Consider the following 72,089-nt stretch of genomic DNA (forward strand, 5'->3'; position numbering starts at 1 on the left):
TGCCCCCTCCGTCCAGTTCAGACCGCGACCCTTGTGGCTGGTCATCGCCGACAGAGGCGCTGCGGTTGTGCTGAAATTACGCACGAACCGTCTATAGTAATTGGCAAACCCCAAGAACCTCTGGAGCTCCTTCACCGTCTTGGGTTGAGGCCAGTCTTGTACCGCTTGCACCTTGGCTTCATCCAGTTTAACCCCGTCGGGAGTGAGTATGGCCCCAAGGAAGGAAATCGTAGTGACATGGAATTCACTCTTTTCTGCCTTCACGAACAAAGAATGTTGTAGGAGCCGATCCAGAACCTGTCGTACATGGGACACATGTTCACTCAGAGAGTTAGAATAAATTAGGATGTCATCAATGTACACTATAATAAATCGATCAATCATGTCCCTGAAAATTTCATTCATGAACGCCTGGAATACTGAGGGCGTGTTGGTAAGTCCATAGGGCATGACACAATATTCGTAGTGTCCTCGATGTGTGATGAAGGCGGTCTTCCATTCATCCCCCTCTCTAATACGCACCAGATTGTACGCACTCCTGAGGTCCAGTTTACTGTACATGGAGGCCTGTCCCACCTGTTCAAGGGCTGCTGGAATCAAAGGAAGAGGGTAACGATTTTTGATGGTAATATCGTTCAACCCTCGATAGTCTATACAAGGGACGCAGTCCGCCATCCCTTTTTCTTCACAAAGAAAAAACTGGATGCGGCGGGAGACGTCGATGGGCGAATAGCCCCTTGCTGTAGCGCCTCATCAATATACTGGCTCATCGCTTCTCGTTCCGGCTGTGACAACGGGTAGATTCTTCCACGAGGGGGTGTAGCTCCGGATAGCAGATCAATCCCGCAGTCCCAGGCCCGATGAGGTGGTAATTCGGTAGCCCTCTCCTTGGAGAACACCTGCGCGTAATCCTGGTATTCTGCAGGGACCACCGTAGACACCGCACCCTGTGCATCCTCCACAGTCGACATTTTGCACGGTAAATTGAGGCACTCTGCCCTACATACCTCACTCCAAGCTGTGATATCGCCAGATTTCCAGGAGATGACCGGATCATGGAGGACGAGCCAGGGGTGGCCGAGAACTAGTGGCTCCCGTGGAGCGGAGATGACAAAAAAAAAGATGTTCTCCTGGTGTATGGAGCCCACTTGTAACTTGATTACCTCTGTCCGGTGCGTAATGAACCCAGTGCCCATGGGCTCACCGTCGAGCGCGTTGACTCGCAGGGGAGGTTGAATGGGAATAAGTTGAACTCCCAACTCCTCAGCAAGACCCATATCCAGAAAGCTGGCAGCCGCTCCGGAATCAATAAGTCCTTCCAACCTGCGCACTTTCTCTCTGACAGATAAGGTAACTGGCACGTACATTTGTTTCGATGTAATGTTCAAAACTTGATTCTCACTCACCGGTTTGGCAGTTCCGAGGCGATATCCTGGTGTACGGTTAGGTCGTACCGGACATTGACGCACAAAATGACCCGACTGACCACAATACAGGCATAGTCCGTCTTGCCGACGTTGTTGTCTCACCGAACCTTGTAGAGGTGACCGTCCCAGTTGCATAGGTTCCTCCTCCGATTCTCTCCTCCGCTCTGTCGATTGCATAGGACCAGTGATTGAGGACTCCCGGACTGTGGATGCCTTGTGTTGCACTATAAGATTATCAATAGAAATGGCTATTTTGATAAACTCATGTAGCGCAGTGATATCTTCTCGACAAGCCAACTCAGTCTGTACGTCTTTGCGCAGCCCTCTTCTGAAAACTGTGAGCAAAGCAGTCTCGCTCCATCCGCTACCGGCTGCGATAGTACGGAACTCTAAAGCGTAGTCGGCTACTGTGCGACAGCCCTGCTGAAGTTCGCATAGCTGGTCTCCCACACTATGCCCAGATACTGGGTGGTCGAACACCTCTTGAAACAGTCTCTTGAACTGAACTTCCGCATTCAACTCGGGGACCTCAGCTGCCCAAAGCGCAGTAGCCCAATCCAGTGCTCTTCCCGTTAGCAGAGAAATCATGAAATCCACCCTGCTACGGTCATCGGAAAACATAGTATGATTATACGACATATACAGGGACGTCTGGAGTAGAAACCCCTGACATTTGCCAGGTTCCCCGTCGTACCTTGTAGGTAGAGAAATCGGAGGTGCATGACGAGGACTGACCGTGCTCGGGGTGGTGCCTTCAGCCGCACCAGCGTTGAGTAACTGTAGGAGTTCATCCATCCGTTTCTCCTGTATCTCCCATCGCCTCTGTAATTCCGCTGGATCCATGGTAATGGCGAGGTATTCTATAATGAATACTCAGACAGAGTGGTAAGATCCAATCGCAGAATAGCGATGCTTTATTAGAGTACAGACAAGGGAATAGCGCAATCGTGGTCGGCGGGCTGTGGTCAAAACCGGGCCAGGCATAGACAGGCAGAGGTACCAATGGAGCGGGCTTAGTCGTAGTCGAGGGCACAGGCACAGGATCAGAGGACGGTAATCACTGAGGTAGACAAGCAGAGGATTAAGCAATACGGGGAATCAAGCAACAAGGCACAGGTCGGATACACGGGTAATCAAAACAACAAACTCTCTCTCTCTCTCGGAACAAAACGCTTAGCAAGTCACAAAGGAACAATACCTCGCACCGACTGAGCTTCTGAGCACACCTTAAATCCTACACTAATTACTGACAGGTGTGCTCAGAACTCAGGTGAACCAGATCGAGTCTGATGACTCCCCCTCTCTGTAGATTGGGGAAGTGTCAGACTCTGTCTAGACCCTGCCAACCCCCGATCCCTTACAATGATCAAGCACACACAAAATAACAGTTTATTTTGTTTTGAAAGTCATCTTTCATTGACAAGCTATAACTGAATTATTGATGACTAGAGCTGGAAACACATCAGATGACTTCCACAACATGTGAACAATATCAGAAAAAGAAATGGGATTGATAGACCTAACAACTAGAAATGGGCAGATGTTTTAGTAAGTGGTGTCAGATGTGGTCACGAGATGTTTCCAAGTGTCCCTAAACCTCTCCAAAGTGGCATATGTCTGCAAATGAGATAATTCCAGTTCTATTACATATTTGCAATCCCTAAATGTTATTTGTTCAGTATAAAAACAAAATTTCTACAACACCAACCTCTCTCAAACATTGTGGTGGTGTCGGGGGACATACAGGGGATATGGATGCCTATAGTGCGTAAGCAGGCAACATAATATTTTTGATGCACACTCGGTGGACATTCGATGTTGCCATTAAGTGATACATAACCAGATAACATTGGCAATAGGCTAGATTTGTTCCAACCAACCTAAGGATGTATTTGTTACCCCCCATGTAGCTATAGCTTAACACAGACCAAATCGAAGCTTACCTTGTAAGATGTTTGGAGAAAAAAAATGTACGCACCCACTAACTGTAAGTCGTTCTGGATAAGAGCGTCTGCTAAATGACTAAAATGTAAATATAATGTTTGCTGTTTGGTGAAAACGCTGTGTAAAATAAATATTTTGACTCTGGGCTGGTGATCAATAACGGTAGGTCACAGGCAGACAAATAAGATATCCTCATGATCTGTGGAGTCCCGGCTTTCGGTGTGTATCAACGCATTCCGTGTTTATTTCGTTTATGCTTCACAACGCTATCCAGAATGTAGGTAGCAGCCATCTTGAAATGAGGTCATCGGCTCAGCCTCCCCTTATAAATTCGTATGCCCATATATGGTAGTAAGTCATACCAAAGATTTGAAGGCACCGATCAATAGCCAAGATACTCAGCTTTTAGCAGACACCCTGCTTTTGCAGATAGGGGCTACAGGTCTCATACCAGACTGAATTGAATAAAAAAAATCTGATAGGTTCCCCAAATATGGGGACTTTACATTTAAAAAGTTTTAAAGGATAAGAAGTCAATAATCTCTGACAAAATAAACCAGGAAGTCCCAATCATAATAGTACAAAAACACAACCATTAAGCATTTACAACTATTACTTCCCATTCCAAAAAACATTTCACGTTTAGCACACAAAGTAACCGGTCACCTAAAGTTTAAAGTGGCACTGACAGTGTTTTAACTACTTTGCAGATATGAAACAAAAAGACAATCATAATATCAGTCAAAAATATCAAATTCCCAGTTTATACTACAAAACCAACTTTATAAGAGGTTTTAAAAACAGGATCTACTTGATTCAATGTTCTATGATGTACACTAAGGCATTGTACACTAAGGCATTGTTTGATTTGATTTGATTTGTTGGCAGAATGGATGGATGCAGTTCAATGCATGATTAATATAATTCACCAATACATTTCTTGGTAGTCCAAGAAATATTGCTATCAGGTTGTAAATCACAGCTGGCCTGGTACATTGTTTGCTGCCTCCATTCGGGATGCACTGTTCCAGTTTCAATGACTCAATATTCTGAACAAAAACAGACGAATATACCTAACTCTGGGAATGTCAATACAATCAAACTAGCAAGGGCAATGATCACGTCAGTCATAACGTGGCTAATAGGCTAGCAAACGTAGCTTCTTGTTGAAAGTTATTCTTGAAAAGGGAGAAGCTAACAAATCAACAACAACATCCTCTTTGATAACACCTGCTGCAGCCGCTGCAAACTAGCCGACAATAAAAGCTAGCTAGCTAGACCGTGGGAAAACTACTGCTCACTATTGCGCAGTGACCTGTTGGCCTTCAAGAAGGCAGCAGTTTCCATACGTTTTTGTAAAAATGGTCCCATCCATTAAGGTCCCACCCATATGATTGGTTAATTCCACTGTCACTCTAAAATGTTGCCCTAATACAGTTGAATGGCAGATGCCTTTATCTAGCTTCTGATGGTCTAGCCAATGACTTAGCTAGCTAGATTTATCTCCCCAGAGACCAGCAAAGACAACAAGAATGGACAACATTAAATCAGAACATCATTGAAAATAATAATATAATTATCATTATTATATTATTATAATCATTATTTAATAAATCCTTAGCCCTTCTCTGAAGGCGTAGAAGGCCCATTGTTCCCCACTGTGTTTGGGTTAGTAATCATTTGTAGAGTGGCTCCATTTTCCCTCAGCATGCATTTTTTCACTGTTTTGAATGGCTAAAGAATCTATATGTTGTTCTGAAACATTTTGAACTCTTATTATGGTGGTGATTTTACCAAATTACAATCATGGTCTTGAATTGGACTCATATTTCTCTGGTCTCGGTCTTGATTCGGTCTCGATTTGCTCTGGTCTTAGTCTTGAATCGGTCTCGAACACAACATTGCATCATGTCTACAGACTCTCCCTTCTCCCTGTTTTTGTTTGCTTGGAAATGTTGATACTGGAGAATGTTATCAGAAGAAACTGTAACCAAGAATGTATAGTGGCTAAGAAATGCATTACCATTAACTGGAAGGTTGGTTATCCTCCCACAATGTCACAATGGATGGCAGAAATGTCAAGTTATGTATCACTAGATTTTATTTTGTTACACGATTAAGTGTATACTGTTCAACCTTCTAAGTTCTGGGTGGCATATATGGAATACTGTATGACAAAAGGGGTCTGTATTGAAAACAGATTTTTTTAGTCCAGCAGTCGGAAATATATATATATATTTTCAAGGCACACGAGACCTGTCTGATTTGGGTCTGTCTCAGTGGACTAATCCATTGAGGAGGCCGTAGGGATGACACTTTACAAGAATATGGGATTGTGGCTAAAATGCACAAGGCACGTCTTTCTCCAGAATGCATTCTCTCCCACTATTTTGTGGGTATTCATTGTTTCATAACTTTATTGTGTGCATTGTTTGCTGTGTCTATCAATTCCCCATTACATATAGAGTATCACCAGTAGTAGCCTACATTTACTGTTAATTCCCATCATTTCTAATCTGCAATGTTTGTTTGGTTACGGTAATATCTGCTAATGCATTCAATATATTTTTATCATTACAGTTATTTACCATTGTCATTGTCGGAGTGGACATGTGTTTTGCAGAACTCACAACCTATGCTACACTTGTGGAAAAACACATTTTGTTTATTACATTCCATTTATGAGTTTTGTCAATTCATTGATCGTCTTTTGTTTGAAACGCTCCTATCAATGTTGAGTAAGAACGCGCACCTGATTACGCATATAGAAGTAGGACTAGTTTACCTGGCCTGCGTGCAAATGTAGGCCTATAAATGTGCCCATTTGGGGATGTCTGATAGTATTTCTGATTGTCTTAACTCACCACAACTAATGAGCTGTGGAGCTTCTCAAAGTAATTTTTCTTCACCTCAAACAGCACGTAAACAAAGTCTGTTTTTAGAATCAATTGAGAAGGACAATAGTTCCACAAAGTATTTGAACAATATTTCCAGCTCTCTCTCTTTCGATAACCACTCGGCATGAAAGGGAAAAATGTAATGCTCTGATCCAGTGGAAGCATCATAAAATACCTATTACTTCTTATCCCTTGCAAAAATAGCCTATAGCTGTGTCTGTCCCGAGCTCACTGGCACTGGAATCTCTGAGGGCCCAGAATATTTTATACAATGTTTCAAGTTTGCTAGCATGAGTTTCCGGTGACCCAGTTGATAGTTGATACAATGTTTGAAGTTAATTGCAGACAGGCCATGAGTAACTGATGTGATTTATAGGATATTTATTTTCTACCTGCAGGCTGCAATGTTTTTGTGTTGGCTTTATGTAGGCAATTTTTACATCGTTGGCAATTGTCATGAGCCCTCTCACTCCACCGGGTTACCACCTTAATGTGTTTCCACTATCTTCCACTCTGCTCATCTCTCTCTCTCTACTCAGCCTAACGAGCTCCACCTGTCCCTGCTCTGCTCGGCTCTAATTACTCTGCCAGCTGCGCTGCATTACCCACTAACCTCTCCCAGTATTTAAAGTCCCGTCTCTCAGCTCTCCTTTGTCAGATCGTCTGCAAAGCTCACACCCGGAACCTGTGTGCTCGCGCTTCTGGCTCACCCTTGTTTTGTGACCCCGGACCTGCCTGATTCTTGGATACTCTTCTGCCCCAGGAAAACCAGACCTGCTTTCTGCCATTACGACTCCTGACTACTCTTCGACCCCGGTAACTCTGACCAGCCTTCTGCCTTGCTACAACGTATTTGGATTTCCCTTGAACTGTACTTCTGCCTTGTTTCATCCGCCCCGTTGTGTCTGTGTTTCCTCCCCCAGGACTTCTGGACCACCAACCACCGGCGTCATCGGACGCACCGCTGCCACTGGGGGGGGCACAGACCCAGCACATTGGACGGGATAACCCCTGGAGCCTTCACTCACTCCCTACTTCCCCTTTTCCCTTAAGTTTTAATAAACTTTCTGGTGTGACGCAATTGTGGTCCTCTTGTCGTCTGTCTGAACCGTGACAGTACGATCTGACCATCATGGACTCAGCGCACACTTCCCCGACATGGAAACCGAAGAACCTGAGCAACCCACCGCCATGCTACGCCTGGAACACACTGAGAGAGAGCTAGGCCGCATGAGCGGCGACATCACCTCTCTGCTTCAGGTCGGCCACCAACAGCATCAGCAGTTCCAGCAGCACCAGCAGCAGTCCCAGCAGCAGCAACAACAACTCGCCAGGATCATCCAACTCCTCACCAACCTTACCCCAGCCAGTCTGCCCACCAGCCCGGCCTCCGAGTCACCTGCCCCGGTCATTTCAGCCGCTGCCCCGGAACCCAAGATTGGAAACCCCGAGCGGTTCAACGGCGATTCTACCCAGGTCCGGCCATTCCTGACTAGCTGCCGACTTCAGTTCTCCTTGCAGCCAAGGACCTTCGCCACGGAGGGGGCTAGGGTCGGGTATGCCATCACTCACCTGACGGGCCGAGGCTCGACTCTGGGGAACAGCAGAGTTCGAACGTCAAACCCCCGCATGTGCAACCTTCGACCTGTTTGCTGAGGAGATGCTGAAGGTGTTTGACCTGGATTCACCAACCGCAGAGGCGTCTCGTGAACTGTTCAGTATTCGACAAGGCAGACGTGACAGTCGCAGACCATTCCATCGACTTCCGAACCCTGGCAAGACGAAGTTCTTGGAACACACCATCGTTGGTGGGACGCGTTCTTCCATAGCTTGGCTGACTATATCAGGGACGAGTTGGTCTCCCATGAACTGCCTTCCACTCTTGATGAAGCCATCGCACTGACTGTCCGGATCAACAGAAGGATACAGACCCGTCGTCGTGAGAGGGGGGCGCCAAGGTCCACCAACTACCGGCATTCGGAGAGATCCGACTGGGCTCCTGTCAGCTACTGCCACTCACCCAAGTCAGCTTGATCAGTCTGAGCCTATGGAGATTGGGCGAGCCTCTCTCACTCCTGCAGAGCGCCAGCGCCGCTTCACCTCAAACCTCTGCCTCTATTGTGGAGGTGATGGACATCGTGTGGTAACCTGCCCTTTAGAGCCGAAGCTCACCGGGCATAGGGGAGTCCGGTTGAGCTCAATGACCATCCAGTCCTCCGACCGCAAACCCTTGCTGCAAGTTCACCTCCGCCTCTCTGACTCTACTCACACCCTGGCTGCTCTGGTGGATTCTGGCGCCGAAGCCAACATAATGGACATCAAGCTGGCACGCCAACTGGGACTGGAGAACCTCTGTTTGACACCTCCTATTCCTGCCCGGGCACTGGAAGGACACTTACTCGGATCGGTCACTCATGTCACGGCCCCGGTCTTGATGGGTCTGTCCGGAAACCATCAAGAAACTATCCAGTTTCACCTGCTCCCCTCTCCAGGCCAACCCCTCATCCTGGGTTACCCATGGCTCCGCCCGGCACAACCCTCAGCTCGACTGGGTGACCGGGGTGATCAGGGAGTGGGGAGAGGACTGCCACCGAACCTGCCTGCTTGCTGCCGCACTACCCCCTCGGCCAGTACCTACTAACTCCGCCCCTGACCTCTCCCATGTCCCAGAATGCTACCATGGTCTCAGAGAAGTGTTTAACAAAGCAAGAGCCACATCTCTGCCCCCCTCACCGACCGTACGACTGTGCCATCGACCTCCTCCCTGGAACAGCCCCCTCCAAGGGGCCGTCTTTATTCGTTGTCTGCTCCTGAAAGAAGGTCCATGGAGGACTACATCAATGACTCTCTGTCCACAGGATTGATCCGTTCATCTTCATCTCCGGCTGGTGCTGGCTTCTTCTTTGTGGGGAAGAGGGACGGATCTCTTCGCCCCTGCATCGACTACAGGGGACTCAACGACATCACAGTGAAAAACCGTTACCCTCTCCCTCTGCTCACCTCTGCTTTTGAGTTGCTCCAGGGAGCCACTGTTTTTACCAAGTTGGATCTCAGAAACGCTTACCACCTAGTGCGGATCCGGGAGGGAGATGAATGGAAGACCGCATTCAATACACCAACAGGCCACTACGAGTATCTGGTTATGCCTTTTGGCCTCACCAATGCTCCTGCTGTGTTCCAGGCTCTAGTGAATGATGTACTGCGGGACATGTTAAACAAGTTTGTCTTCGTTTACCTGGATGACATCTTAATCTACTCCAGAAACCTGTCTGAACACACCCGCCATGTCCAGCAAGTCCTTCATCGTCTTCTGGAGAATTCCCTCTACGCCAAGGCAGAGAAGTGTGAGTTTCACGTCAAGACAGTGGCCTTCCTGGGGTACATAGTGGCAGAGGGAAGTATCCAAATGGATCCTGCCAAAGTATCAGCAGTCACGTCATGGCCAGTTCCGGAGAACAGAAAGAAGCTGCAACAGTTTCTGGGGTTTGCTAACTTCTATAGAAAGTTTATCCGGAACTACAGTACCGTTGCTGCCCCTCTCACTGCTCTAACCAGCACCAAGCAACCCTTCACCTGGACCCCAGCAGCCGACAAGGCCTTCAGTACCCTCAAGGTAAGGTTCACCTCCGCTCCCATCCTCCAGATGCCTGACGTGGACCGGCAATTCATTGTGGAGGTGGACGCCTCGGATGTGGGAGTTGGTGCTGTGATTTCTCAGTGGGCTGCGGAGGATAGGAAGCTCCATCCCTGTGCCTTTTTCTCACGTCGGTTGTCCCCCTCTGAGTGCAATTACGACATAGGGAACCGAGAGCTGCTGGCTGTGAAGCTTGCCTTGGAGGAGTGGCGTCACTGGCTGGAGGGGTCCACCACTCCATTTCTCGTTTGGACCGATCATAAGAACTTGGAGTACATCCGCACGGCCAAACGGTTGAACTCCAGGCAGTCCCGCTGGGCCCTGTTCTTCACCAGGTTTAATTTCACTCTGTCATACCGGCCTGGATCACGCAACACCAAGCCAGACGCCCTCTCCCGTCAATTCCAGAAGGATGACAACCCCTCCAAGGATCCTGTGTCGATTCTGCCAAGTCCCTGCATCGTAGCAGCTCTGACCTGGGCTGTTGAGGAACAGGTGCTGGAAGCTCTCCGTAACCAGCCCGGTCCCAGCACTTGCCCAGCTGACCGCCCTTTTTGTCCCCGAAAACCTAAGGTCCCAGGTCGTTCAGTGGGGACATGACTCCGCCTAGCTTGTCACCCTGGCTCCACCCGCACTTACAACCTGCTCGCCCAGAGGTTCTGGTGGCCCGCTCTGAGAAAGGATGTACGGGAATTCGTCCAAGCCTGCCCCATCTGCAACCAACACAAGTCGTCCTGCCAGCCCCCAGCCGGATTGCTGCAGCCCCTGCCTGTGCCCAGACGTCCCTGGTCTCACATCGCCCCTTGACTTTGTCACGGGGCTGCCCCCTTCAAGGGGCAAGACCGTCATTCTCACCATAGTTGACCGATTCAGCAAGATGGCACACTTCATTCCCCTCCCCAAGCTCCCAACCGCCAAGGAGACCGCCCAGGTGGTCCTGGAACACGTCTTCCGGATCCACGGACTGCCAAAGGATGTAGTTTCTGACCGTGGTCCACAATTCTCCTCCGCTTTTGGAAGGAGTTCTGTCACCTGCTGGGAGCCACAGTCAGTCTGACTTCCGGATTCCATCCCCAATCCAATGGGCAGTCAGAGCGGGCAAATCAGGAGCTCGAGAAGGCACTGCGATGCATGACTTCACGCAACCCCCACTCCTGGTCGCAGCAATTGACATGGGTGGAGTACGCACACAATTCTCTGACCTGCTCTGCCATCGGTATGTCCCCTTTCCAATGTGTTTATGGATACCAGCCTCCTCTATTTGCCAGTCAGGAAGGGGAGGTTACTTGCCCATCTGCACTTGCGTTTGCCCGTCGATGTCGCCGCACCTGGTCACAGGCCCGAGCCACACTTCTCAGATCCGTTGCCAGCTACACTACCGGGGCCAACCGTCGGAGAATCCCTGCTCCCACCTACCATGTTGGTCAAAGGGTGTGGTTGTCGTCAAGGAACCTGCCACTCAGGGTGGAGTCGCAGAAGTTGGCACCTCGGTTCATTGGCCCATTCCCTATCATAAGAGTGATTAGCCCAACTGCTGTCCGGCTCCAACTGCCTAATTCCATGAGGGTGCACCCCACTTTCCATGTGTCTAAGATTAAGCCCATTCATGAGAGTCCGCTGGTCCCTGCTGCGCCTTGTCCTCCTCCTCCACGGCTCGTCGATGGTGGTCTGGTTTACACCGTCCGCCGCCTGCTTCGGTCCAGACGGAGGGGTAGGGGTCTCCAGTACCTCATTGACTGGGAGGGCTATGGACCTGAGGAAAGGACCTGGGTGCCAGCTAGTCGGATTGTGGATAGGACTCTCATCACCGCCTTCCACCAACGGCATCCTGATCAACCTGCAATCCGTAGGGGCCGCCCCAGAGGGATCCCTAACCGTCCTGCCCGCTCGGCTTCCTGTCCTGTGCCTGATCCTGTCTCGGGACCTGTCCCATCTCCCGACCACGGCCCTCCGGCTTCCTCCGAGGATGAGGGCGTTCGCTCGGACCGTTCGGAGGAGTTCTAGCCCTCCTCCGGCTCCCTCCTCCGCCCGGCGTGGTGTTGCTCTTGGGACTTCTGGGGCCGTCCCCTTGGGGGTTCTGTCATGAGCCCTCTCACTCCACCGGGTTACCACCTTAATGTGTTTCCACTATCTTCCACTCTGCTCATCTCTCTCTCTCTACTCAGCCTAACGAGCTCCACCTGTCCCTGCTCTGCTCGGCTCTAATTACTCTGCCAGCTGCGCTGCATTACCCACTAACCTCTCCCAGTATTTAAAGTCCCGTCTCTCAGCTCTCCTTTGTCAGATCGTCTGCAAAGCTCACACCCGGAACCTGTGTGCTCGCGCTTCTGGCTCACCCTTGTTTTGTGACCCCGGACCTGCCTGATTCTTGGATACTCTTCTGCCCCAGGAAAACCAGACCTGCTTTCTGCCATTACGACTCCTGACTACTCTTCGACCCCGGTAACTCTGACCAGCCTTCTGCCTTGCTACAACGTATTTGGATTTCCCTTGAACTGTACTTCTGCCTTGTTTCATCCGCCCCGTTGTGTCTGTGTTTCCTCCCCCCCCAGGACTTCTGGACCACCAACCACCGGCGTCATCGGACGCACCGCTGCCACTGGGGGGGGGCACAGACCCAGCACATTGGACGGGATAACCCCTGGAGCCTTCACTCACTCCCTACTTCCCTTTTCCCTTAAGTTTTAATAAACTTTCTGGTGTGACGCAATTGTGGTCCTCTTGTCGTCTGTCTGAACCGTGACAGCAATGGCAATAAAAGTTACTTTTAGATTTGTAAAATGTTCATTTAGATTTAGATAGAATGTAGATTAACCACAGACAATGATTTTGAGATACAAATAATAATAATAATAATATGCCATTTAGCAGACGCTTTTATCCAAAGCGACTTACAGTCATGCGTGCATAAATTTTTGTGTATGGGTGGTCCCGGGGATCGAACCCACTACCTTGGCGTTACAAGCGCCGTGCTCTACCAGCTGAGCTACAAAGACTATTATAAATTAAATGAAACTGTTCCACGAAAATGTGCATATGAAAATCATAACTGGCACGCAGATTGGTATAAATGGTAAGATAAACTGGCACTCCAAATGGAAAAGGTTGCCGACCGCTGGTGTAGCCTATTACCGGCAACTTCAGCATAATGGCAGAATCTGCAAAGGCCAGCAGCAGCAGGAGGAGGGCCGGGAAAAAGTTTTTTTTCTTCTGGTTATCTTGATCTCTGGATCCATCGAGTCATTTGTGTGACATAATTATTAATCAAACAGCATGCTAAAAACATCAGACAAATTTAGTACATATAACCTAGTTGATTTTATTAAAACACATAGGGTGTGTCTATATTTGGAAAAATACACATCGAAAGAAAATAATACTCTTGGTCGACCAATCATTTTTTAATTCGGAGACAGCCTAGTACTTATGCAGGAAATTAGCTTTAGATGCCCCAAAAAATTCTGAGGGAGGACCCCAGACCCACCGCCAGGTTATGTCCCCCCTACTTCTAAAACCAAAGTTGCGCCCCTGGCAGTTGGTGCCACACACCTGGGCTTCGATAGTTATCTTTGTAAGAGTGTATGTGTGTGTGTGTGTGTGTGTGTGTGTGTGTGTGTGTGTGTGTGTGTGTGTGTGTGTGTGTGTGTGTGTGTGTGTGTGTGTGTGTGTGACCTCGACCACCACCGCACATCAACATCTCAGATGAAGATCAGAACCTCGGCAGAGATGAGCGTGACAGAGATTCTTATGTGTCTGTTTTCATACGTGTGTGTGTGTGTGAGAGAGAGAGAGACGATGAGCCCCTCAGCATTTTAACTGCAGTGTTATTCTGTCATCCTCAGTGGGATCAGTGGCCCATGCCAAGCTGTGTACATACAATAAAATATGCATCACTTATGCTGTAAACCCATTTTTCTATTTTCTATGGGCTGCTTTCATTTGGACTCTCTCTAAGGTTTTGTGTCCCACTTAGTTTTGACTGAGGCGGTCTCGGGGCCACATTGAAAGGAGAGCCAGGCAGTGGCGGCCGTTGAGTGTCTGAATACCCGGGGCGCGAGGTGTTTGGAGTTGTCAACAAAACAGCATGATAGAAATATGATGCCATGTTTTCGAACTACCGGTAGTTTCTTTTAAAAAGATACAGTGCCTTCAAAAAGTATTCATACCCCTTGACTTATTCCACATTTTGTTGTGTTACAGCCTGAATTCATAATGGATCAAATTGATTTTTTTTCACCCATCTAGACACAATACCCTATAATGACAGTGAAAACATGTTTTTAGACATTTTGGCAGATTTATTGAAAATGAAATACAGAAATATCTCCCTTACATAAGTATTCACACCCCCTTTGCTATGACACTCCAAATTTAGCTCAGGTGCAGCCAATTTCATTTGATCATCCTTGAGATGTCGCTACAACTTCATTGGAGTCAGTGTGTGGCCAATTCAATTGTTTGGACATGATTTAGAAAGAAAGTCCATGAGAACCTGCTTCAGAGTGCAAACAACCTTAGACTGGGGCGAAGATTTACATTCCAACAGGACAATGACCCATAGCATACGGCCAAAGCAACACTGGAATGGCTTCAGAAGAAGAATGTGAAAGGCCTTGAGTGGCCCAGCCAGGCCAGAGTTGAATCCCATTGAAAATATGTGGAAAGACTTGAAGATTGTTGTTCACCGCTGCTACCCATCTAACTTAACGGAGCTTGAGATAATCTGCAAGGAAGAATGGGAGAAAATCCCTAAATCCAGATGTACAAAGCTGATTCAGACATACCCAAGCAGACTCAAAGCTATAATCGCTACCAAAGGTTTTTCTACAAAGTATTGACTCAGGGGTGTGAATACTTATGTAAATGAGATATTTTTGTATTTCATTTTCAATACATTTGCAAACATTTCTAAACACATGTTTTACTTTGTCATTATGGGGTATTGTGTGGAGATGGGTGAGAGAAACAAATCTATTAAATCAATTTTAAATTCAGACTGTAACACAACAAAATGTGGAACAAGTCAAGGGGTATGAATATTTTCTGAAGGCATTGTATACTATTTCATCTTTGCATCTCAAAAACCGAATGACCACTGCTGCACATGCTGCCACTGTATTGAACAGATTAGATTATACCGTTTAGAACGAGCAGCCAGCTCACGTCAATAATTAACGAGTGCACTAGGGAGAACGCAACAAGCTGTCATCAAGGCAAAGGGTGGCTATTTGAAGAATCTCAAATATAAAATATATTTTGATTTGTTTAACACTTTTTTTGGTTACTACATGATTCCGTATGTGTTATTTCATAGTGTTGAAGTCTTCACTATTATTCTACAATGTAAAAAATAGTTAAAATAAAGAAAAACCTTTGAATGAGTAGGTGTGTCCAGACATTTGACTAGTAGTGTATACATATTTATTTTATTCTCACGAGTGGGGTGCCGCCCCTAACGCCCTAATGGGCGGGCCACCGCTTGAGCCAGGGGCCCCTTAGAGGTGGAGGGAACAAGCAAGACATAAGAGATAACACAGAGGAACAATGAAGAGAGAACCCCAGCAGGACCAACTACTACAGACCAACCTCCTTTAGAAGGTAGGGAAGGAAGGAAAGGAATGTGCCGACAGACTGCAGTACACTACACTACAGTATATCAGGGGAAGATAATGTTTTTCCAGCCTGCTGTATTTCTTTCACAATATATTGTATCGATGTATGAGTTTCTGGAAATTAATGATTTTGTTATTAAATCATGGGAATTATTTTGTTTATTTTAAGAAGCCAATATCCTTTCCCTCAAGCACCTTCACAGGAAAGAGCTACAGGCTATATAAAAGGGTAAGAAGCATGAGTTTTCACTCACCAAAGTAACAACACAGTGTTGTCAAAGACTTAGTAACTTAGTTGTAGTCCCGATCTGGTTACCTGTAAATACAAACATAGTTTTGGGGTTATTACATATGTATTAACTTATTTACGGATATCCTCTAAACTACCCATAATGCACTATTTCTCAATGTCATATGGAGAATCTACTTTGTGCTACCAAGGTCATATGCTAGCTGGGTAGCTAGCTCAAGCTGGCTAACATTAGCCACTAGCCATGCTAGCCTGTAATTACATTCCAGAGCAAGTGTTGGCGGTGCTGTGCTAGAATCCACCAATCTTGAGGAAGTGGGATGTAAACAAGGAACAGATGGGGCACGTGCGGACATGCAGCATTTTCATGTTCGTCACAGACTTTGTGGCTGTGTTATCTAGTGGGAACCAGTTAGCGCGGCAGGCTCTGGTGCCTTCTTGCCATGTGCTCAAAACGATAGAGAAAATCATACCTGCTTGCTCTGATTGTGTAGTACCTCGTCTGTTCTCCTTTTTGTTTGTGACTTGGATCTTTGGTGAGAAAACAGGATGAGCCCTATGTATTCTCTGTGAAGTGGGATCAGGAAAAAATACATAAATTAATAAATAAACACAACATACAAAAACAAACCTTGGCATCACACTGATGCAACAAGAAAGCAATCATGGCCTACACTTGTGCTGTGTGGCTGCCGATTGTGTGTTTAGTTGTGGTGTAAGGGATTTAATGCCTTAAAGTTCACTATGCAGAAATCGCTCCGCCATTTCCTGGTTGCTAAAAGTCTAATAGTTCGCTGAATTTCAGTTTATGTGACAAAATAAGCTAGTATAGTGTAGAGAATAATTGTACCATTTAAACCGCTGTAAAAAAAATATATATCCATAACCAAAAATATTGTATTTTCAGCTGTTTGGGCTGGTGTACAAAACCGACAGTAAAATACACACAAACGAAACTTAAGAAAGGGAAGCATAGAAATAGCGCACAAAGAACAGATCTACCGCTTCTTACTCTTGCTTTCAATGAGAATGACAGAGCTATAACTCACATTTCTATGTGAATGTAGGACCTCTTTAGGTCTCCCAAAAAAGTATTTAACAATTATTTGATTAAACATTGAATTTGGGTTTACCGCTGTTAGCCCATAGAAACGCATTCAATAACAGATTCTTACATGGAAAAACAATACAATACATAGTAAAAATAAGTTATCAAAAGGACGTTTATGTGTCTGTCCTATATATGAGAGATATAATAAAGATCAGGAAACTGTATGAATATTTTTGAGACATATTTAACCCCTTTTTTAGGCAATAAACTACTTCCATATATACTTCCATTAATTTCTTTAACTGGTACCGGGCTACCTTCAGGCGAGTCTTGTGAGGCTTGTGTGCGTCCAAGAGAAAAACAACCAACATGTTAGTGAGAGACACCTTTCCATAGAGGCATCATAATAGTTTGTAGGCCAAACCGTTCAGACACTACAGACAGACGTTGGCACATCGGCGGTACCGACATCAGACGAGTCCTGTGACGCTTGTGGGGGTTGTAGAGCAAAACAACTGACAAGTACGTGTTCGTGAGAGGCACCTTTCCATAGAGGGGTCATATTAGTTTCTAGGCCAAACCGTTCGGACGCTACAGCCGTTTTCGTGAGAAGACAGCTTTTTGGGATGTCTCATGGTTTGACAAACACCACTGTAGCTCTGCCACCTTTCACCGCAGATGCGGAAGGCCGATATCGGTGGATGTGGTGGATTGAGACGCAGGCCATGCAAAAAAACAGATATCTCTAATTTAAACATACTTTTATCGGAATGTTTTTATTATGCTAATTAGATTTCCGCAGGGCCACAGAAATTGACTCAAGAGGGTTGTCACACCCTGGCTATGGGACTCTAGTTGTTGAGCCAGGGTGTGTTTGTTCTATGTGGTGTGTTTCTATGTTGGGGGTTCTAGTTCGTCTATTTCTATATTTTGCCTGAGTGACTCCCAATCAGAGGCAACGAGTGTCAGCTGTTGGCTGGTTGTCTCTGATTGGGAGCCATATTTAAACTGTCTGTTTTCCCTTTGTGTTTGTGGGTTTTTGTTCCGTGTCGGTATTTGTTACCGTTGGACGTTACGAGTCGTTTATTGTTTTTGTTCGTGCTTTAATTAAATAAAGTAAAACATGTTCATTCATCACGCTGCGCATTGGTCTCTCCCTGACGATCGTGACAAAAAAAACCACCAAAACTGGACCAAGCAGCGTGAAGAGGAGAGAGGAAGGACTTGGGATCGATGGAGTAGGGGTCTCGACTGGGCTAAGCCGAGTGAAGAGCAGAATGGCTGGAGTTGGAGGCAGAAGAGCGAGAGTTGGGCGAAAACTATAGAGGCCTGGCCCACGGGGAGGAGAGACCCCCAGAAATTTTTTAGGGGGGGGCTCACGACGTCGGGGCAGCAGGAGGCCGCGATAGAGCGGTCCAGCGGGTTGGCAGAGGAGGCCGCCATGTTAAGGGGGCCACTGGTCACTAAGGGGAAGGAAAGTGTGGAGGCACTGCGAGAGGTACTGGGGTGTGTTACCAGTCCGGTCCGGCCCGTTCCTGATCCCCGCGTAGGGCCAGGGGTGTGTGTCCCCAGTGCAGTCCGGTCTGTTCCTCGCATCAAGCCTGTGGTGCGCGTCGCCAGCCCGGTCCGGCCTGTTCCTGCTCCCCGCATCGAGCCTGTGGTACGCTTCGCCAGCCCGGTCCGGTCCGTTCCTGCTCCCCGCACCAAGTCAGTAGTGCGCTTCGTCAGCCCGGTCCGGCCCGTTCCTGCTCCCCGCACCAAGTCAGTAGTGCGCTTCGTCAGCCCGGTCCGGCCCGTTCCTGCTCCCCGCACCAAGTCAGTGGTGCGCTTCGTCAGTCCGGTCCAGCCCGTTCCTGCTACTCTCACCAAGCCAGGGGTGCGAGTCGTCAGCCTGGTCCAGCCCGTGCCTGCCACTCGCACCAAGCCAGGGGTGCGAGTCGTCAGCCTGGTCCAGCCCGTTCCTGCCACTCGCACCAAGCCAGGGGTGCGAGTCGTCAGCCTGGTCCAGCCCGTTCCGGCCACTCGCACCAAGCCAGGGGTGCGAGTCGTCAGTCCAGTGAGGCCCGTTGCTGTTCCACGCACCAAGCCAGGGGTGCGTATCGTCAGCCAGGTCTGGTCCTTTCCTGCCTCACGCACCAAGCCAGGGGTGCGCGTCGTCTGTCCGGCACAACCCGTGCCTGGGTCACCGGTGCCTAACCAGGTACCGGTCAACGGCTCCACTACGGAGTTGAAGCTAACCGCTCCTGCTACGTCCAGTCCAGCTCTAGCCAGCGGGGCCAGAACGGACCAGGGGCGCTATGGGGGGTTTGTTGGAGGGTGGTGGGCAAGCCCGGAGCCAGAACCGCCACCGAGGAGGTATGCCCACCCAGCCCTCCCCTGTTTTGCTCTTTTTGAGGCGCAAAACAGAGTCCCTGGCTATGGGACTCTAGTTGTTGAGCCAGGGTGTGTTTGTTCTATGTAGTGTGTTTCTATGTTGGGGGTTCTAGTTCGTCTATTTCTATGTTTTGCCTGAGTGACTCCCAATCAGAGGCAACCAGTGTCAGCTGTTGGCTGGTTGTCTCTGATTGGGAGCCATATTTAAACTGTCTGTTTTCCCTTTGTGTTTGTGGGTTTTTGTTCCGTGTCGGTATTTGTTACCGTTGGACGTTACGAGTCGTTTATTGTTTTTGTTCGTTGCTTTAATTAAATAAAGTAAAACATGTTCAGTCATCACGCTGCGCATTGGTCTCTCCCTGACGATCGTGAAAAGGGTGTTAAGTTGCGTCAATTCAAATCTGGTATTGGAACAAAAGAGGTCAATACACATCTTCTAAAATAGACTAGTATTTTAATTAATGCAAACCACTTCAATGGTAAATATGATGTTCGTATATACGGGTCCACTGAAATACCACGCAGGGCACTCAGAGAACTGATCCATTGTTCTAAGTTCTTCTTCAAATTTTTATTTATTTTTATTTCACCTTTATTTAACCAGGTAAGCCAGTTGAGAACAAGTTCTCATTTACAACTGCGACCTGGCCAAGATACAGCAAAGCAGTGCGATAAAAACAACAACACAGAGTTACATATGGGGTAAAAAAAACATAAGGTCATAAAATACAACAGAAAATATATATACAGTGTGTGCAAATGTAGCAAGTTATGGAGGTAAGGCAATAAATAGGCTATAGTGCAAATAATTACAATTAGTATTAACACTGGAATGCTAGATGTGCAAGAGATTATGTGCAAATAGAGATACTGGGGTGCAAAAGAGGATGAGGTAGTTGGGTGGGCTAATTTCAGATGGGCTGTGTACATGTGCAGTGATCGGTAAGGTGCTTTGACAACTGATGCTTAAAGTTAGTGAGGGAGATAAGAGTCTCCAGCTTCAGAGATTTTTGCAATTCGTTCCAGTCATTGGCAGCAGAGAACTGGAAGGAATGGCGGTCAAAGGAGGTGTTGGCTTTTGGAATGACCAGTGAGATATACCTGCTGGAGCGCAGACTACGGGTGGGTGCTGCTATGGTGACCAATGAGCTAAGATAAGGCGGGGATTTGCCTAGCAGTGATTTATAGATGGCCTGGAGCCAGTGGGTTTGACGACCGAACATGTAGTGAGGACCAGCCAACAAGAGCGTACAGGTCACAGTGGTGGGTAGTGTATGGGGCTTTGGAGACAAAACGGATGGCACTGTGATAGACTACATCCAATTTGCTGAGTAGAGTGTTGGAGGCTATTTTGTAAATGACATCGCCGAAGTCAAGGATCGGTAGGATAGTCAGATTTACGAGGGCATGTTTGGCAGCATGAGTGAAGGAGGCTTTGTTGCGAAATAGGAAGCCGATTCTAGATTTAACTTTGGATTGGAGATTCTTAATGTGAGTATGGAAGGAGAGTTTCCAGTCTAACCAGACACCTAGGTATTTGTAGTTGTCCACATACTCTAGGTCAGACCCGTCGAGAGTGGTGATTCTAGTCGGGTGGGCGGGTGCCAGCAGCGTTCGATTGAAGAGCATGCATTTAGTTTTACTAGTGTTTAAGAGCAGTTGGAGGCTACTGAAGGAGTGTTGTTAACACAGTGTCCAATGAAGGGCCAGATGTATACAAAATGGTGTCGTCTGCGTAGAGGTGGATCTGAGAGTCACCAGCAGCAAGAGCGACATCATTGATATACACGGAGAAAAGAGTCGGCCCAAGAATTGAACCCTGTGGCACCCCCATAGAGACTGCCATAGGTCCAGACAACAGGCCCTCCGATTTGACACATTGAACTCTATCTGAAAAGTAGTTGGTGAACCAGGCGAGGCAGTCATTTGAGAAACCAAGGCTATTTAGTCTGCCAATAAGAATGCGGTGGTTGACAGAGTCGAAAGCCTTGGCCAGGTCGATGAAGACGGCTGCACAGTACTGTCTACTATCGATCGCAGTTATAATATCGTTTAGGACCTTGAGCGTGGCTGAAGTGCACCCATGACCAGCTCGGAAACCGGATTGCATAGCGGAGAAGGTACGGTGGGATTCGAAATGGTTGGTGATCTGTTTGTTAACTTGGCTTTCAAATACTTTCGAAAGGCAGGGCAGGATGGATATAGGTCTGTAACAGTTTGGATCTAGAGTGTCACCCCCCTTTGAAGAGGGGGATGACCGCGGCAGCTTTCCAATCTCTGGGGATCTCAGACGTTACGAAAGAGAGGTTGAACAGGCTAGTAATAGGGGTTGCGACAATTTCTGCGGCTAGTTTTAGAAAGAAAGGGTCCAGATTGTCTAGCCCAGCTGATTTGTAGGGGTCCAGATTTTGCAGCTCTTTCAGAACATCAGCTGTCTGAATTTGTGTGAAGGAGAAGCGGGGGGGCATGGGCAAGTTGCAGCGGAGGGTGCAGAGTTGGTGGCCGGGGTAGTGGTAGCCAGGTGGAAAGCATGGCCAGCCGTAGCAAAATGCTTGTTGAAGTTCTCGATTATTGTAGATTTATCGGTGGTGATAGTGTTTCCTAGCCTCAGTGCAGTGGGCAGCTGGGAGGAAGTGCTCTTATTCTCCATGGACTTTACAGTGTCCCAAAACTTTTTGGAGTTAGTGCTACAGGATGCAAATTTCTGTTTGGAAAAGTTAGCCTTTGCTTTCCTGACTGCTTGTGTATATTGGTTCCTAACTTCCCTGAAAAGTTGCATATCGCGGGGGCTATTTGATGCTAATGCAGTACGCCACAGGATGTTTTTGTGCTGGTCAAGGGCAGTCAAGTCTGAGGAGAACCAGGGGCTATATCTGTTCTTAGTTCTGTATTTTTTGAATGGGGCATGTTTATTTTAGATTGAGAGGAAATTACTTGTAAAGAACAACCAGGCATCCTCTACTGACGGAATGAGATCTATATCCATCCAGGATACCTGGGCCAGGTCAATTAGGAAGGCCTGCTCGCTAAAGTATTTTAGGGAGCGTTTGACAGTGATGAGGGGTGGTCGTTTGACCGCGGACCCGTTATGCAATAAGGCAGTGATAGCTGAGATCCTGGTTGAAGACAGCGGAGGTGTATTTAGAGGGTATGTTAGTCAGGATGATATCTATGAGGGTACCCATGTTTACGGATTTAGGGTTGTACCTGGTAGGTTCGTTGATAATTTGTGTGAGATTGAGGGCATCTAGTTTGGATTGTAGGATGGCCGGGGTGTTAAGCATATCCCAATTTAGGTCGCCAAGCAGTACGAACTCTGAGGATAAATGGGGGGCAATCAATTCACATATGGTATCCAGGGCACAGCTGGGGGCTGAGGGGGGTCTGTAGCAAGCGGCAACAGTGAGAGACTTATTTCTGGAAAGGTGGATTTTTAGAAGTAGAAGCTCAAACTGTTTGGGCACAGACCTGGATAGTATGATAGAGCTCTGCAGGCTATCTCTACAGTAGATTGCAACTCCACCCCCTTTGGCAGTTCTATCTAGACGGAAAATGTTATAGTTGGGGATGGAAATTTCAGAATTTTTTGGTGGCCTTCCTAAGCCAGGATTCAGACACTGCTAGAACATCAGGGTTGGCGGAGTGTGCTAACGCAGTGAATAACTCAAACTTAGGAAGTAGACTTCTGATATTTACGTGCAAGAAACCAAGACTTTTGCGATTACAGAAGTCAGCAAATGATAGCGCCTGGGGAGTAGGAGTGATACTGAGGGCTGCAGGGCCTGGGTTAGCCTCTACATCACCAGAGGAACAGAGGAGGACTAGAATAAGGATACGGCTAAAGGCTTTAAGAACTGGTCTTCTAGTGCGTTGGGTACATAGAATAAAGGGGGCAGATTTCCGGGCATTGTAGAAAAGATTCAGGGCATTATGTACAGACAAGGATATGGAAGGATATGAGTAAAGTGGAGGTAAACCTAAGCGTTGGGTAACAATGAAAGAGATAGCATCACTGGAGGCACCAATTGAGTCGGTCTCCGCATGTATGGGGGGTGGGACAAATGAGCTATCTAAGGCAGGTTTAGCTGGGCTGGGGGATCTACAGTGAAATAATACAATTAGAAATAACCGAAACAACAATAAGCTAACCATATTGACAAGGGAGAGAGGCATAAAGCAATCAAGGTGTAATTTGAGAGAGCTAAGACAACAGCTGGTAATGACGACACAGTTTGGGCTGAGGCTAAACATAAACAGGATGCAGTACCGTAAGAAGGAACAGTCCAGCAGACATCAGCTGTATAGCTGAGTTATAAGGTCCGGTGAACAGCAATAGGATAGTTCGGAGGTAGTTTGGGGGCTGCTAAAGCACTAGCGAGCAAGAGGGCACGGCTAGCGTGTGCTAGCAGGCCGGGGCTAGCAGATGGAATCTTCGTGGTCAACGTCGTAACGGGAAGCCTGTTGTAAAATCTACCTCATCAGACGATTTCGTCGGCAGACCAGTCATGTAGGATCGGCTGGGCTCCGTGTCAACACTAGGTGGTCCCGTCCGGGTGACAGAGAGGTAGATAGCCGGGAGATGGGAGATGGGCCTAGCTCAGGATGATTAGCCAGACCTCAACATCCATTTTGTTGCAGCTAGCTGGTAGCGATGAATCCGGAGTTAAAGGTCCAGTGATTCAGTGATTCCGGCAGAAAAACTGATATGTTCTGGGTCGATAACGCGCTGTGCAGACAGTGCAGACTGGCCGAATAATAGTCCAGACTAGAGCTGGCTGGTAGGTGGTGCAGGCCACGGACAATGGTGAAAAACCGCTAACAGTAGCTGATAGCAAGTAGCTAGTTAGCTGGCTACTCCCGTCCGGTAGACCTAGAGGTAGATAGCCGGGATATGAGCCTGGCTCTAGGCTAGCTCGAGGCTAACTGGTGCTTGCATCGGGGGCTGTGGTGATTAGCCAAACAGCAACATCCATTCGGTTGTGGCTAGCTAGTTGCGATCCGGTGATTAATGTCCAGTGATTAAATTATTCCGGCAGAAAATCCAATGTTGTGGGTGAAATAGCAACTGTGGCTAATAGCAAGTAGCTAGTTAGCTGGCTAGCTAGTTTCAACTGGAGATTCTAGATAAAAGGTAAGTCAATAATAGAATCCGTTCCACATTGAGTGAGGCGGGTTGCAGGAAAGTATATTTTGTAGAAGGATGAAAAGTCTGATAGGAAAATATGTACGAAAAATAAATAAAAAACAGGGTATTTACAGGCTATTTACACACACACAACAAAAACAGGACTGCACTACTACGCCATCTTGTTCCCGCTCCCTGCTGGCCAATCAGAGTAGAGACTGAGCATGGTTTAGACTTACTCAGCCAATCGTTGGCGCACAGGCTGGTCCCAGCCCCTTGGCGCTTTACCGTTGCACACTGTTGCCAGGCATAAGTTGTTATCATCACAACCTGTAGAGTCAGCACCTTTTTGCAGTACACGTCCTTGAGCGCGGTTTAACAAAGAGGCAGTGTGTATGTGTCTGTGAGAAATACAAGTCTATCTCACCCTACTCCCTAACATTCCTCACATGAATCACAGCTTGTTAAGTGAAAACAATTTATATCAGTACAGTACAAACCTATTATGTTTAATCATTAATGCATTCTTTCTAAACTAGGCATCACATCTAGATCCCCACAAGGGTTAATTAACAAGTTCTAGGGAAGGAAGGAGACTGACTGACTGACTGACTGACTGACTGGGGGTGTCATAGCTGCCACTGATGGCCTGTGCAGCTGGGTGACACACAGATCCCAAAATCCCCCCCCCCTCAGTGTGTCACCTACGGTGCATGAGGTGATGATTGATTACTCAGGGACAACCCTGAAAATCATAACACAGCATACTATGCTCATTTGCAATGTTGGAGTATCAGCCTGGTCTCATAGACTAGACGTAACATAATAAATGTAAATCCGGGACACTCAAATTACTATGATATGTTACGCTTGATATGGTTACATAAGACAGAAGGTTACTTAAGGCAAATACGAAAAGAGGGTGGTTGTTTGTGATGGATGGGCAAGCGTATAACGCAAATATCTAGCAACCCAAAGGTTGAGTGTTTGAATCTCATCATGGAGAATTTTAGCTAAATAGCAACTACTTACTACTTTTTAGCTACTTTGCAACTACTTAGCATGTTAGCTAACCCTTCCCCTAAGCCTAACCTTAAACCTACTGTAACTGATCTGTTAACACTTCTTACTTGCTGAGGAATCTCAATATTTAGTCTTAGATCATTCCGGAGACAGCCTTGTACTTTTTCTGCCAGTAGACAAGGTGTCTTTAAGGTTTTTTTCCCCCACTTGCTTTCACGGTCAAAAAGTTGCTTCGGGTAGGCTATTGAAGCAGACCACTGTCCACATTTCCAGCCGAGATTTATTTATCCAACAAAATCTATCTACAGTACTTTATTGGTATTTTACTGGTATCCTCCTGACAAGATTGCTGTTAAAATAGCATTGAGATACCAATAATACCTTCTGGACAGGGGCTGGAAGGGGGAGGGCTAGGTGCAATATTTATTACTTATTTCCTGTGCTAGAAAGGGTGACCGTGGACCACCTTGTTCTACTGAAAGACATAGATACCTACTCTTCCAAACAGTTGTATTATTCCAGACTTTTTAAACAATTATTAATTGTAATAGACTGTCATATATTCGAGTTAAATCTAACTTAGTGTGTGATATGTTCACGCTTTTTATTTTTCAGTCCCCCTATCCAAGTGCCTCATTGGTGCTACCAGTGTTTCTAAATAAATCCCTTCCCTACAGTACCTGTCTTGAAGTATGGATAGAATGTCAATATCTGTCTGATCCAGAGGATTGCAGCATTTTCACTCAGGAAAGGGATCATAATCTTTCCCTTTTTATTTAGAGTGACTACAAAACTGCTGTTTCTTGCAAAATTTCAGCTTCCATCAAGCATTACATATACAAATGTAACTGCTTTTGCACTTTGGTGTGCCTTTAAGTCACATTGTATTTCCCTTTTTGTAAAACCATTCCCAGGCGTCAGAGATGCTGGAAATTACTTAATTTTTGTTTGCTTCGTTTCTTCACATTGTAGTTTAGCTCTAGGGACTAGGCCTGCAGTGCAGTTAAACATAAAACCAATAAACTCCTAAGATTAAGATTCTGATTCAATGGAAAATGCTGGGGAAATCAAGATGATAAATACCATAGAGTAATTCATATTTCATAGTAAAACACAGATCAAGCCACACTTAAAGTGAAGACGAGAGACTGATTGCATAGTTTCAAGTTTTATTAGTTGTATGTACGGGATAGATATGGTATACACATGGTATATCGTCCAATGAAATGGTTCCTTGCAGGTTCCTTCTCGACAACGCAACAACAATAAGAAAGTAAAAAATAACAATACGAACATAATGTAAATGGCAGTAGAATAGAATAAAATGTTTGGTATAAGTATAAATACAGGAAGGTACAATTTATAGTACAATATTTACACGTGTATTGGGGATGGGGGTCAGGTGTATGAATTGAGCAGTATAATAAGAGTCTGGTAGCAGCAGTTGTGATGTGTGCTAAGGTGGAGAGAATCAGAGCAGGTGGTCAATCCAGTTCAAGTATTCAGCAGTCTAATGGCTTGTAGATAGAAACTGTTTTTGAGCCTGTTGGTATCAGACCTCATGCTCCGATACCGTCTGCCCGACAGTAAGAGAGAGAACAGCTCGTGGCTGGGGTGTGTGGGGTCCTTGATGTTGCTGCATGCCTTCCTCAAGCACCGTTTTGAGTAGATGTCCTAGATGGGTGGAAGCATGGTCCAAGTGATGTACTGGGCCGTCTTCACCAGTGGAGGCTGATAAGGGGAGGATTGCTCTTAATAATGGCTGGAATGGAGTCAATGGAGCGGTATCAAACACATCAAAGATGTGGTTTCATGTGGTTGATACCACTCCATTGACTCCATTCCAGCCATTTACAGTATTATGAGCTGTCCTCGCCTCAGCAGCCTCCACTGGTCTTCACCACCCGCTGGAGGGCCTTGCGGTCGTGGAAGGAGAAATTCCCATACCAGGCTGTGATGCAATAGGTCAGGATGTTCTCGAAGGTGCAGCGATAGTATTTGGATAAGACCCTGGGTGGCATGCCACATTTCATCAGCCGCCTTAGGAAGTAGAGGCACTGTTGCGCCCTCTTGACAAGAGTGGTTGTGTTGTTGGTCCATGACATGTCCTCGGTGATGTGGATGCCGAGGAACTTAAAACTCGTGACTCTCTCTACTGCAGTCCCATTGATGTGGATTGGGGCATGTTCCCTCCTCTGCTTCCTGAAGTCAACAATCAACTCCTTTGTTTTGATAACGTTGAGGGAGAGGTTGTTGTTATGACACCACAATGCCAGTTCACTTACCTCCTCCCTATAGGCTGACTCGTCCTTGTTGGTTATCAGGCCTTCAACCGTGGTATCGCCAGCAAATTTGATGATGGAGTTGGTGTTGTGCAAAGCCACACAGTCGTAGGTGAACAGGGAGTACACATTGTATTTCCCTTTTTGTAAAACCATTCCCAGGCATCAGAGATGCTGGAAATTACTTAATTTTGGTTTGTTTCATTTCTTCACATTGTAGTTTAGCTCCAGGGACTAGGCTACAGCGGAGGACAGAGGACACACCCCTGTGTTAAGAGTCAGTGTGGAGTAGATGTTGTTGCCAATCCTTACAGCCTGTGGTCTGCCCATCAGGAAGTCCGGTATCCAGTTGCAGAGGGTGGTATACAGACCCAGGGCCCTGAGCTTGGTGTCGAGCTTGAAAGGAACAATAGTGTTGAACGCTGAACTGTAGTCAATGAACAGCATTCTCACATAGGTGTTCCTCTTGTCCAGATGTGTTACGGCCGTGTGAATAGCGATGGAAATGGCATGTTCCGTGGATCTGTTGGAGCGGTAGGCCAATTGGAGTGGGTCCAGTGTGCCTGGCATGCTGGCCTTGATATTAGCCATGACCAGCTTCCGTAAGCACTTCATGATGAACAATATGACCACGACTGAGCGATAGTCATTTGGGCATGTCAACTTGTTTTCTTGGGCAATGGGACGATGGTGGTCTCCTTAAAGCAGGTGGGTATTACAGCCTGGGACAGGGACAGGTTGAAGATGTCCGATAAGATGTTTTTTATATGTTCTATTTATATCTGTAAATTAACCAATGATATCAAGCCACACCCGGCCATGATTACAGACACCTGTGTGTGTCCTTTGACATTATATAAACTAGTGGCCCGCAGTGTTTGTCATTATACCCTGATAAAGACAGCTTGTCTGTCGAAACGTTGGTTATTAGGTTATTCAATTATTGCATCTGAGCTCCTAGAGTGTCCGGCTCTCCTTTTCCTTTTCAAGTCTGTAGTCCTTGCGACATGCCTGAGATGCTTGAGTTGATGAACATCAATTACATTTTGAGTCTGTATTGTCTTTTTGTGTCCGTAATGGATTGGCGGAGCTCGTACATGCTTGCCTTGTACGTTTCGCTTTCCACCGAATCATCCTTGTTTGTTCTGTTGACATTGAATGCTGCACTACGGGCTGTCAGCATAGTACGGATTTCTCTGTTCAGGGTTTTTGGTTGGGGTATGTCCGGATTGTTATTGTGGGTACAACGTCATCAACACATTTCCTAATGAAGCCTTTGACTGACGATGTATATTCCTCAATGTTGATGGATGAGTCCTAGGTGGATCAATCTTTGAACAATCCAATCAGTATTCTCAAAACCATCCTGCAGCGTTGAGTCTGCATCTGTCCAGCGCGTCACAATTCTATGTGTTGGTGGTTCCCTCTTGAGTTGCTGCTTGTAGGCGGGGAGTAGGAACAGAGAGATGTCATCTAATTGGCCGAAGTGGGGGTGGGGGATGGCTTTGTATGAGTCGCAGATATTTGTGCATACATGGTCAAGCACGGCGGATGCTCTTGTGGGGAAGGATACATGTTGGTGATATTTTGGGAAGATTTGTTTTAGACGGGCTTTGTTAAAGTCACCCACGACTATAAAGACTGCTTCCGGGTGAGAGGATTCTTGCTGACTAATGATCTTGTTTGCTGAGTGCAGACTTGGTGTTTGCTTGTGGCATTATGTACACAGCTGTGATAATAACACACGTGAATTCCCTCAGCATATAGTGGGGTCGGCATTTTATAATCAGAAACTCCAGGTCAGGTGAACAGAAGCTCCGAATATTTTCAACTTTGGTACACCAGGAATTGTTTATGAGGAAACATACCCCTCCCCCGACTCTTACTAGAAGCTGCCATTCGATCCATTCGGATTATGGAGAAGCCGTCTGGTTGAATAGCATAGTCAAGTGTATTGTTCGAAAGCTCTTTTTAAGTAAAAATAAAGACACAGCATTCCCTGATGTCCCTCTGTGATTGAAGCCTTGCTCTCACTTCACAAAGTTTATTTTCCAGCGATTGGACAGCCATCAGGAGACTAGGAAGAGGAGGCTGTGTAGTTGGTCTTTTCAGCCTAGCTTGAAATCCCTCTTTCCTTCCTATTCTTCATCGCCGGCGTTGCCTTAGGTCATCTCGGCAGGAGCAACAGGTAAGCCCACTGTGCAGGGAACAAAGGAGTGAATGAGGTATTCCAGATCTTGGAGGCTGAGAGGTAAGTGTGTAGCTTCCGATTCATGATCCAGAAGTGTTTGTCGTTTGTAGGAAATTATTGCATGAACATTTTGAGCAAACAAAGTATTAATAAACTCAAAAATAGCAATAAAAAAGCAAAGTCGACTAGGTGCCGGCAAGACACGCGTCCTCCTCAGCTGCCTAGCATGTAGCTTCTGAATGAAAGCCTAATGTTGTTACAAGTTTATTTATTTAATTAGTCCAGCACTCAGGAGAAATCCTCGTTTATCCCGTGGGAGGGAAAACCGGATCCGAAGAGTACATTTTATTAGATAGCTCTCAATATCAAATCTTTCCGTAATACAGTAGTTTACCTCCAGTGATCTCCTGAGAAGTTATCAACAGTCAATCAAAAGGAGTTTATGCAGAGAGAGCACTGATTCAGTTTGCAATTCCTTTCCTGCAAAAACATTTGAATACCTAAGGCTACAACACAGTGGAACAAAATGATACATTCAGATTTCCCTTGCTTTGAAAAGCAGATGAGTGCTGTTGTTATTTCTTTATCAGGCAGTCACAGAAAGTCAGGATTGTTTTACCTCTATCTGTGCTAAAGAAGAAACTCTTAACATACAAAATATGATAATCATATCCTTGCTTTGATGTTTAGATTTCCCCCCCAAAAACGATTTTACCATAATGTCAAAGGGAAAGTTTAAGAGTTTAAGTGTCAAGCGTTAGGTATTTAAATGTGTGAAGGTCAAAGTGCTGTTTCATAGTAGAGGAATTGCAGTTGCGTCATAAATCACCTAGCAACCGCACCAGGCGCCATGTCAGTTTGTTGGAAGTTCTCCAGTCGTTCACATGGCTGGCTGCGTTTTGCTACCACTGGAAATTTCGGGAAGATTGCCCATTATTTCGTTTTTCTAAGGACCCAGAAAACGGACGCAGTGGGAGAACCTATTCAAGTAAGTAAATATATTTAGAAAATGATCAAAAACGATGTACTATTAGCTATCTAGCTTGCTACAGAAACTTAGTGTGCAGGCTAACTCAAATGAGCTGCTAACATAATGTTCGCTGGTTAGCTAACTTTACATACTGTATAGCTAGCTAAGTGAATTAAATATCACCAGCTTACTAACTTCATATTAGCTAGTTATCTTGATGTATTTATCGTTGTAACTCTAAATGCATGTGTAGCTAGCTAACAGCCATGGAATAGAATGAAAGGATTAGCTAGCAGTTCCAGCTGTCAGAAGGGAGAGTAGGCTACTCTGGATAGGGCAGGTACCTTTGTGGGAGGACATTATGAAAATATTCTCCAGTTCCAGTCCCTAGCGAGAAAAACTGAAGACAGAGAGATATACTGCCCTACCAAGCAAAAAGGCAGTAACTGCTCATAGTGTGGAACTGAGGAAAATGGCTTTAATTTACCTTGGTTTCACAGTAACCTTATGCAGTTACTGCTAACATGACCCCCATTTTCTCCAAAACACAATACAATAGAGGCAGGATACTTGTCCACATGATTAAGCATGTGTTTAATGTAGCAAAAATGACTAACTAATTTTCGACCAAATGAGCACTTACTGCATTTTTGCTTGGTAGGGCAGTATAGCTATCAACATAATATTCAGTACTGTCTAATTTGAGTATAATGCAGCCTGTTTCTTTTGTGATATATTCTGTCCTCAGATACAGAGAGCCGTAAAGCCCTGTCTGCAGATGAAGAGGTCCCAATGAATGTCCCAAGAGAGTACGGGTACATCCTTGTATACCATGATTTATATGTGTACCTATGTTAGCACATTTTGTGAACAAACATACAGTTCAAAAGTCCCACACACCCAAACCTTTTACAACTGGAGCAGGTCAACCCTGCTGGGTGTGCACGCTTTTGTTCCAGCCCAGCACTAACACACCTGATCAATGTATCAAACCTATTTAGTTAATAATCAAGTGTGCTATTGCTGGGCTGGTACAGAAGTCTGCTCCCCCCGTAGATCAGGGATCAGTGGAGCGAGGTTGGCCACCTATGGTGTTGACTTTTTTTTGTTCACCTGAAATTATGCTTTAGTAATAATAGCCTACTTGTTACTAAAATGTCTAACCTTTACATATGAGTTAGCTTACTTGTACACTTTGAAATTATATGAAATAGTGTTGATTATTTGAAGTTAAGTGTTTAAACTGGTTTTAATCGTTAACTTAACTATTATTCAAGATGAACTAGTGTCGATGTTGATTAATCACAGATCACAATCCTGCAATAAAGAGGGGAAGGGAATCGGTCTCTAATTTGTCTGTTTCTGTGTTCTATTCTCAAATTAACATAACATTCTTGTTCAGTCATAAGCTCTCCAATTAGTTTCATTTGATTGTCACCATTTTTTAAGGATATCAGCCATGTGAACCCATTTTGCAGCTGATAATTACATTTTACATTTTAGTCATTTAGCAGACGCTCTTATCCAGAGCGACTTACAGTTAGTGAGTGCATAATTATTTTATTTTTTTCATACTGGTCCCCCGTGGGAATCAAACCCACAACCCTGGCGTTGCAAGCGCCATGCTCTACCAACTGAGCTACACAGGACTAATGGCATGCAACACCAATGCAGCCATAGGCTCAGAGGGCCTGATGATTAGTTGACAAGTTGAATCAGGTGTGTTTGTCCAGGGCTAAAATAAACTGTACTGTTGGGGGTACTCGAGGACTGGAGTTGGGAACCACTGGCCTACAGTATGGCATTTGCAATGCAGCTGTTTACATTTAGCATCTGAAACAGAGAATAGCTTAACTCAGACATTGTTTACATATTGTTCAGCTATATATGTTCGCAGTTTAAAAACGATACCAGTAGGCAATGTATATGAGGCTAATCATTATACTGGATTTTGTGCATGACTTGTGCTGACATGAAATTGTTTAAAGCAAATCCAACCTTTGTAATCTAGGTGGTGAAATGTATGGAAGCAGATGATGGTATCCTTAGCTTAAAACATACACCCAACTACTACCACCAAGTTCAATGCCAGATACTTTTCTCCCAGAAGGTCTGAGTGGCACATGGAGGTGCTACTGTGATAATGAAAATGGTTTGCCTAAGACTACCACAACAATTACATTGTCTATGCTAAATGTGTTTAAATTGTAAAATAAATAAAATAGTTGGGAAATAATAAATACTTTTTATTCAAAGGGGCTAGGCAAAGCAGAGATGACAATACTTTTAATTCCACCCATACAACAATATAGCATATTATTAAAGTACAGTATGTTTACAATATCAGGTCCTCTGTAGCTCAGCTGGTAGAGCACGACACTTGTTACGCCAAGGTAGTGGGTTCGATCCCCGGGACCACCCATACACAAAAATGTATGCACGCGTGACTGTGTCGCTTTGGATAAAAGCGTCTGCTAAATGGCATATTATATTATTATTATTATAATAGTATGTTATTGATCTGTTGTCAGTGTCAGTAGAGTAGGCCTAGGCTACCATCGTATTAAAAAAGATTCTGATAATGTTTCCAGTCATATAAAGTGTAGTAGAATTGCATTACATTTTTATCAAAGGCCACATTTTCCCTGTGCAAAGGAAAGGAACGTCTCTGATATAGCCTATAAGCCTATGCCACTACACGCTTATTAATAGCCTAAATTATCACAATCCAATCTACTCATCACATTAGGAATAGTAGGCTTACATTAGTCTGCAAATACGATGAAAGAGGCATGCAATCCCTTGTCATAAAGGTGCATTTTTATGGTGAAAAAATAGCTTCCCCAAAACTTGAAACTCACGCGACACATGCTAATAGCTAGACTACAAGCTATCTAGCTAGCTAATTTTGGCTAACTCAAATCAAATCAAATCAAATCAAATTTTATTGGTCACATGCGCCGAATACAACAGGTGCAGACATTACAGTGAAATGCTTACTTACAGCCCTTAACCAACAGTGCATTTATTTTAAACAAAAAAGTAAGAATAAAACAACAACAAAAAAGTGTTGAGAAAAAAAGAGCAGAAGTAAAAATAAAGTGACAGTAGGGAGGCTATATATACAATAGAATAAAGTGACAGTAGGGAGGCTATATATACAGGGGGGTACCGTTGCATAGTCAATGTGCGGGGGCACCGGCTAGTTGAGGTAGTTGAGGTAATATGTACATGTGGGTAGAGTTAAAGTGACTATGCATAAATACTTAACAGAGTAGCAGCAGCGTAAAAGTATGGGGTGGGGGGGCAGTGCAAATAGTCCGGGTAGCCATGATTAGCTGTTCAGGAGTCTTATGGCTTGGGGGTAGAAGCTGTTGAGAAGTCTTTTGGACCTAGACTTGGCACTCCGGTACCGCTTGCCGTGCGGTAGCAGAGAGAACAGTCTATGACTAGGGTGACTGGAGTCTTTGACAATTTTGAGGGCCTTCCTCTGACACCGCCTGGTATAGAGGTCCTGGATGGCAGGGAGCTTTGCCCCTGTGATGTACTGGGCCGTACGCACTACCCTCTGTAGTGCCTTGCGGTCAGAGGCCAAGCAGTTGCCATACCAGGCGGTGATGCAACCAGTCAGGATGCTCTCGATGGTGCAGCTGTATAATTTTTTGAGGATCTGAGGACCCATGCCAAATCTTTTTAGTCTCCTGAGGGGGAATAGGCTTTGTCGTGCCCTCTTCACGACTGTCTTGGTGTGTTTGGACCATGATAGTTCGTTGGTGATGTGGACACCAAGGAACTTGAAGCTCTCAACCTGTTCCACTACAGCCCCGTCGATGAGAATGGGGGCGTGCTCAGTCCTCTTTTTTTTCCTGTAGTCCACAATCATCTCCTTTGTCTTGGTCACGTTGAGGGAGAGGTTGTTGTCCTGGCACCACAGTGCCACATCTCTGACCTCCTCCCTATAGGCTGTCTCATCGTTGTCGGTGATCAGGCCTACCACTGTTGTGTCGTCGGCAAACTTAATGATGGTGTTGGAGTCGTGCCTGGCCATGCAGTCATGGGTGAACAGAGAGTACAGGAGGGGACTGAGCACGCACCCCTGAGGGGCCCCCGTGTTGAGGATCAGTGTGGCAGATGTGTTGTTACCTACCCTTACCACCTGGGGGCGGCCCGTCAGGAAGTCCAGGATCCAGTTGCAGAGGGAGGTGTTTAGTCCCAGGATCCTTAGCTTAGTGATGAGCTTTGAGGGCACTATGGTGTTGAATGCTGAGCTGTAGTCAATGAATAGCATTCTCACGTAGGTGTTCCTCTTGTCCAGGTGGGAAAGGGCAGTGTGGAGTGCGATAGAGATTGCATCATCTGTGGATCTGTTGGGGCGGTATGCAAATTGGAGTGGGTCTAGGGTTTCTTGGATTATGCTGTTGATGTGAGCCATGACCAGTCTTTCAAAGCACTTCATGGCTACAGACGTCAGTGCCACGGGTCGGTAGTCATTTAGGCAGGTTATCTTAGAGTTCTTGGGCACGGGGACTATGGTGGTCTGCTTGAAACATGTTGGTATTACAGACTCAGTCAGGGACATGTTGAAAATGTCAGTGAAGACACTTGCCAGTTGGTCAGCACATGCTCGGAGTACACGTCCTGGTAATCCGTCTGGCCCTGCGGCCTTGTGAATGTTGACCTGCTTAAAAGTCTTACTCACATCGGCTACGGAGAGCGTGATCACATAGTCGTCCGGAACAGCTGGTGCTCTCATGCATGCTTCAGTGTTGCTTGCCTCGAAGCGAGCATAGAAGTGGTTTAGCTCGTCTGGTAGGCTTGTGTCACTGGGCAGCTCGCGGCTGTGCTTCCCTTTGTAGTCTGTAATAGTTTTCAAGCCCTGCCACATCCGACGAGCGTCAGAGCCCGTGTAGTATGATTCAATCTTAGACCTGTATTGACTCTTTGCCTGTTTGATGGTTCGTCGGAGGTCATAGCGGGATTTCTTATAAGCGTCCGGGTTAGAGTCCCGTTCCTTGAAAGCGGCAGCTCTACCCTTTAGCTCAGTGCGGATGTTTCCTGTAATCCATGGCTTCTGGTTGGGGGTATGTACGTACGGTCACTGTGGGGACGACATCATCGATGCACTTATTGATGAAGCCAGTGACTGATGTGGTGTACTCCTCAATGCTGTCTGAAGAATCCCGGAACATGTTCCAGTCTGTGCTAGCAAAACAGTCCTGTAGCTTAGCATCTGCGTCATCTGACCACTTTTTTATTAGCCGAATCACTGGTGCTTCCTGCTTCAGTTTTTGCTTATAAGCAGGAATCAGGAGGATAGAGTTATGGTCAGATTTGCCAAATGGAGGGCGAGGGAGAGCTTTGTATGCGTCTCTGTGTGTGGAGTAAAGGTGGTCTAGAGTTTTTTCCCCTCTGGTTGCACATTTAACATGCTGGTAGAAATTAGGTAGAACGGATTTAAGTTTCCCTGCATTAAAGTCCCCTGCTACTAGGAGCGCTGCATCTGGATGAGCGTTTTCCTGTTGATTAATGGCCTTGTACAACTCATTCAGTGCAATCTTAATGCCAGCATTGGTTTGTGGTGGTAAATAGACAGCTATGAAAAATATAGATGAAAACTCTCTTGGTAAATAGTGTGGTCTACAGCTTATCATAAGATACTCTACCTCAGGCGAGCAAAACCTTGAGACTTCCTTAGTATTTGATTTTGTGCACCAGCTGTTGTTTACAAATATACAGAGACCGCCACCCCTCGTCTTACCCGAGTCTGCCGTTCTGTCCTGCCGATGTAGCGTATAGCCTGCTAGCTGAATGTTATCATTGTCGCTCGTTCAGCCACGACTCCGTGAAACATAAGATATTACAGTTTTTAATGTCCCGTTGGTAGGATAACCGTAATCTTAAATCGTCCATTTTATTCTCCAAAGCTTGAACGTTGGCTAATAGGATTGATGGGAGAGGCAGTTTACTCGTTCGCCGTCGGATCCTTACAAGGCACCCGGATCTGCGTCCACGATATCTCCGTCTCTTCCTCACGCGAATGACGGGGATCTGGGCCTTGTCGGGAGTCTGTAAAATATCCTTCGCGAACGCCTCGTTGAAGAAAAAGTGTTCGTCCAACGCGAGGTGAGTAATCGCTGTCCTGATATCCAGAAGCTCTCTTTGGTTATAAGAGACGATGGCAGAAACATTATGTACAAAATAAATTACAAATAACGCGGAAAAACACACATAATAGTACAATTGGTTAGAGGGCTGTAAAACGGCAGCCATCTTCTTCCGGCGCTGTTCTTGGTAACTTACTGACAGTGTTGTTGTTAACACCTGGTTAGCATAACAGCTAAACTAAACTCAAAAGTGATGAAATGATTGTAGCAAACCCTGTACTGACAGCTGTCTGGGTTCAGTTCTTGACAGTTCTTGAGTCTTGGTATCACCAATGGTGTTTCATGATTGCGGAGAATCTGTAAACATATTTTTTCCTGTTGTATTTCCTGCATTGTTTGGGGTAGCCAGTCGGCTGTTGTTGTCGGAAGAATTCATGCGGTGGTCTTCCAACATGACCACCAGGAAGCGTCGTACATCAATTGCAAGCCCTCTATACTTAAGCAATAAGGCCCGGGGGTGTGTGGTATATGGCCAATATACCACGGCTAAGGGTTGTTCTTATGCACAACGCAATGCGGAGTGCCTGGACACAGCGCTTAGCCATCATGGTATATTGGCCATATATATCACAAATTCCCGAGGTGCCTTATTGCTATTATAAACTGGTTACCAACGTAATTAGAGCAGTAAAACTAAATGTTATGTCATACCCGTGATATACCACGGCTGTCAGCCAATCAGCATTCAGGGCTCGAACCACCCAGTTTATGAATTCCAATATATTCCAGATACATTCCAAATACATCATGATACTCAAGTACCTTGTATTTGTTAATAATGTCCATCAAATACTTCTCTAAAATAAGTATTTGGTAGCAATCGATATATAGCAAATACATAGAGTCAGGTCCAAAAGTATTGGCACCCTTGATAAAGATGAGTTTACATCCCTGTCATAATCTCAGATCTGATATCAGAAAATCACTCTGGCAAGGGACCAAGAGCTGACTGAATGGGCTAAGAACACACAATAGAAGCCAACCTGTGTTGGATCATACATGCCTACACAGAGAGACAAACACAAATCCATACACTATCTTTTGTAAACAGAGATCTATGCTTTAGAGATCTATGGGAGATGTCTATGCCAGCTAATATTTTAGGATCACCCAGCCGGCTCTACTATTTCACCAAAACTTTGCATAAAGTTGAAGTTGCAGTGTAATGTTTATGAATATTAGGCTTGGGATGGGCTCTTTTTGACAATGATTAATTGCCTGCAGTTTATCAACGTTTGCTGACATATGGTGAGATGACACAACTTGATGGGGTGTCAATCAATCTGTCAATGATTTGAATATGTGCTTATATGTATTTTATTTTTACCTCTCGGTGTAGACAAAAATCCCTTAAGTTTACTTCCAATGTCATATTTTCTTAAGGTCAACTTGTGGTATGTTTTGGGTATAGTAATCCACAAATGATTGATAGATTTTTTTATTATACTGTTTTAATTATGCATGTTATTCAAGCACAAGTGAGTTTTTCATTATTTCACCAAAGTAACAAAAACTGGTACCTTATATTTGTTAATAATGTCCATCAAATACTTCTGTAAAATAAGTAATTGGAAGCAATCGATATACAGCAAAAACATACAGTCAGGTCCAAAATTATTGGCAACCTTGATAAATATGACAAAAAAGACCGTATAAAATAAATTATACAAATACTGAACTATATTGTATGCTCCAGAAAATGGGGTAAATTGTATTATTTTATACAGTCTTATTATTTATTAATTGCTCAGAGAAAGAGATTTTGTTGAACAAAATAATATTTTATTATTATTATTATTATTGACACCCCTCTTTCCAATGGAAGGATAACGGCACTGAGCCTTTTTCTAAAATGTTTTATGAAATTGGAGAACACATTGGGAGGGATTTTAGACCATTCCTCCATAGAGAATCTTTCAAGATCCTTGATATCCTTCGTCTGTGATTATGGACTGCCCTCTTCAATTCAAACCACAGGTTTTCAATGGGGTTCAACTCTGGATACTGAGATGGCCATTGCAAAATGTTAATTTTGTGGTCAATTAACCATGTCTTTGTGGATTGAAAACAGGGGTGGCAATAATTTTGACCCCTATCTTTTTGAGAAAAAAGATAACTTGCTAAACAAAATATATTTCTCTGAGCAATTGTATTACTATAACATGATTGTATTTGCATATAATATACTGCATCTCAGTATTTGTATTATTTATTTTATACAGTCTTTTTTGATCATCTTTATCAAGGGTGCCAATAATTTTGGAGCTGACTGTATTTCACCAAGGTCTTGTCCACACATACAGTATGTGATACAAATAGCCACAGTAGGTTGTTTAAATGCTCAATCTTAATGGTGTGATTAGTGCTGTATCTATCCCTTGTTATAGCAATTCATTTTGCACCATTATGGCTTTAAAGCTATGACCTGCTGACTCAGGCAGCTCTTAGTAACAAACAGTAATAGTAAAATGGCTATTACTATGGAAATCTATCACCCAGAATGTCGAAACAGATCATAACAAAGTGTACCCCAGGAAAAGTTCCTACAAGGAAGCAATATTTCTGCATATATGACTGCACTGCCTTTTTTTAACCTACATAATGGAACTTCAAAGATATTGTCTAAAGTTTTAGGTCACAGACTACATTTAGTGCTGACAAACATTTAATAGGCATTCATATTCTTTGAGGTACAAATGCAATTACTGGATGTTTCAAAAACACCAAGTCAACCCTGAAGAATACTTTTGTTTATTTTGATATGAGATAAGGGATATATTTTCCCAAGCTATATACAGTGAGGGAAAAAAGTATTTGATCCCCTGCTAATTATGTACATTTGCCCACTGACAAAGAAATGATCAGTCTATACTTTTAATGGTAGGTTTATTTGAACAGTGAGAGACAGAATAACAACAAAAAAATCCAGAAAAACGCATGTCAAAAATGTTATAAATTGATTTGCATTTTAATGAGGGAAATAAGTATTTGACCCCCTCTCAATCAGAAAGATTTCTGGCTCCCAGGTGTCTTTTATACAGGTAACGAGCTGAGATTAGGAGCACACTCTTAAAGGGAGTGCTCCTTATCTCAGTTTGTTACCTGTATAAAAGACACCTGTCCACAGAAGCAATCAATCAATCAGATTCCAAACTCTCCACCATGGCCAAGACCAAAGAGCTCTCCAAGGATGTCAGGGACAAGATTGTAGACCTACACAAGGCTGGAATGGGCTACAAGACCATCGCCAAGCAGCTTGGTGAGAAGGTGACAAAAGTTGGTGTGATTATTCGCAAATGGAAGAAACACAAAAGAACTGTCAATCTCCCTCGGCCTGGGGCTCCATGCAAGATCTCACCTCGTGGAGTTGCAATGATCATGAGAACGGTGAGGAATCAGCTCAGAACTACACGGGAGGATCTTGTCAGGCAGCTGGGACCATAGTCACCAAGAAAACAATTGGTAACACACTACGCCGTGAAGGACTGAAATCCTGCAGCGCCCGCAAGGTCCCCCTGCTCAAGAAAGCACATATACATGCCCGTCTGAAGTTTGCCAATGAACATCTGAATGATTCAGAGGAGAACTGGGTGAAAGTGTTGTGGTCAGATGAGACCAAAATGGAGCACTTTGGCATCAACTCAACTCGCCGTGTTTGGAGGAGGAGGTATGACCCCAAGAACACCATCCCCACCGTCAAACATGGATATTGATCCAAACCAGTCAGGTTTCAAGACTGGTCATTCAACTGAGACTGCTCTTCTCTGTGTCACGGAGGCTCTCCGCACTGCTAAAGCTAACTCTCTCTCCTCTGCTCTTGTCCTTCTAGACCTGTCTGCTGCCTTTGATACTGTGAACCATCAGATCCTCCTCTCCACCCTCTCCGAGTTGGGCATCTCCGGCGCGGCTCACTCTTGGATTGCGTCCTACCTGACCGGTCGCTCCTACCAAGTGGCGTGGCGAGAATCTGTCTCCGCACCACGTGCTCTCACCACTGGTGTCCCCCAGGGCTCAGTTCTAGGCCCTCTCCTATTCTCGCTATACACCAAGTCACTTGGCTCTGTCATATCCTCACATGGCCTCTCCTATCATTGCTACGCAGAAGACACACAACTAATCTTCTCCTTTCCCCCTTCTGATAACCAGGTGGCGAATCGCATCTCTGCATGTCTGGCAGACATATCAGTGTGGATGACGGATCACCACCTCAAGCTGAACCTCGGCAAGACGGAGCTGCTCTTCCTCCCGGGGAAGGACTGCCCGTTCCATGATCTCGCCATCATGGTTGACAACTCCGTTGTGTCCTCCTCCCAGAGTGCGAAGAGCCTTGGCGTGACCCTGGACAACACCCTGTCGTTCTCCACTAACATCAAGGCGGTGACCCGATCCTGCAGGTTCATGCTCTACAACATTTGGAGAGTACGACCCTGCCTTACACAGGAAGCGGCACAGGTCCTAATCCAGGCACTTGTCATCTCCCATCTGGATTACTGCAACTCGCTGTTGGCTGGGCTCCCTGCCTGTGCCATTAAACCCCTACAACTAATCCACAATGCCGCAGCCCGTCTGGTGTTCAACCTTCCCAAGTTCTCTCACGTCACCCCGCTCCTCCGCACACTCCACTGGCTTCCAGTTGAATCTCGCATCTGCTACAAGACCATGGTGCTTGCCTACGGAGCTGTGAGGGGAACGGCACCTCCGTAACTTCAGGCTCTGATCGGTCCCTACACCCAAACGAGGGCATTGCGTTCATCCACCTCTGGCCTGCTGGCCCCCCTACCTCTGCGGAAGCACAGTTCCCGCTCAGCCCAGTCAAAACTGTTCGCTGCTCTGGCACCCCAATGGTGGAACAAGCTCCCTCACGACGCCAGGACAGCGGAGTCACTCACCACCTTCCGGAGACACTTGAAACCCCACCTCTTTAAGGAATACCTGGGATAGGATAAAGTAATCCTTCTACCCCCAAAAACCAAAAACATATTGTCAAGTGGTTATCCCACTGGCTATAAGGTGTGGATAATAGCGTCTGCTAAATGACGTAAATTTAAATGAGGTGGAAACTTTATGCTTTGGGGGTGTTTTTCTGCTAAGGGGACAGGACAACTTCACCACATCAAAGGGACGATGGACGTGGCCATGTACCGTCAAATCTTGGGTGAGAACCTCCTTCCCTCAGCCAGGGCATTGAAAATGGGTAGTGGATGGGTATTCCAGCATGACAATGACCCAAAACACACGGCCAAGGCAACAAAGGAGTGGCTCAAGAAGAAGCACATTAAGGTCCTGGAGTGGCCTAGCCATTCTCCAGACCTTAATCCCATAGAAAATCTGTGGAGGGATCTGAAGGTTCGAGTTGCCAAACGTCAGAAGATCTGCAAAGAGGAGTGGGACAAAATCCCTCCTGAGATGTGTACAAACCTGGTGGCCAACTACAAGAAACGTCTGACCTCTGTGATTGCCAACAAGGGTTTTGCCACCAAGTACTAAGTTATGTTTTGCAGAGGGGTCAAATACTTATTTCCCTCATTAAAATGCAAATTAATTTATAACATTTTTGACATGCGTTTTTCTGGATTTTTTTGTTGTTATTCTGTCTCTCACTGTTCAAATAAACCTACCATTACAATTATAGACTGATCATGTCTTTGTCAGTGGGCAAATGTACAAAATCAGCAGGGGATCAAATACTTTTTTCCCTCACTGTACATCTCTGCCTCAAATGCATTAATTTCAACATGACACTACTCACCACCCAGATACACTTAGGTGACTTAAAATGCTTACTAACTTTGAATAGGTCGTACACTATCTGTGTACCAAACTATTCAAATTGTATACCTGCCAGGGAAAGCAGCATAATACACATAGGACCACACCGGAGTCTTTGCTCCATGGCGTGTTTTGAATTTGTTACCTGTGATGGATCCAAAGGTTTGCTGCACGACCTTGCCATATCAACAATCTTCACACATATACAGTGCATTCGGAAAGTATTCAGACCCGTTGATTTTTTCCACATTTTGTTACGTTACAGATATTTCTTAATTGATTAAGTTATTTATTTTTCTCATCAATCTACACACAATACCCCATAATGACAAAGTGAAAACAGGTCTTTATGAATTTTTGCAAATGTATTAAATATAAAAAAACAGAAATACCTTATTTACATAACTATTCAGACCGTTTGCTATGAGACTCAACATTGAGCTCAGGTTCATCCTGTTTCCATTGATCATCCTTGAGATGTTTCTACAACTTGAGTGGAGTCCACCTGTGGTAAATTCAATTGATTGGACATGATTTGGAAAGGCACATACCTGTCCATATAAGGTCCCACAGTTGACAGTGCATGAGAGCAAAAACCAAGCCATGAGCTCGAATGAATTGTCCATAGAACTCAGAGACAGGACTGTGTCGAGGCACAGATCTGGGGAAGGGTACCAAAACATTTCTGCAGCTTTGAAGGTCCCCAAGAACACAGTGGCCTCCATCATTCTTAAATGGAGGCAGTTTGGAACCACCAAAACTCTTCCTAGCGCTGGCAGCCCGGCCAAACTGAGCAATCCGGGGAGAAGGGCTTTGATCAGGGAGGTGACCAAGAACCTGATGGTCACTCTGACAGAGCTACAGAGTTCCTCTTTAGAGATGGGAGAACCTTCCAGAAGGACAATGTAATAGATTTTAGAATAAGGCTGTAACGTAACAAAATGTGGACAAGGTCAAGGGGTCTGTACACTTTCCGAATGCATTGTATAGCTAAATACTGCTCACAATAACCAAAGCCCACAGATCTGCACAAAGTAGAGTTGCTGTAAGGATGGAGAATATGGGAGTCATAATCACAGATCTGATATCAGAAAATCACTCTCACAAGGGACCAAGAGCTGACTGAATGGGCTGAGGACACACAGAATAGAAGCCAACCTGTGTTGGATCGTACATGCCTACACAGAGAGACATACACAAATACACTATCTTTTGGAAACAGAGATCTATGCTTTAGAGATCTTTGGTAGAGGTCTATGCCAGCTAATATTGTAGGATCACTCAGCCGTCTCTGCCATTTCCCCAAAACTTGGTATAAAGTTGAAGTTGCAGTGTAATGTTTTCGAATATTAGGCTCGGGATGGGCTCTTTTTGACAATGATTAATTGCCTGCAGTTTATCAACATTTGCTGACATATGGTGAGATGACAAAACTTGATGGGGTGTCATGATTTGAATATGTGCTTATGTATTTTCTTTTTACCTCTCGGTGTAGACAAAAATACCTGAAGTTTACTTCCAATGTCATATTTTCTTAAGGTTGACTTGTGTGGCGTTTTTTGGGAATAGTAATCCACAAAGGATTGACATATTTTTAATTATACTGTTTTAATTATGCATATTATTAAAGCACAAGTGAGTTTTTCATTATTTCACTAAAGTAACAAAAACAACACTAAGGGGGCCTTTCAAGTTCTTTCAAACATGCTGTTTTATTAAATAAACTTTTTTATATTACTAATGCTTTTTATTATGTAAGCGTGCATGCAAAATGCATATAGCAGTTCAGAGAAATGTCATCAAATAAATGATATTACACTGAAAACAATATAAATAATTACATGTATTTAATAAAGTAAGAGACATTGAGCTGGGTGGGAGTTAAATCATTAACTCAAGTCATGATGATCCTAGGTTAATATCCTTTGTGACTTCAGTAATTTATTGTTTAAGTTACTTTTCATACATTTAACATAAAGCCTTATTGACATTCTGTACATAATCACTGCCCAAAACACTAATTCACTAACAGTATGTTTAGGATCAGGTTGGTTAACACACATGGTTCGCTTGGGGCCATAGGTTGTTTAGAATGAAGCTAGACTGTAATCCAACATGTTATTCATCAAAAGCGCAATGACTGACTGCAACAGATGTGTTCCCTATATTGTTTACAAACAATCCTTCATCTCAGACATATGCTGAGGGATGAACAACTACATACACTCTTAGATAAAAAGGGTTCCAAAAAGGTTATTCTGCTGTCCCCATAGGACAGGGGTATTCAACTCTTACCCGACGAGGTCCGGAGCCTGCTGGTTTCCTGTTCTACCTGATGATAATGAATTAATTGCACACACGGTGTCCCAGGTCTTAATCAGTCCCTGATTAGAGGGGAACAATGAAAAAATGCAGTGGAACTGGCTTCGAGGTCCAGAGATGAGTTTGAGGGCCATAGGAGAACCAGTTTTGGTTCCATGTAGAACTATTTTGGGTTCCATGTAGAACCCTCTGTGTAAAGGGGTCTGCATGGAACTCAAAATAGTTCTACCTGGAACAAAAAGGGTTCTACCTGGAACAAAATACAGTTCTCCAATGGGGACAGCCGAAGAACCCTTTTAGGTTATAGATAGCACCTTTCTTTCTAAGAGTGTACTGCAGGGTTCTTCAATTCCGGTCCTGGAGGGCCGGAACACCTCTGTTTTTTATTTCTACCTGGTAGTTAATTGCACTCGCCTGGTGTCCCAGGTCTGAATTAGCCCCTGATTAGAAGGAGAGGATGAAAAACAGAGGTGTTTCGGCCCTCCAGGACCAGAATTGAAGAACCCTGGTGTACTGTATGTCCTCATTAAATAGCAAGCACTGTGGTTGTCTAGCGTCTTCCTTTGTCATTTGACAGCATCTCTCCATTATCTCTCTGTATGTGTTTGAGACAGTAGAAGAACAGGGTGGCAGTGACAAGCCAGTCATGGCTGACCCCTGTCTGTTAAATACGGGGGAAGAGTCGTATGACATGAGTCATTGTGTATTCATGAGTTAAGTCTGCCACAGTGCTAATGAGTGGCTAGAGGAGTCCAGCCAGACCATGTGGCTGTTGGTGGAAGGGTTGAGGGAAGGATGGGGTGGGCAGCTCTGGATGTGGGTGGAAGGGTTGCAGGAGGGATGGATGGAGGAAGGGAAGGGTTGGGGAGGGATGGGATGGGTAGCTGTGACATGGTCTGCGTCCAAAATGGCACCCTATTCCCTATGTATTGCATGAACAGGGCCCATAGGCACTATATAAGGAATACTGTAGGATGTAATTAGGGACACAGCCATGGCTGTGGTTGGAAGGACAATGGGATAGGGTGGGTGCAGTAGCTATGACATTTTCTCTGACACCTCAATGTTAGTTAAATAACATTCTGAGAGAGATAGAATACAGAATAAGGCATCTTTCCAAAGTAGCCTTTCTCTCTGTTCTCTGTCCTGGCTACTAGATAGATACCACCTTCCACAGTGTTTCTGACTGTCCAATGGTTTCTAAGTCATTTCATCATATTCCAAAGAGACACACTTAACATACAATAAAACCGGGATGATATGTAGTAATGAATTTTTCATTTCAACTGCAGCTGCTCCACAGTCTCATTTAAGCCTGGTCGGTGAATAATAATTGTCATATATAATTCCCATTCAAGTCTGCTGGTAATAGGGCAGGGGGATATCGAACAGGCTGACATTACAGGAGTGTTCCTAGGAGATGGAGTCGTGAACTCTTGGTGTACTGTGTGAGATATCACAATAACTAATGGGAGAATACAGCTAGACACAAGGGTATACAAGTCAAATCAAATCAAATTTTATTTGTCACATGCTTCGTAAGCGACAGTTGTAGACTAACAGTAAAATGTTTACTTACGGGTCCTTTTCCAACAATGCAAAGTTAAGATAAAGATAAAACATTTAATAATATAAAAATAAATTGTGACATGAGGAATAGATACCAAATAGATAACAAATAACAATAACGAGTAAAAGTAACATGGCTATATATGGGGAGTACCATTACTGAGTTGATGTGCAGGGGTACCAGGTAATTGAGGTAGCTATGTACAGTACATATAGGTAAGGGTAAAGTGACTAGGCAACAGGATATATAATAGATAGTAGCAGCAGCATATATGGTGTAAATGTGAGTGTGTGAGTGTGTGTGTGTGTGAGTGTTTGTGTGTGGGTGTGTGTGGCGTAAGTATGCATGTATGCACATGCTATTTGTGTCTGTGTGGGCGTATGTAGTGTGTGTGTGTGTGTGTGTGTGTGTGTGCGTGCGTGTGTTCGGATGTCAGTTTAAGTATGTGTGTCACGCCCTGGCTCTGGGACTCTGTTATGTTGAGCCAGGGTGTGTAGTTTCTATGGGTTTGTTTTCTAGGTTCATTATCTAGCTCATGTGTTTCTGTGTTGGCCGGGGTGGTTCTCAATCAGAGGCAACGAGTATCAGCTGTTGCTTGTTGTCTCTGATTGGGTACCAAACTTAGGCAGCCTGTTTTCCACAGTGTATTGTGGGATCTTGTTCCGTGTATGGTTTGTGTCTGTTACCTAGGACTTCACGTATCGTTTTGTTGTTTTGTTTCGTGTGGGTACTCTAATAAATATAAGTATGTACGCATATCACGCTGCGCCTTGGTCCACTTCCTCCTACGATCGTGACAATGTGTCAGTGTGTGTGTGTGTGTGTGCATAGTCAGTGCAAAAAAGGGTCAATTCAGGTAGTCCGGGTAGCCATTTGATTAACTATTTAGCAATCTTTGTTTAGCAGTCTTATGGCTTGAGGATAGAAGCTGTTCAGGGTCCTGTTGTTTCCAGACTTGTTGCACTGGTACTGCTTGCAGTGCAGAAGCAGAGAGAACAGTCTATGGCTAGAATGACTGGAGTCTTTGACATATTTTGGGGCCTTCCTCTGACACTGCCTAGTGTAGAAGTCCTGGATGGAAGGAAGCTCGGGCCGTACTCACCACCCGTACCAAGCGGTGATGCAGCCCATAAAGATGATCTCCATGGTGCAGCTGTATAACTTTTTGAGGATCTGAGGGCCCATGAGAAATATGTTCAGCCTCCTGAGGGGGAAGAGGCATTGTCGTCCCTTATTCGCAACAGTGTGGGTGTGTGTGGACAATGTTAATTTCTTAGTGATGTGGACACCGAGGTACTTGAAGCTCTCGACCCGTTTCACTATAACCCCATCGATGTAGATGTGGGCATGCTCGCCCCTCTGTTTTCTGTAGTCCACGATCAGCTCCTTTGTCTTGCTGACGTTGAGGGAGAGGTTGTTGTCCAAGCACCACACTGCCAGGTCTCTGACCTCCTACCTATAGGCTGCCTCATCGTCGTCAGTGATCAGTCCTACCACTGTCGTGTCATCAGCAAACTTGATGATGGTGTTGGAGTCATGCGCGGCCACGCAGTCATGGGTGAACAGGGAGTACAGGAGGGGACTAAGCACACACCCTTGAGGGGCCCCCTTGTTGATGGTCAGTGAGCCGGATGTGTTGTTGCCTACCCTCAACGCATGGGGGCCATCCGTCAGGAAGTCCAGGATCCAGTTGCAGAGGGAGGTGTTCAGTCCCAGGGTAGTGAGCTTGGTGATGAGATAGAGGAGACTATGGTTTTAAATGCTGAGCTTTAGTCAGTGAACAACATTCTTACATAGGTATTCCTTTTGTCCAGGTGGGTGAGGGCAGTGTGGAGTGCAATAGAGATTGCATCATCTGTGGATCTGTTGGGGTAGTATGCGAATTGGAGTGGGTCCAGGGTGTCTGGGATGATGGTGTTGATGTGAGCCATGACCAGCCTTTCAAAGCATTTCATGACTATAGATGGAAGTGCTACGGGCGATAGTCATTTAGGCAGGTTACCTTGGCATTCATGGGCACGGGGACTATAGTGGTCTGCTTGAAACAAGTTGGTATTACAGACTCGGTCAGAGATGGGTTGAAAATGTCAGTGAAGACACTTGCCATCTGGTCAGCACATGCTCTGACTATGGGTCCTGGTAATCCGTCTGGCCCTGCGGCCTTGCGTATGTTAACCTGTTTAAAGGTCTTACTCACATTGGCTACGGAGAGCGAGATCACGCAGTCATCCGGAACAGCTGGTGCTCTCATGCATGGTTCAGTGTTGCTTCCCTCAAAGCGAGCATAGAATGCATTTAGCTCGTCTGGTAGGCTCGTGTTTCTGAGCAGCTCGTAGCTGGGTTTCCCTTTGTAATTTGTGATAGTTTGCAAGCCCTGCCACATCCGTTGAGAATCAGAGCCGGCATAGTAGCATTCGATCTTAGTCCTGTATTGACGATTTGCCAGTTCTATGGCTCGTCGGAGGTCGTAGCTGGATTTCTTAGAAGTGTCCAGATTAATGTCCCACTCCTTGAAAGCCGCAGCTCTATCACTCTTAGAAGTAAAGGTGCCTGGAAGAACCTTTTGGTTTTCCACACCGGTGGAACCTTTCCAGTTGAAAAAGGTTCCTTGAGGAACCCCTGTGTAAAGGGTTGAATCTGAATCTTTTTGTGATGGTAGCTATCTAGCTATACAAAACGACCCCCTCCACAAACACGCCTTCTCCAATGTTGGTTACAAGGCAGTACTTATTTAAATTAGGTAAGAGAACATCATGTTACCATGAATCCTCCTGAATCCAAGCATTTGAGATGGGGGAGGGACCAGTAACTTTATGCTCAAAGTTTATCAATGTAGAAGCAACAATCATTTTTCATACCTTGATCAGGTTTCATCCCAAAATCTTCTTATTTAATGAAAACCATGATTTTGACTGTTCATGACCTTTAACATGTGATGGCAATACAATAGAAGAGATTAACAGGAATGACATTTACTCTAATGGGTGGCCAAGAAAATACAGTGAGGGAAAAAAGTATTTGATCCCCTGCTGATTTTCTACGTTTGCCCACTGACAAAGAAATGGTCAGTCTATAATTTTAATGGTAGGTTTATTTGAACAGTGAGAGACAGAATAACAACAAAAAAATCCAGAAAAACACATGTCAAAAATGTTATAAATGGATTTGCATTTTAATGAGGGAAATAAGTATTTGACCCCACTGCAAAACATGACTTAGTACTTGGTGGCAAAACCCTTGTTGGCAATCACAGAAGTCAGACGTTTCTTGTAGTTGGCCACCAGGTTTGCACACATCTCAGGAGGGATTTTGTCCCACTCCTCTTTGCAGATCTTCTACAAGTCATTAAGGTTTCGAGGCTGATGTTTGGCAACTCGAACCTTCAGCTCCCTCCACAGATTTTCTATGGGATTAAGGTCTGGAGACTGGCTAGGCCACTCCAGGACCTTAATGTGCTTCTTCTTGAGCCACTCCTTTGTTGCCTTGGCCGTGTGTTTTGGGTCATTGTCATGCTGCAATACCCATCCACTACCCATTTTCAATGCTCTAGCTGAGGGAAGGAGGTTCTCACCCAAGATTTGACGGTACATGGCCCCGTCCATCGTCCCTTTGATGTGGTGAGGTTGTCCTGTCCCCTTAGCAGAAAAACACCCCCAAAGCATAATGTTTCCACCTCCATTGACGGTGGGGATGGTGTTCTTGGGGTCATACCTCCTCCTCCAAACACGGCGAGTTGAGTTGATGCCAAAGAGCTCCATTTTGGTCTCATCTGACCACAACACTTTCATCCAGTTCTCTTCTGAATCATTCAGATGTTCATTGGCAAACTTCAGACGGGCATGTATATGTGCTTTCTTGAGCAGGGGGACCTTGCGGGCGCTGCAGGATTTCAGTCCTTCACGGCGTAGTGTGTTACCAATTGTTTTCTTGGTGACTATGGTCCCAGCTGCCTTGAGATCATTGACAAGATCCTCCCGTGTAGTTCTGGGCTGATTCCTCACTGTTCTCATGATCATTGCAACTCCACGAGGTGAGCTCTTGCATGGAGCCCCAGGCCGAGGGAGATTGACAGTTCTTTTGTGTTTCTTCCATTTACGAATAATCACACCAACTGTTGTCACCTTCTCACCAAGCTGCTTGGCGATGGTATTGTAGCCCATTCCAGCCTTGTGTAGGTCTACAATCTTGTCCCTGACATCCTTGGAGAGCTCTTTGGTCTTGGCCATGGTGGAGAGTTTGGAATCTGATTGATTGATTGCTTCTGTGGACAGGTGTCTTTTATACAGGTAACACGCTGAGATTAAGAGCACTCCCTTTAAGAGTTTGCTCCTAATCTCAGCTCATTACCTGTATAAAAGACACCTGGGAGCCAGAAATCTTTCTGATTGAGAGGGGGTCAAATACTTATTTCCCTCATTAAAATGCAAATCCATTTATAACATTTTTGACATGCGTTTTTCTGGATTTTTTTGTTGTTATTCTGTCTTTCACTGTTCAAATAAACCTACCATTAAAATTATAGACTGATCATTTCTTTGTCAGTGGGCAAACGTACAAAATCAGCAGGTGATCAAATACTTTTTTCCCTCACTGTATATATCTTAAAGCCACGTCGCTACTAAGCCATGCCTCCTCTCCAGGGTTCCTCCAGGAACACATTGCTACATTGAACCATTAAAGGTTCCTCCAAGAACCTCTCAACTAACCGAAGGTGCAAATATGTAACCCATTTCAGAAAGCTGGGTGTATGATGGACATCACTTCTTCATAAGTTTTTTCATCGAAATGTATATTTTTTTGCAAAAATGCCTTTTTGAACATGTGAACTTTCATGTGCCATAATAACAAACTCTAACAAACTTGTATGTAATATGCAAATATAAATAAAATGTGAAATCAAGAAGTTGTTTAGACACCAGAGAAAATATAAAATCTTGCCTAGCCATGATTGGTTAAGACAATGATGTGGCTGGGATATTCACGAAAAAGTGAGTACTCCTGTTTGTCACTCAAGGCTTCGAAAATAGCCACTGTGGTGTGAATGCTAATTGATTAGCAAGCTAATCAAACCCCATGCTAAGTGATAGGGACTCATAATAATTTGGCTAGCAAGCTAGCCACGATTAAATGATAGCTAAATAGTTAGCTATCTACATTGGAGTATGGACTTCAAGGTTGTTTATTTCATGTTCAACTAGCAAGCTACCTAGATGAATACCATTTACATTTAGCCAGCTGGTAATTATGAAGTTAAATGTTTGCGAAATCTAGCTAGTTATCTTGTAGTGTCTGCATTGCCATTGTTTGGCTGGAAGCAGGTTAACAGGCAATAATTAATTTATGTTTTAACCTATTTTTCTGGAAATGGTCTTTCAGCATAAACCTGTTCTCCACCACCAGTACAAGGACATGCACGAGGGTGAACAAGCAACACTTTAGGTATTTTGTCTTTGTAATTTGAGTTTATTGCTTGATCTTGGGGGTTAATAAATATTATTGCTGGTATGCAAGGTTTTAATATCTTATCTATGTTTGTCTGCTTTCTTCCTCTACAGCTTAAATTGTCTGGAGCTTGGGGTTGTTGTAGCCAGGGCACTTCCACTCAGATGGACCCAGGTTTCAGCTGCTGTGCAAGACGTGGACGTCCTTCGTCCCAGAGATGTGCAAGCATCCCTTGGACTGGACACAATCCGGCAAACATATATTTTTAAGAAGATCAGGACTTTTGCAATGAAAAGGCCATGGACATTACAGTCCTGCTCCAAAGGGCAGGACAGAAATATACTCTCAGGCTAGATTCCTTTGTAACATGACCTGAACCAAAGTCACTCAAAGGAACTTATTATAAAAGCCTAGGTCTAGATCGTTTTTTTTTTTTTTACTTTATGTGTTGTGTGTTTACATTTCTTCCTAATTTTAGGCTACTACCTTTAGCACTTGAAGTTAATAAAGTATTTCAATGTTATAATATTTTCTTTATTTTAAGCTTTACCTCACCGCTTTAGCACTATGCCAGAGTCACGTGTCTTCACATGTGAATTCTTTAAGAGATGGGTGGGTATAAGTCTTAAGAGGGTGTGAACGATGCTAAATGGGCATAAACAAAGAGCAGCACTGTAGCTGTTAAATGTAAAAGGTTATCTTTATTATGCAACCATAGTCAATTTAATACTGTTAATGGTTTGCCTAATGGGGGAACTTTGTGAGATAATGTTCAGAGAATCAATTTTGGCAAATTGGTGAAAGTATTCCTTTTCTAAATATGTTTCCCAAGGATTAATGTAGAGCAAGTGTGAAAATCACAGATAAATGGTTCCTTCAGGAACTACAGGGGTTCCTTGAGGATCTCCAGGGTTCCCAGAGTCACCACTAATTATAAGAGTGTAGCCTTTAGCTCAGTGCTGATGTAACCTGTAATCCATGGCTTCTGGTTGGGGTTTGTATGATCTGGTAAACTCCTCAATGTTATCGGATGAATTCCGGAACGTATTCCAGTTTGTGCCATCGAAACAGTCCTGTAGCTTAGCATCTACTTCGTCGGACCACTTCCGTATTGAGTGCGTCACTGGTACCTCCCTTTTGAATTTTTGCTTGTAAGCAAGAATCAGGAGCATACAGAGTTATCGTCTGATTTGCCAAAGGGAGGACAAGGGAGGGCCTTGTATACCCTGGGACTATGATTTGTTATCCTTTACAATTTCAATATCACACCAAAGACACTGCTGTTCAAAGGTATTTTCTTCAAACGAAGCAGACGTAAAGAAAGGATGAATGAGAAGTGAATAATGAGCAGTCACTTCAATGAGTTTATAATGCACATACCGTTTCAGTACATACCATTTCTTTATACAATGGGTATATTAAGAGTACATTCCAAAAATGTGTTTGTCAGGGGGGAAATACATGTCTATGTAGCTGGTAAATAAGAATAGTATCCAAGCCTTTCCAGTATTTCTCATTTTGTCTGGTGATTTTTGCTTGTATTCCGTAGGTAGCAGTGTAACACCATCAGGTTAGCAATTTGTGATTTGCTTGTGGTGCATGCTAAACGTAATCAGTCAGCATTTACTTGGTAATGTGGCATGCCTGTCACACAATTCCTTTTTCTGGTTATGTAGTTTCTTCCAAAGGAGAATGCACTGTGAATATCAACGTCTGTTCTCATCAAATGAAAATGTTGACATATGGCAGGTCTATGGTGAATTTAGTTTTAACAGAATGCAAAATGCTAACCCATTAATTTTTTTGAAAAGCTACATCAGGGTTTTTTGTCCTTAGCAGAATTTACCCCAGTCTTTTAATTTGAAGACAGATTCCTGTTTTTGGATGTTTTGCTGGTACAACCGTAGAAAATAGATGCTTCAAAACAATACACAAATGCAAATCTATAACATGTATCCGAAGGGAAGGAGACTTTGCTATTTCCCATCCAAATGAACATCAAACACATTCATATTTTGTCCAACTGTTATTGAGGTTTTCCCCTATATCCAAATGATATGTAAGCTAAAATGTTCTGTTCTCCACATGCCTCCTTCAGACACATCTGATGCTCTGCACACTCAATATTTTATTGGCAGAAGGCAGCACCATGGCAGGGTCTGCAGCCCAAAATACACTCTGGTCCAGCAGACACAGTGGCTTAAGCTGTAGCTCCACAGGGCTCCTGGACAATGGCAGCCACAGCAACACCAGGGCCCACTGCTGGATCATAAGACTGTTTGATTTCATAATCCCTGGAGAGAGAGACTAAAACTTGTCAGGACGCACACACACACACACACACACACACTTGCACACAGACACACACACATATAATGGCGACATAATGGTGCTAGGCCCCTACAATGCTAATTAGCCATGTTGAGCCTAACCACGTTGCAATCAGAAAATGTAATAAAAGAAAAATCCCATAGCCCTGTTTCATTGATGTGGAGAGATATGCTTAAAGCCTGATGTAATTATCTCTGACATACAGTCTACTGTGTTTATTAGTAGGATGCTGTGTGTGGCAGTTTAGTAAAGAAAATACAACAGCACACAAAAAACAACAACAATCTATTTACTCTTGTGGGACAAGAAACATCCCGAAAGAGAGGAAACTAAAGAATTGATTGTCCTCCTGTTTCCTCTGTTTTACTTTAATGTGAAGTTATTAGAGGCCTGTTCGTGCCTGCCGTGCATTGATCAACATGTTTTAGACTCACAGCTCTCCCTTCCAGTTTATTACTATATTTTTGTCAAGAACTACACTACAAGCCAAACGAGCAGCCTGCTGCATAAATCAATGTGTTAGCTCAAATTAAGACTCAGTGTATACCAGTAGCTATATATTCTAACATTATTTAAAGCAGTGTTTCACAACTCCAGTCCTCAAGTACCCCCAACAGTACACATCTTTGTGGTATCCTCGGACAAACACACTTAATTCAACTCATCAAGGGCTTGATGATTAGTTGTAAAGTCGAATCAGGTGTGCTTGTCTGGAGCTACAATAAAAATGTGTACTGTTACATAAAATTGTAGTAAAATACTTTTTTTGATGAGCCATCGTTAACCTGCTTGGAAAGAATGGCGCCGGAGGGGATGGCTGCAGTTTTACGGGCTACAAACCAATTGTGCTATTTTGTGTGTTTTTTCACATTGTTTGAAACCCATTTTGTGCATAATGTTGATGCCACCGTCTCTAATGACCGAAAAGAGCTTCTGGATTTCAGAACAGCGATTACTCACCTCGAACTGGACGAAGATTTTTCCTTTAATGAGTCTGACGCGAAGGATATAATGTTGGTCCCAGACAAGGCCCAAATCCCCGTCAATCGCATTAAGAAAATAAGGAAATGCAGGGGGCGGAGATCAGGGTGCCTTGTGAGAATTCGTCGGCGAGTGGGTAACCCGCCTCTACCATCCATTCTATTGGCCAACGTGCAATCACTGGAGAATAAACTGGATGAGCTCCGTTCGAGACTATCCTACCAACAGGACATTAAAAACTGTAATATCTTATGATTCACCGAGTTGTGGCTGAACAACGACACGGATAATATACAGTTGGCTGGGTTTTCTGTGCATTGGCAGGACAGAACAGCTACGTCCGGTAAGACGAGGGGTGGGGGTGTGTGTCTATTTGTCAATAACAGCTGGTGCGCGATGTCTATTATTAAGGTAGTCTCGAGGCATTGCTCGCCTGAGGTAGAGTATCTCATGATAACCTGTAGACCACACTATTTACCAAGAGAGTTTTCATCTATATTTTTCGTAGCCGTCTATTTACCACCACAAACCGTCACTGGCACTAAGACCGCACTCAATGAGCTGTATAAGACCATAAGCAAACAAGAACATGCTCATCCAGAAGCTGCGCTCCTAGTGGCCGGGGACTTTAATGCAAGTAAACTTTAATCAGTTTTACCTAATTTCTACCGGCATGTCAAAAAAAAACTCTAGACCACCTTTACTCCACACACATAGACGCGTACAACGCTCGCCCTCCATTTGGAAAATCTGACCATCATTTTGTCCTCCTGATTCCTGCTTACAAGCAATAATTAAAGCATGAAGTACCAGTGACTCGCTCAATACGGAAGTGGTCAGATGACGCAGAGGCTTCGCTACAGGACTGTTTTGCTAGCACAGACTGGAATATGTTCCGGGATTCGTCCAATGGCATTGAGGAGTATTCCACCTCAGTCACCGGCTTCATCAATAAGTGCATCGACGTCATCATCCCCACAGTGACCTTACGTACATATCCCAAACAGAAGCAATAGATTACAGGCAACATCTGCACCGAGCTAAAGGCTAGAGCTGCCGCTTTCAAGGAGCAGGACACTAATCTGGACGCTTATAAGAAATCCCGCTATGCCCTCAGACGAACGATCAAACAGGCAAAGCGTCAATACAGGACTAAGATTGAATCCCACTACACCGGCTCTGACAATCGTCGGATGTGACAAGTCTTGCAAACTATTAAGGACAACAAAGGGAAACCCAGCCACACACTGCCCAGTGACGCGAGCCTACCAGACGGGCTAAATGTATTTTATGCTCGCGTCGAGGCAAGCAACACTGAATCATGCATGAGAGCACCAGCTGTTCCAAACGACTGTGTGATCACGATCTTCGTAGCCGATATGAACAAAACCTTTACACAGGTTAACATTCACAAGGCCAGTATGAAAAATGTATGCACTCACTAACTGTAAGTCGCTCTGGATAAGAGCATCTGCTAAATGACTAAAAATGTTTAAAAAATGTTTCAAGCAGACCACCATAATCCCTGTGCCCAAGAAAGCGAAGATAACCTGCTTAAATTACTACCGCCCCGTAGCAGTCACGTTGGTAGCCATGAAGTGCTTTGAAAGGCTGGTCATGGCTCACATCAACACCATCATCCCGGAAACCCTAGACCCACTCCAATTCGCATACCGCCCCAACAGATCCACAGATGACGCAATCTGAATCACACTCCACACTGCCCTTTCCCACCTGGACAAAAGTAAAACCTATGTGAGAATGCTGTTCATTGACTATAGCTCAGCGTTCAACACCCTAGTGCCCACAAAGCTCATCACTAAGCTAAGGACCCTGGGACTGAACACCCCAGGTGGTAAGAGTAGGCAACAACACATCTGCCACGCAGATCCTCAACACGGGGGCCCCTCTGGGGTGCGTGCTTAGTCCCCTCCTGTACTCCCTGTTCACCCATGACTGCATGGCCAAGCACGACTCCAACACCATCATTACGTTTGCTGACGACACAACGTGGTAGGCCTGATCACCGACAACGACGAGACAGCCTATAGGGAGGAGTTCAGAGACCTGGGAGTGTGGTGCCAGGACAACAACCTCTCCCTCAACGTGAGCAAGACAAAGGAGCTGATCGTGGACTACAGGAAAAGGAGGGAGAGTTTCAAGTTCCTTGGTGTCCACATCACCAACAAACTCTCATGGTCCAAACACACCAAGAAGTCATGAAGAGGGCATGACAATGCCTTTTCCCCCTCAGGAGACTGAAAATATTTGGCATGTGTCCCTAGATCCTCAAAAAGTTATACAGCTGCACCATCGAGAACATCCTGACCAGTTGCATCACCGCCTGGTATGGCAACTGCTCGGCATCCGACCGTTAGGCGCTACAGAGGGTAGTGCGTACAACCCAGTACATCACTGGGGCCAAGCTTCCTGCCATCCAGGACCTATATTATAGGCGGTGTCAGAGGAAGGCCCAAAAAATTGTCAAAGACTCCAGTCACTCAAGTCATAGACTGTTCTCTCTGCTACCGCATGGCAAGCGGTACCGGAGTGCCAAGTCTAGGTCCAAAAGGCTCCTTAACAGCTTCTACTCCCAAGCCATAAGACTGCTGAACAATTAATGAAATGGCCACCCAGACTATCTGCATTGACACACAACCTTTGTTTTTACACTGCTGCTACTCACTGTTTATTATCTATGCATAGTCACTTTACCCCTACCTACAGTTGAAGTCGGAAGTTTACATACACTTAGGTAGTCATTAAAACTCGTTTTTCAACCACTCCACACATTTCTTGTTAACAAACTATAGTTTTGGCAAGTTGGTTAGGACAATGTTCTTTGTGCATGACACAAGTCGTTTTTTCCAACAATTGTTTACAGACAGATTATTTCACTTATAATTCACTGTATCACAATTCCAGTGGGTCAGAAGTTTACATACACTAAGTTGACTGTGCCTTTAAACAGCTTGGAAAATTCCAGAAAATGATGTCATGGCTTTAGAAGCTTCTGATAGGCTAATTGACATAATTTGAGTCAATTGGAGGTGTACCTGTGGATGTATTTCAAGGCCTACCTTCAAACTCAGTGCCTCTTTGCTTGACATCATAGGAAAATCAAAAGAAATCAGCCAAGACCTCAGAAAAAAAATTGTAGACCTCCACAAGTCTGGTTAATCCTTGGGAGCAATTTCCAAACGCCTGAAGGTACCACGTTCATCTGTAAACAAAAACAATAGTACGCAAGTATAAACACCATGGGACCACGCAGCCATCATACCGCTCAGGAAGGAGACGCGTTTTGTTTCATAGAGATGAACGTACTTTGGTGCGAAAAGTGCAAATCAATCCCAGACCAACAGCAAAGGACTTCGAAGATGCTGGAGGAAACAGGTACAAAAGTATCTATATCCACCATAAAACATGTCCTATATCGACATAACCTGAAAGGCCGCTCAGCAAGGAAGACACCATTGCTCCAAAACCACCATAAAAAAGCCAGACTACGGTTTGCAACTGCACATGGGGACAAAGATCGTATTTTTTTGAGAAATGTCCTCTGGTCTGATGAAACAAAAATAGAACTGTTTGGCTATAATGACGATGGTTATGTTTGGAGGAAGAACACCATCCCAAAAGTGAAGCCCGGGGGTGGCAGCATCATGCTGTCGGGGTGCTTTGCTGCAGGAGGGTCTGGTGCACTTCACAAAATAGATGGCATCATGAGGAAGGAAAATTATGTGGATATATTGAAGCAACATCTCAAGACATCAGTCAGGAAGTTAAAGCTTGGTCGCAAATGGGTCTTCCAAATGGACAATGACCCCAAGCATACCTCCAAAGCTGTGGCAAAATGGCTTAAGGACAACAAAGTCAAGGTATTGGAGTGGCCATCACAAAGCCCTGACCTCAATCCTATAGAAAATGTGTGGGTAGAACTGAAAAAGCGTGTGCGAGCAAGGAGGCCTACAAACCTGACTCAGTTACACCAGCTCTGTCAGGTGGAATGGGCCAAAATTCACCCAACTTATTGTGGGAAGCTTGTGGAAGGCTACCCGAAACGTTTGACCCAAGTTAAACAATTTAAAGGCAATGCTACCAAATACTAATTGAGTGTATGTAAACTTCTGACCCACTGGGAATGTGATGAAAGAAATAAAAGCTGAAAGAAATCATTCTCTCTACTATTATTCTGACATTTCACATTCTTAAAATATAGTGGTGATCCTAACTGACCTAAGAGAGGGAATGTTTACTAGGATTAAATGTCAGGAATTGTGAAAAACTGAGTTTAAATGTATTTGGCTAAGGTGCATGTAAACTTCCAACTTCAACTGTACATGTACAAATTATCTCGACTAACCTGTACCCCCACACATTGACTCGGTACCGGTACCCCCTGTATATAGCCTCATTATTGTTATTTTATTGTGTTACTTTAAAAAATATATATATACATTAATTTTTTTCCTTTAGTTTATTTAGTAAATATTTTCTTAACTGCATTGTTGGTTAAGAGCTTGTAAGTAAGCATTTCACGGTAAGCTGTTGTATTCGGCGCATGTGACAAATAAATTAGATTTGATCAGTAAAGATGAATCTGGTTTTATGAAATAATTCAGGTTTAAAATGAAATGCAAGCCACCTGGTCTTTTAATATACATTCTACCAATATGCTATGTTTTTATTCGGATAACGCAGGATATTCATTTAGTTTTAAATTTACCTGTCACATTTACTCATGCATGGTTCAAATAACAGACAAAAGTTGTTACTTGAGTTATTTTCCACTATTAGAAGCCATATTAGTACGTTATAACGAATGTTTTATTGTTGAACTCTTGAACTCTTCACGGCACACTTGAGGTATAACATAAGTTATACTCAAAAACAGAACCTAAACAAATCCTGAATCCTAAATCCTGCCAAACAATTCACTCACAGAAACAACTAACGGAAAGCTAGTCTGTGCACAATGACAGAAGTCAAGATTACGTCCTCCTGTCGATCAATGGGTGCTTGTGTTGAGGAGACAAAAGCAGAGCGCCTTCAAAAGCACTTGTAGATAATGAAGCTAGGAGATCTAAGCTCCAGTAAGAGTGGTCTTTTGTGCATTCCCACAGAGACGGTTTGCATTGTAGTATCCACTATACAAGTTTGATGAAGGGGAATGGAGGCAGGCAACCGCACAGATGGCGAACAGAGGCATTATACAAAATACAAGCAGGGTTTGTCAAAAGCAGATAATGATTAAAAGAAAATCAGTAATTAACAGATGATGGAAGAACTATAAGGGCTTAGAACACTGATCTGGAGACAATCTAAGTCATTAATGTGTTGAGACAGTTAGGTACAGATGCGTAAATTGAATGCAGTCTAAGCTTTAGAGTACTCTACGAATGTTATCACTTAATTACATCTTTAATGTGTTTACTGTATGGCCAGCACTGTATATGGTACATTGCCAGATCATCTGTTTCTCATGTTTACGAGTCTTTTCACCTAAAGCTGGCTGTGATTACTGGAGGAATCCACAATGCAGCAGTATATTGTGCATATGTTGGAGTTAGAGAGGCCAGTATCAGTGTTTTCCTATAGCAGGCTCAGTTCAGGCAGATCAGGTTGGTAGGGGTTGTATGGCTGGAGGGATGATGAGTTGAGATTGTGTTGCTGTTCGTTCTCCCAGGCCAGGGGGGGATTAAACGTGTGTAGGCTCCGCAGGGATTAACAGAGAGAGGCGGTCGTGGTGGGGACTGAGAGTGTCCTATTAAAACGAGGACGAGGAGGATGGGGTTATCCATCTTAGTCGGGTAATAAAGGTTCAATTGATCTGTGCCAATTTGAAAAAATAGTGAGAATATAGGAAGTAGTAGTGGGTTTGTTTTGTTTTGGTTACAACTGTCCAGGCCCGATTCCAATCCCTCATCTGCACTCAAGTGAATAGCATTTCATTGCATTGCATCAGAGTCATGCTCATACCCATATAGTTGATTTCTTTACCCTCTCTGTTGAACATTCTGAGAAATCCACCTGTGTGGAACACAAATGTTTGCCAGAGTTTTTTTTAAATAGCAAGTACAATGAGCCTCACTTTAAAACCGGCAGGAAAATGTAAACTCTGTGCTGTTTTAGGAGTGATGTAGAGACTGATACCGTCTGCTAAATGACTTAAATGTAAATGTAAATGATAGTCTTGGCTAGTTTCAGCAGAGAAGATCCCATACCGTTATGTGACTGGAGAGACAGAGATAGCTAGTGGAGCAGCAGGGGGAATCAAGTCAATATCCATGCTTAATGGAAGGCAAGCAATCATTTATTATTGTGATTAGATGGATGATGGCCAACTGTACAGCAATTACAATGGCTCACATTGAGCCAGATGATCAACGTAGATTAAGATCTGCACAGTCTGTATCCAAGCTGTTAGTCTCTTAGTCTCAATCATCAAGAAAAAAAAAACATGATATCACATGTGGAAAATCACATGATTTGTTATGATAACTGAGTCGTTATGATACATAGTGTTTTCAATTGACATATATGACACAATTTGACATACATGCATTTACACAGTGATTATTATTCAATGTCTCCTTGCCTGGGATTTGAACACACAACCTCTTGGTTTACAGCGCTCAGATTATTCTGCTACACCCCCAAACCTGTGTTAATAACTGATTTCACCTGTATTCTTACACTTTGGACTTCAAAGTGAATCTCAGCTTTGTTAAAAAATAAACTGATTCAGTAGTAACATTGGAACAGAATAATATGCCCCACCAACATTAGACAACTATACAGAAAATAAGTCAATTAAATCAATGATAAGAGAATAGTCAGATTAATTGATAACTAAAATAATGTCACATGTGAAGTGTTCCAACAACACGTTTTTACATGTGACATTTCACAAACCCCATGTTTTCACAAGTGAAATGTCATGTGAAGTGTTCCAAAACCATGTTTTCACATGTGAAATATCGCATGTAAAATCATGTGATTTTTTCCATAAGGGGCATGCCAGCAATCTGAATTTCCTGCTACGCCACCAGGTCTGTGGCCACAGATTTACTGTCAAGAATACATTTCGGCACTGATAAAAGTTGCCCAGAATCATGTAAATAATTGTGTGGTTATTTGACGACACCAACAAAAAACTATCAGTGCTCAGGGACGTCATGTGCATAACTGCTCTCTGGATTTGAATTTGCAACCTTTTGGTCTGGAGTGCATTAATGTCTCAGCAGTGCCACCAAGTTCATCAGCATATTTGTGGTGGTGGTGTAAAATATGTTGTATTTTTGCCAACCGTCAGTAAAAATGTTGTACCAGTTTAAGTGGTTTTATCGTTATGATGATAAAGGTTGAGCACCTTTTTTGGACACTGGCAGGTCTGCGATTGCTGTTAGAATCAAGTACTGTTAAAGGGTTGCTGTGCATGTATCAGTAGCTTAATGGAAGCTGGTTCATAGAAAGTCAATGTTTATTTTTCTAAAACTCAATGATAAATAGCTGCAAGTTCATTGCACATTTCAGTAACTTAATGTAGCTAAGTTGTCACACTCACTGACCTGGTTCTATAGCAGATTCTTGTTTATTACAAAAACATGGTGACTAACAGTAAGGAAAACATTCCATAGAAGATAATTACAAACCTTATGTCAGCCTTCCACAAGGCTGGCTAATTGACAGTGTAAAATAATTTTGATGTTTAACAGAATAAAACAGATCAAACTAACTGGGATGACACTCGCACTCATGGGACACCCGAAAGAGCATGCGGAAAGCCACGCCTCCAATAAGCCACACCTGCAATATTCTGATAGGCTGCCACTGCTACAGCATGCTGCCAATTAGCAAGTAATGTTGCATGTTGTTAACAGAAGAGTTAGTGAAGTCACAGTAGGTTACTGGCAAGTGTTGCTAGTGTCAGGCAAATGCCTGTAAGTTACTGTGAATTTTACAATAACTTACTGACAAATGTTTTCCATAGAAGATAATTACAAACTGTAAGTCGCTCTGGATAAGAGCGTCTGCTAAATGACTAAAATGTAAAAAAATTTAAAAAAATTTAAGAAAATATAAAATTGCCATTAAACTACCAGTAAATGCACAATAACCTCTTTACAGTGCAGCACTTTAATGACAAGTGCTATTACAAAGTTAGCAGAATAGACAGTGTCAAAAAGGTGATCTACTAGCATTGGTATAGCCATCAAACACTTCTGCTGATGGTTGGCACAAATACACATACAGTACCAGTAAAAAGTTTGGACACACCTACTTATTCAAGGGTTTTTCTTTATTTTTACTATTTTCTACATTGTAGAATAATAGTTAAGACATCAAAACTATGAAATAACACATATGGAATCATGTTGTAACCAAAAAAGTGTTAAACAAATCAAAATATATTTTATATTTGAGATTCTTCAAATAGCCACCCATTGCCTTGATGACAGCGTTGCACAGTCTTGGCATTCTCTCAACCCGCTTCATGAAGTAGTCACCTGGAATGCATTTCAATTAACAGGTGTGCCTTGTTAAAAGTTAATTTGTGGAATTGATTTCCTTCTTAATGCGTTTGAGCCAATCAGTTGGTAGGGGTGGGGGAATAGAGAAGATATCCCTATTTGTTAAAAGATCAAGTCCATATTATGGCAAGAACAGCTCAAATAAGCAAAGAGAAACGACAGTCCATCATTACACTAAGACATGAAGGTCAGTCAATACGGAAAATTTCAAGAACATTGAAAGTTTCTTCAAGTGCAGTCGTAAAAACCATCAAGAACTATGATGGCTCTCATGAGGACCGCCACAGGAATGGAAGACCAAGAGTTACCTCTGCTGCAGAGGATACGTTCATTAGAGTTACCAGCCTCAGAAATTGCAGCCCAAATAAATGCTTCACAGAGTTTAAGTAACAGACATATCAACGTCAACTGTTCAGAGGGGGCAAAGAAACCACTACTAAGAATAGACCTGCTTGGGCCAAGAAACACGAGCAATGGACATTAGACCGGTGGAAATTTGTCCTTTGGTCTGGAGTCCAAATTGGAGATTTTTGGTTCAAACTACCGTGTCTTTGTGAGACGCGGTGGGGGTGAATGGATGATCTCCGCATGTGTAGTTCCAACCGTAAAGCATGGAGGAGGAGGTGTTATGGTGTGAGGTTGCTTTGCTGGTTTTTATTTATTTAGAATTCAAGGCACATTTAACCAGCATGGCTACCACAGCATTCTGCAGTGATACGCCATCCCATCTGGATTGGGCTTAGTGGGACTATCATTTGTTTTTCAACACACCTCCAGACTGTGTAAGGGCTATTTTAACAAGAAGGAGAGTGATGGAGTGCTGCATCAGATAACCTGGCCTCCACAATCCCCCGACCTTAACCCAATTGAGATGGTTTGGGATGAGTCAGACGGCAGAGTGAAGGAAAAGCAACCAACAAGTGCTCATCATATGTGGGAACTCGTTTCAAGAGTGTTGGAAAAGCATTCCAGGAGAAGCTGGTTGAGAGTGTGCAAAGCTGTCATCAAGGCGATTGGTGGCTATTTGAAGAATCTCAAACATAAAATATATTTTGATTTGTTTAACACTTTTTTGGTTACTACATGATTCCATATGTGTTATTTCATCGTTATGTCTTCACTATTATTCTACAATGTAGAAAACAGTAAAAATAAAGAAAAACCCTTGAATGAGTAGGTGTGTCCAAACTTTCGACTGGTATTGTATATTTGACCACACCCCTAAATATGCTAATGAGCCCCACCAAACCATTTCCCCCACCTAGCAAAGTGCAGTGATGATCATACCTTATATTTAAAATATTGGGTAGAAAAATGTCCCATTATACCTAGACAGTATCGAACTGTCACATGTGAGTTCATATGTGTACCTGTGAAGTGTACCTTAGACTACTTGTACCCCAGGGAACAACACTGTACCCTAACCATACCCTTATTTTATGAGAGCGACTAGTATGAACCTAGTGGCACTGCTGAACCATTGATGCACTTAACCAAGAGGTTGCAAGTTCAAAGCATTCATGTACAGTGGTGTGAAAAAGATGAACTGCCTTTTTAAGGTCATGCCACAGCATCTCAATAGGATTCGGGTCAGGACTTTGACTAGGCCACTCCAAAGTCTTCATTTTGTTTTTCTCCAGCCATTCAGAGGTGGACTTGCTGGTGTGTTTTGGATCATTGTCCTGCTGCAGAACACAAGTTCGCTTCAGCTTGAGGTCACGAACAGATGGCCGGACATTCTCCAGGATTTTTTGGTAGACAGCAGAATTTATGGTTCCATTTATCACAACAAGTCTTCCAGGTCCTGAAGCAGCAAAACAGGCCCAGACCATCACACTACCACCACCATATTTTACTGTTGGTATGATGTTCTTTTTCTGAAATGCGGTGTTACTTTTACGCCAGATGTAATGGGACACACACCTTCCAAAAAGTTCAACTTTTGTCTCGTCAGTCCACAGAGTGTTTTCCCAAAGGTCTTGTGGATCATCAAGATGTTTTCTGGCAAAAATGAGACGAGCCTTAATGTTCTTTTTGCTCAGCAGTGGTTTTCGTCTTGGAACTCTGCCATGCAAGCCATTTTTGCCCAGTCTCTTTCTTATGGTGGAGTCATGAACATTGACCTTAACTGAGGCAAGTGAGGCCTGCAGCTCTTTGGATGTTGTTGTGGGGTCTTTTGTGACCTCTTGGATGAGTCGTCGCTGCGCTCTTGGGGTAATTTTGGTAGGCCGGCCACTCCTGGGAAGGTTCACCACTGTTCCATGTTTTCGCCATTTGTGGATAATGGCTCTCACTGTGGTTCGCTGGAGTCCCAAAGCTTTAGAAATGGCTTTATAACCTTTTCCAGACTGATGGATATCAATTACTTTCTTTCTCATTTGTTCCTGAATTTCTTTGGATCTCGGCATGATGTCTAGCTTTTGAGGATCTTTTCGTCTACTTCACTTTGTCAGGCAGGTCCTATTTAAGTGATTCCTTGATTGAGAACAGGTGTGGCAGTAATCAGGCCTGGGTGTGGCTAGAGGAATTGAACTCAGGTGTGATAAACCACAGTTGAGTTGTGTTATAACAGGGGGCGACAAACACTTTTTCACACAGGGACATGTAGGTTTGGATTTTGTTTTCCCTTAATAATAACAACCTTCATTTCAAAACTGCATTTTGTGTTTACTTGTGTTATCTTTGACTAATATTTAAATTTGTTTGATGATCTGAAACATTTAAGTGTGACAAACATGCAAACAAATAACAAATCAGGAAGGGGGCAAACACTTTTTCACACCACTCTATGTCAAGTGTCCTTGAACGCTGCTAGTTTTATGTTCATGTAACGTTGGTGATGTAAATTGGACAATTATTTACTTGATTCTGGACAGCTTTTAGCAATGCACCAGACTGTATTCTTGCCAATAAGTGTGTAGCCATATCTAGTTTGTTCTTACAGACCTGGTGGTGTAGCAAGACAGTTCAGGTTGCTAGCGACCAAGTGGTTTTTTAGTTCAAATCCAAGCTAAGGCTGAGTCCCAAATGTGTTCACAGTACAAAATAAGATTTATTCTACTCTAATTGAAATCAGAATACAGTACATACTGACATTTTATAGAAATAACACCTTCAAGTTGTATATACTTTAGTCAAAGTGCAAAAATGTATTCTTGGCAATATATGTATTGCCAATCTCCATTTTTTCCATAGACCTGGTGGAGCATCATGAATTTCAGGTACCTAGGAACCAAGAAATTATGAGTTCAAGTAATCCAGGGACCATGACACAATGTTCTAAAAACCTTCTTAGAGGCGTCCCTGGAACTAGACAAACCCTGCAGGGGACCATGACTATTTAAGTAATGTAAACTATGCCTTTTAATGTTTTCAATTACATTTGACACCTGGGTTTTCACATGTGCTCAAATGTTGTCACGTGTAGTTTCCTTGTATTACATGTTGACATTTAGCATCCCCCTTTTATCACATTTATTTCACATGAGATCATGTTTTCACATGACAAAACACACGTGATCACATGAGATGACACGAGATCATGTGAAATTCATATGGTATTCCTGTAATGGCGATTGAGGAGGGGGATGGTGATTTAGGTTCTTATAATGTGATGGATTGTGGTCTGTGATTTGGATTATAAATGTAAAACTTGAAAATCAGGAACACACTATACATGAAAAAAGCATGCCTTTCAAGTTCTAAGCATTTTTTGTATTGTTAAAATCTCTCAGCATTTAAAGAACACACACAAAATACTACATACTTAAAATGGACTTGATGCTACATATAGCCGCAAACCCTTTGAATCCTTCACCGTAGCCACTACAGATCTAAATAATTTATACTGATCGCATTCAAGGTAATGGGACTTGTTTAAGGTCTAAATAATGTATTATCAGAAATGGAGCAGGGCAAAATCCACCAGTCATGACAGTGATGTCTACAACCTCTATCAGTGCACATCAAGGGAATTAACATCTATGGTAAGCGCTGCACTCCGGGTGGCAAATAACATAAACACTGATGTAAACTCAAATTGGTGCAATAGATGTGTGAATAGTAAACGGTAAAATGTGCTAGGTTGCTGGTTGGCATGTAAAGTATGTTGAAAAGATACAAGAAATCTTGGTTCCCAACTTACTCCTTTGAGAATAAGATGTTATTGTGAAGACATGTCTCTGTTATTCCTTTTGACTAAACTTTAAATACTGATAAAAACATTGCACTTTGTCCATCTCTCTGCATTTAGATATATTCATACTAATACTGTAAATGTGTACATCAACCAAATACCCACTGTACATTTGTATATCTGCTCATTCCTGATTGCCTAGTCACTTTTACTCCTACCCACATGTACATACTGTATTACCTAAATTACCTCAACTACAGTTGCTTGCGAAAGTATTCACCCTCCTTGGCATTTTTCCTATTTTGTTGCCTTACAACCTTGATTTAAAATGGAATTTTGGGGGGTTTGTATCATTTGATTTACACAACATGCCTACCACTTTGAAGATACAAAATATTTTTTATTGTGAAACAAACAAGAAATAAGACAAAAAAACTAAAACTTGAGCGTGCATAACTATTCACCCCCCTAAAGTCAATACTTTGTAGAGCCACCTTTTGCAGCAATTACAGCTGCAAGTCTCTTGGGGTATGTCTCTATAAGCTTGGCACATCAAGCCACTGGGATTTTTGAAGGCAAAACTGCTCCAGCTCCTTCAAGTTGGATGGGTTCCGCTGGTGTACAGCAATCTTTAAGTCATATCACAGATTCTCAATTGGACACAGGAGTGGCTTCGGGACAAGTCTCTGAATGTCCTTGAGTGGCCCAACCAGAGCCCAGACTTGAACCGGATCGAACATCTCTGGAGAAACCTGAAAATAGCTGTGCAGCAACACTCCCCATCCAATCTGATAGCGCTTGAGAGGATCTGCAGAGAAGAATGGGAGAAACTCTCCAAATACAGGTGTGCCAAGCTTATAGCGTCATACCCAAGAAGACTCGAGGCTGTAATCTCTGCCAAAGGTGCTTCAACAAAGTACTGAGTAAAGGGTCTGAATACTTATGTAAATGTAATATTTCAGTTTTTTATCTTTTATACATTTGCAGAAATTTCTAAAAAACTGTTTTTGCTTTGTCATTATGGAGTATTGTGTGTAGATTGAAAAACTATTTAATCCATTTTAGAATAAAGCTGTAACATAACAAAATGTGGAAAAAGTCAAGGGGTCTGAATACTTTCTGAAGGCACTGTATATATATATAAAAAATATATATACACTTTTTTTCACACCTATTTAACCCCTTTTTGAGGTACCTTCATACTTCCATTAGGTTTTTTAAACCAGAATCGGTTACCTTCAGACGAGTCTCCTGACACTTGTGGGGGCCAAAGAGCAAAACTGAGAACACCATCATGTTTGTGAGAGTCTCCACTCTCCATAGAGTGGTCATAATAGTAGTTCAAACCGTTCAGATGCTACAGATGTTTTTGTGAGAAGACCGATTTTTGGGATGTCTCATGGTCTGACAAACACTGCTCTAGCTCAGCCACCTTTCACCGCAAGTGCGGAAGTGCGACACTGGCAGATGCGGTGGATTGAGATGCATCCAATACAAAACAGATATCTCTAGCTTAAACTGACTGATTTTGATGGGGATTTTTTAGTTATGTAACTTAGATTGATGGACAGGTGCATCAGTCGACTCTAGGAGGTTAAATACAGTTGAATATATTCTCTATTTTATCAGCAAAGGAGCATGCTAGGTTAATATCATATTCTCTGGAGACCTTTTCCCAGTCACAAGCTTTGCTGTGTTGTTACTTTTAAATTGTGAAACAAAGCTTGTTTTCAGTAAACTCACAGTTACTGTCTTTATTTGAGTCCGTTCCCTGCAGGGGGTTAGCAGCTGCTTTTGTGAAAAATGTGGAGTGTGATGTGATAATGAAATTGAGAAGTTGGACTCATGGTGTTTTAATCGACCAACTCTAGTTCATTTAATCACCCTAAAAGAAAAGTGTTGGACGACACTTTGTACACTTGGGTGCATTATTTATATAACAAAGTTACCTAGTCAAGTTCCCTAGTGTAGTCATGAAAATAATGTTTCCCTCTTTCTTGCTCTTTCTTCTCATTACAGGAAGTAAGTGGATACTTGTGTCCTGTTGGTAAAGGAGATGAGGACTATGGAAATAGAACAGAACATGAAGGAACTCGAGGTGAAGAAACATACAAATGCCTGTGGAGATGAACAGCATGATTTCATTTGTTGACCTTGCTCTTTCTTTTGACCCCGTAGTCATTCCTCTCTGCTTTGTTTCAACCAACTCTTCAGACACAGCTTTGTTCAGTAGAGTCGGTAAACAGACATTCTGGCAACAAAAGTAGGGACACATGCAGTAAGGACACACTGTACCTGAATAAAGAGTAACAAATAAATATTGCAACCACTTCTCACAAATTACTGGATTGAATGCTTTGCCTTAGAATGCACACTGTACCTGAATAAGGAGTAAGAAAATGTTACAACCCCTTCTCACAAGTTACTACTGGATTGATTGATTTGCTTTAGATTGATTCGATAATATAATTACATTTAACAAATTTACAAATGATACAATTAAAAGATTGGAAGGCAATACTTGGTGCACAAAGTTAGTGCTACTGAATTGGACTAAATGAAGTAGTAGTGGTGCCAAAGGATGCTCACAATTTAATTGGTTAGACTGTTAATCACACAAAACGGAAGCACTGTAACTGTTCCAACAGAAATATTCCCTGCCTTGCCCCTATTCTGTCTCACTGGCTTCATCAGTTAGTGTCGTACGCTGGATGTCTAGCCCAAATTGTTTATCGATTAGGCTTTACATGCAGCATGGATGTCCACCAAAGTATATTTAAGTCTCAGTTCTACATCTTTGCCCATTGAGGAGAAAAATGGAAAAGCACGAAAAGTCTCTCTCAAATTATTATTATTTGATAATGGACTTGTAATGAGCAGAAATGCATCTAAGGGTCTTTTTGCTGAAGCTCATTTTCTTCTTTCTATAGAGTCAATGACAAAGACTCCCAACATCAATTAGTCAAGTGAAGGAAGGCAAGGCAATTCTCTGTGTCATCTGAATTTTATGATAACTCTAACACTGTATGTCATCTTAGTCAAGTTTGCTGACGACAGGACGGCGGGAGTATGGATCACAGACGACGAAGAGGCAGCCTATCGGGAGGAGGTCAGAGACCTGGCAGTGTGGTGCCAGGACAAAATCTCCCTCAACGTCAGCAGGAGCTGATCGTGGACTACAGGAAACTGAGGGGTGAGCACACCCCCATCCACATCGAGGGGGCTGTAGTGGAGCGGGTCGAGAGCTTCAAGTTCCTCGGTGTCCACATCACTAAGGAATGGTCCACACACACCCACACAGTTGTGAAGACAGTGCCTCTTCCCCCTCAGGAGGCTGAAAAGATTTGGCATGGGCCCTCAGATCCTTAAAAAGTTATACAGCTGCACCATTGAGAGCATCTTGACTGTCTGCATCACTGCTTGGTATGGCAACTGCAAAGTACCCAACCATTACAGAGGGCACTACAGAGGGTGGTGAGTACGGCCCAGTACATCAATGGGGCCAAGCTCCCTGCCATCCAGGACCTCTTTACCAGGCGGTGTTGGAGGAAGGCCAAACATGTATTCAAAGACTCCAGCCATCCAAGCCATAGACTGTTCTCTCTGCTACATCACGACAAGCGGTACCAGTGCACCAAGTCTGGAACCAATAGGAGCCTGAACAGCTTCTACCCCCAAGCCATAAGACTTCTAAACAGGACTGCTAAATAGCTAATCAAATGGCTACCCAGACTACCTGTATTGACCCTTTTTTAGCTAACTAAAAACTAGCGCAGACTATAAAGACACTGGATTCTACCCACACACTCACTCACACTTACACCCCAACACATACATGCACACACACATAACATGCGCACACATGCATACTGACGCCACACACACACTCACACACACTTACAACATACGCTGCTGCTACTGATCCACATATGCTGCTGCTACAGCTCAGTCTATTATCTACCCTGTTGCCTAGTCACTTTACCCCTACCTATATGTACAGTACATAGCTACCTCAATTACCTCAAATCGACTCAGTACTGGTACTCCCTGTACAGTGGG

The 72,089-nt window shown here is 43.8% G+C and overlaps 1 long non-coding RNA gene across 4 annotated transcripts; it reads left to right on the forward strand.

Annotated features, from left to right (window-relative positions):
* The first annotated feature begins 15,440 nt into the window (after positions 1-15,440).
* On the forward strand, positions 15,441-52,742 carry LOC121569818. 4 transcript variants are annotated; one of them, XR_006001390.1, is made up of 4 exons: positions 15,441-15,500; positions 15,684-15,743; positions 51,981-52,043; positions 52,160-52,742. It is a non-coding gene; the product is annotated as an uncharacterized LOC121569818 (long non-coding RNA). The 4 variants fall into 4 exon arrangements; XR_006001391.2 differs by lacking the exons at positions 15,441-15,500; positions 15,684-15,743 and adding an exon at positions 29,409-29,806; XR_006001388.2 differs by lacking the exons at positions 15,441-15,500; positions 15,684-15,743 and adding an exon at positions 30,807-31,594.
* Positions 52,743-72,089: the final 19,347 nt, after the last annotated feature.

This window comes from Coregonus clupeaformis, chromosome 7 (assembly GCF_020615455.1).
Source record: "Coregonus clupeaformis isolate EN_2021a chromosome 7, ASM2061545v1, whole genome shotgun sequence".
In the NCBI taxonomy this organism is placed as follows: domain Eukaryota; kingdom Metazoa; phylum Chordata; class Actinopteri; order Salmoniformes; family Salmonidae; genus Coregonus; species Coregonus clupeaformis.